We start from the raw sequence: 70,796 nt of genomic DNA on the forward strand, positions 1-70,796 counted from the left end.
ACTTAAGGTTCGATGACGCTAGGGTTATAAAGGAAGTCTGTATGTGGTTACCGAATGTTGTTCGGAGTCCCGGATGAGATCCCGGACGTCATGAGAAGTTCCGGAATGGTCCGGAGGTAAAGATATATATATGGGAAGTCCTGTTTTGGTTACCGGAAGAGTTTCGGGGTTTATCGGTAATGTACCGGGACCACCGGGAGGGTCCCGGGGGTCCACCAAGTGGGGCCACCAGCCCCGGGAGGCCACATGGGCTGTAGGGAGTGTTCCTTGGCCTACATGGGCCAAGGGCACCAGCCCCACTAAGGCCCATGCGCCTAAGAGAGAGAGAGAGGGGGCAAACCCTAATGGGATATGGGCCTTAGGGCCCATATTGGTGCGCCTCCCTCTCCCATCCCCTCTTGGCCGCCCCCTTGCCTCCCCATCTAGGGCTGCCGCCCCCCTAGGGGTGGGAACCCTAGAGGGGGCGCAGCCCCTCCCCTTCCCTATATATATTGAGGCATTGGGCTGCCCAGAAAACACGCGATTCAATCTCTCGTTGGTGCAGCCCTGCATCTCTCTCTCCCTCCTCTGTTGTGGTGCTTGGCAAAGCCCTGCAGGATTGCCACGCTCCTCCATCACCACCACGCCGTTGTGCTGCTGCTGGATGGAGTCTTCCTCAACCTCTCCCTCTCTCCTTGCTGGATCAAGGCGTGGGAGACGTCACCGGGCTGCACGTGTGTTGAACGCGGAGGTGCCGTGCGTTCGGCACTTGGTCATCGGTGATTTGAATCACGACGAGTACGACTCCATCAACCCCGTTCTCTTGAACGCTTCCGCTTAGCGATCTACAAGGGTATGTAGATGCACTCTCCTTCCCCTCGTTGCTAGTCTCTCCATAGATAGATCTTGGTGACACGTAGGAAAATTTTGAATTTCTGCTACGTTCGCCAACAGGAACTGGGTATCAAAGCAACTAGGTGCTCTGGAGTCTGGGTCCCTGATTTTTTTCCGCTGCATCGGCTCGCCAGTGCAGGGCACCAGTGCGAGATGTAGCAACAATTGTCTTTACACCAGTTTTGGCATACATAGTGGATGGACTTAGTGCTATTAGTTCTATATTACTAAATTAGTGCATGTACACACCTGTTAGTATCAATTGGTTGTCATCCAAATATTGTCGCTATGTTGTTGCAGTTATATTTACCTTCCTCATAAAATGTTCAATTTGTTATTTATAGTTACATGAGTAAGAACTTGTAGCGTTGTTGCAGTTAATTATAGCTTCTGATGTTTCAGAGTTTGGTTGTTGTCTCAGTAGCAATTAATTCATTTGCACATTGATCTTTTTGAGAAGATATGTCATAATTAACCTATTTCTTCAGTTTTTCAAAATAAGTATTGGTGATTTTCTATGTTGCTATAAACCCATTTCCCTACAATTGTTACTGGTCCATTTTTAAATATTATAAGATGAACGAAAGTGTTCTTACTTGGAGTGGGTTGATCAAGAGTGGCCACAGTCTTCGAAGATGTGTCTAGCAAAGCTCTGGAGCATGTACGAGGAAGAGAACAGAGGTAGGCATAGAGAAAGTGTTGTCAACGTTGAAGAATATTTGAAGATGCGGGATAAAAAAGAGGAAGGTGGAGAATGAGCTCAGATTTTTTAAATCAGACTTTGCTAAGATGGTGTTGGCGAAGGAGGAGGCACTTTCCAGTTGGACTGTGCAAAACAGGTTTTTACTAAACTAAAAGCAGAGGTGGATAAGACATTCCTGGATGATCTCGATTAGGGAAATGTATATATTGTTCTAATATTGTTCTTATGAAGTTGAACTAGTTATATAATGTACTGTGTTGTTTTTCAGGTAGCTATCGTACTGTGATGTTAAAATATATTTATGTGCCTGATATGAAATTGGCAAACAATTGTTTGATATGAAATGTGAATTTGCGTAATACTGGAATTATTAACTGTAAACTAATAAACCTGCTAAATGGGTCATGAAACTTTGCAAATGGTTCTAGCAGTAAAAGCGCTTGTGATGGATAGCCCAATGCCACACAGTTTTCTTCATCAAATCGTGTGTGATGTAGTTGACAAAAACAAAAGATTAACCAAGCAGAGCATGTGTGATAGTTACACCCCAACCCTATAGCCAACATGTATAACAATTAGCTATAAATATGTGTTGCTTTATTAGTACATGACACACCTTCCACTCTCACACAGTGCCTAGCAACATGTGTTGTAGCTGGCTCTTGCATCAGAGCCTGCTTAGAGCAAGTATAATAGCAGACTTATAGCCTGCTTACATGGCAATTTTGCCTATATGAAGAAGAGATACGTGAAAAAGTAAGGGGAGTGAACTCTCATGCAAGAGCCAAGCTATATGCGGATTTCTAGGCCAATACAATAAATATGAAGAAAGAGATAGAAAGAAGACGAGAAAAAATAATACTCTTATAGCCAACCTTATAGATAACCTTATTGTATGAGTGGCTATAAGTGATGGTTATATATGACATGACAACACCATATAGCCAGCAGTTGGCTATATTATTAACCATGCTCTTAGTTTATTCCTTACAACCTACTCACTATACCTTGTTGTACTTGCTCTTGCTCTTGCTCTTAGGCTAGTAGCAATTTGGACCCGTAAGAGCAAGTACAAGACGATGACATAGGCAGGTCGTACGACTTTAAATATTATATTTTTTATGAGTTAGCAGAGAGAGAAGAGGAGAGAGAAGAGAAGTGGGCTACTCACTAACAGCCGACTGTAGCACGTGCTCCTAGACACTCTGTGAGAGCGAGAGGTGGACCATGTATCAATAAAATAGTACAAATTTATACGCATCTATTATACTTGTCGGCTACAAGGCTGACTATAGATGACGTGGCAAGATCATATGGCTAACAGCTGGCTATACTATTAACCATGCTCTAAGAGTATCTCCAACAGCCGCGCCAAAAGACGTGCACGCGCGGTAAACTGGCTTTTTAGCGCGCGTGGAACGTTTTCGTGCGCTCCAGCGGTGGCGGGAAACTAACCCGCGGGGGAAAAAGGCGGCAACTCTCGCGCTAGATTTGGCGCACCGCGTCCGACGCGCCTATAAATTACAACGCCCTCTGCTGCTCTCTCTCGCTCCCTCTACCGTTTTCTCTCCTCGCCGCCGACACGACACCACCGCGCCACCATGCCACCTCGCTGTCGGGGAGCTTCGGGCTACCACGGCGTCCGCGTGCGTCCGTCCGGCACCTACTCCGCCGAGATTCGGTCGGGCGGCGGCGTGCGTCTCGGCCTCGGAACCTTCGACACCGCTCAGGATGGCGCCTGCGCGTACGACGCTGCGGCGTGGCGCCTCCGGCGATCCCGTTGGGACATGAACTTCACCGACGTGGTGACGCGGGAGCGGGCACTGGAGTTGGCGCCTTTCCCGCGGCTTATCACCGACGAGGATCGTTGCAAGAACCGGAGGCGGGAGCGCCGTCTCAGCCTAGCCGAGATGGACGAGAAAAGCCATGACGCTGTGGAGCCAACGCTTCCCGCAAGACATCATCAACGAGGAACAGTTCTTCGCCGAAAGGAGGGCGGAGAGGGCGGAGAGGGAGGAGAGGAGGAAGGAGCGAGCCGCCTATCGCGACGATTCCACGTTCGCTAAATTCAACATCAAGCTAAAAGATGCGTCGTCCTAGGACTCCAACGACAAGCGGTTCTTTGACGCCTACGCTCAGACGTCGGAGGAGGACATCACCGAGACAGAATCTGAGTCGGAAAATGACAAGTAGTAGTACTTTTTCGTTTTATTTTGTATCGTAAAAGCAGGCTAGGAGAAGACTATGAACTATCTATGTACTATTTTGTATCATAGAAGCAGGCTATATGCCGATCTATCTCCATATTTGTACTATTGGAACTAAATATGTATCGAATCGCAGTTCATATAAAAAAGATGAAATATAGCGCGCCTGCTAAAGCGGTTTGGACGTGCTTTATTTTGTGACGGTTGCTGAAGCCAGCGAATCGCCGCGCACAAAACCTGACTCTCCCGATGCTGTATTCTGATTTTTTTTTTAACGCGCGGCTGTTGAGATCCTCTGAATGCATATGCGGCAGTCTTGAAGTCTACTGGTACTAACGAACGACGACGACGAAAGAGAGCCGCGACACCCGGTCCAGTCCAAATGTCCAATCCAAGTATCCAAGTCCAAGGTGTGCGAAATTTCGGCAAGCTGCCAAAAACTCCTCTTGCCAGCACCCGTCCGGCCGCCCCCACAAGCCACGAAATCCTCGCCCGTTTAGCCACACAGCCAGCGGCCGGCGACGCACCCGAAGCAGCGCGCGCAGGCTACCCCAAAACCACCGGATAGTCAATCCCTCGGCGGGCCACGAGCGCGAGAGAAGCAGCGGCAGCGATGGAGCCGGAGGGGGTGCGGCACCGGATGGTGGAGGTGGCCAAGGGGGTGCGGCTGCACGTGGCGGAGGTGGGGCCCGAGAACGGTCCCGTGGTGCTGCTCGTGCACGGCTTCCCGGACCTCTGGTACGGCTGGCGCCACCAGATGGTCGCCCTGGCGGCCCGGGGCTTCCGCGCCGTCGCGCCCGACATGCGCGGCTACGGCGACTCCGACGTCCCGCCCTCCGCGGGCTCCTACTCCATCTTCCACCTGGTCGGCGACCTCGTCGCCCTCATCGCCGACCTCGCTCAGCCCCAGGTCTTAGCATCGAACCCCTTCGCCCTTCGAGATCCCCCACGCCGGCCATGCTCCTTGCTAAGATTGCTGTTCGATTCTCGGGTTCGCGTGGCAGGTGTTCGTGGTTGGGCACGACTGGGGCGCACTCGTGGCATGGCAGCTCTGCCTGCTCCGGCCGGACCTTGTGCGGGCGCTCGTTAACCTCAGCGTGGCCTACCACCCGCGCAGCTCCGAGGGGAGCCCGCTCCAGGTCGTCAGGGCCTTGTGCGGGGAAGACCACTACATGTGCCGTTTCCAGGTGGAGCCCTTCATCTCCTTTCTGTCCTGCTTATAGCAGACAGAATCAATGTCATTATGAGTTGTGTTCATCTGTCCTGACGACTTTATTGGATAGGGGTCTGTTTACTGGTCGTGGCAAAACAATTGAACCGGTTCATAGTTGTTGGCATAATTTCGTATGTTAGACGATTGTCTTCATGGTGGGCTGTTCGTGATGCTTACCAAGGGATCGAACCAAACTAGATTATTCGAACTTCGGAATTCCAGATAGATAACAATGGAGAAATGGTAATAAACAAGAAATATCGGTATATTGGATTGGAGGTTGAGTAGTGTTTTTCACTAAGGAAATTGAGTTATTGGTTCAATTGAAATTGGATACTTCGTATTGTCTTTTTTGAAGCTGGTAACTTAACATTATCGCATTCCTGAGATACATAGTAGGTAAAACCATTGTTTCTTGAAATATGCCAAATTTATTTGTTGAAGCTTTATTTGCTATGCAATCACACCTATGTCCTTATCAGGTTAGGAACCCGAGTACCTTAAGTACTATAAATCTTCAGTAACAAACTTTAGTTCTTATTGACATTGTGCTTTTGTTGAAACCCAAAAATTAGAATATCGCATTTTCAAGATATGGAGTGTGCAAGGCTCCAAGTAAAAGCATTTTCTTGAAAGACACCATGCTTTGCAAACAACAACATGGATCTTTATCTTTACTGTTATAAAGATTTCACTCGGTGATGGCGGTCTGCTCACTTTCAGGCCACATCACATGTTTGACATGACAAATGCCTGATATGTTAGCAGATGTAGATGATTTGGTCTTGTTTTAATCCATTTTGATCTGTAGCAACACAAGGAATTGAACGTGTATCCGTAAGTATAGGGGAAAACATCTCTGTAACAAGCACAAAAAAAATTCAGGGAGCACACAACTGTTAGAGTTATATCTATATATCCATGTAGCCTTTTCCTTTTGTCTTTACCCCATTGTATAAGGGGTTTTCTGTATATTACCTGCACCTGTACATGTATATATACTGGCCTATGGCCCCATGGGAATACAAGTTGCATATTCCTAACATGGTATTAGAGCTTAGGTTTTTTTTTTCCGCACGCGCAACTCGTGCTCAGATCCAATCACGCCGCTGCGTTTCTCCTCTCCGGCTGCGCTGCTCCACCCGTTCCGCTACTCCCGCCGAGGCGGCCGCTGCTGCTCTACTCCCATCCACCGCGGTCTCTCCCCTGATCCAGCCGCAAGTCTCTATCCGCCCGTGTGCCCAGCTGGTCTCTTCTGCTGCTCTGTCTTGCGTTACGTGGTGCAGCTGCTGCTTCCTGCCGCTACGTGGTGCTGCTGCTGCTCCTGATCTGGTCCACTACGTGGTGCAGCTGCTACTCCTAATCTGATCAGCTGCTTTGACCGGTTGGCAGCCTGACAGGCTTAAAAAAAGTCACTTTGTTCGAGCAGATGTGCGGGCATTGCTGCCGGTTGCCTTTCGACGGCGTCCCTTATACTGACCCCGTCTCGCACATGCACCATCTCTCGGTGCTTGGTGCTCGTCCAACCGTGATGTCATGTTCTTTGTCGTCTTCCGCGCACGGTGATTGTCGCTCTACACCGACTCCTCTCGCGACTTTCACCCGCTCTGTTGGTGCAGATGACTCCATCGACCACGCCTCGCACACGCGCCTTCCCTTGGCTCTCGGGGCTTGTCTGCATGCGCCCTCGTCTCCACCTTCGGGCTCTGCAGATGATACTAGTCATGCTACACCGCCTCCTCTAGCGGTTTCCACAGATGGTGGTGGGCGCTACTTTTTCGGTGATCCTGCGCCAACTACTTCGGCTATGTACTTCACCGAGCAGGAGATTGTCCGACTTCGTGATCTGCTGATTGCCTCCGGCTCTTTGTTGCCGGGTGCATCTTCATCGACCTCTTCAGCTGAGCCTTTGACTGAGCAGGAGATTACACGACTTCGATGCTTGCTAGCTGTGTCCTCTGGTTCTTCATCGACGGGTTCTGCTGGTTCTGCTACCGACTCTTCTGGCATTGTGGAACCACCTTCTACACAAGCAGGTACATCTCCGTGGATTCTTGATACTGGAGCATCTTTTCATATGACTCATGATTCGTCCACCCTGTCCTCTACTCGACCTCTCGATTCTCCTGTTCATGTTCTTACTGCTGATGGTACCTCTCTCCCGGTTACTGGCCGGGGCATTCTTAGCACTTCATCTTTTCATGTTCCTGATGTTGCTCATGTTCCCCGACTAACCATGTAGCTCATGTCTGGTGGCCAGATTGTTGACTCTGGTTGTCGTGTCATTCTCGACTTTGACTCTTGTTCCGTTCTGGACCGTCATACCGGTGCTCTCCTTGGTGCTGGCCCCCGGCGCCGTGACTCTCAGGGTCTCTGGGAGCTTGACTGGCTTCACCTACCCTCCGCTGCTACCACCGCCAGTCTCTCCGCCTCTATTGCCTTGTCTACCAGCTCTTTTCAGCAGTGGCATCATCGCCTTGGTCATTTGTGTGGCTCTCGTCTCTCCTCTTTAGTTCGACGCGGTCTTCTTGGATCCGTCTCCGGCGGTGTGTCTTTAGACTGTCAAGGTTGTCGTCTCGGTAAACAGATCCAGTTACCTTATCCTCATAGCGAGACCGTGTCTCAGCGTCCTTTCGACCTTGTTCACTCTGATGTTTGGGGTCCAGCTCCCTTTGCCTCGAAGGGAGGTCATCGCTACTATATTATCTTTATAGATGATTTCTCTCGACACACATGGATATATTTTATGTCTTCTCGTAGTGAGGTCTTATCTATCTATAAGCGTTTTGCTGCCATGATTCACACTCAGTTTTCTACGCCTATTCGTGTGTTCCGTGCTGACTCTGCTTGAGAGTATATCTCCAAGATGTTGCGTGGATTTCTTGCCGAGCAGGGTACTCTGTAACGCCCTCGATGCGACTATATCTCCCACGTGTCGAAGCACGACTTAGAGGCATAACCGCATTGAAAGCAATGTCGCAAGTGAGGTAATCTTCACACAACCCATGTAATAAAATAGGGGAAGAAGTTACATAGTTGGCTTACAATCGCCACTTCACACAATTACATGAATAAAGCATTACATCATCCAGATACAAACAAGGTCCGACTACGGAGCCAAAATAAAAGAAGAACCCCAAATGCGACAAAGGTCCCCGATCGACCCCAACTGGGCTCCACTACTGATCAACTAGAACGAAGCAACACAAAGGACAAGATCTTCATCGAGCTCCTCCTGAGCTTGGTTGCGTCATCTGCACGGTCTCATCGGCACCTGCAAGCTGGTTTTGGAAGTATCTGTGAGCCACGGGGATTCAGCAATCTCGCACCCTCGCGATCAAGACTATTTAAGCTTATGGGTAAGGTAAAGGTATGGGGTGGAGCTGCAGCAAGCGACTAGCATATATGGTGGCTAACATACGCAAATGAGAGCGAGAAGAGAAAGCAAAGCACGGTCGATAAAAGTATGATCAAGAAGTGATCCTATAACAACCTACGTCAAGCATAACTCCAACACCGTGTTCACTTCCCGGACACCGCCGGCAAGAGACCATCACGGTAACACACGCTGTTGAATCATTTTAATTAAGTTAAGGTTCAAGTTATCTACAACCGGACATTAACAAATTCCCATCTGCCCATAACCGCGGGCACGGCTTTCGAAAGTTCAAATCCCTGCAGGGGTGTCCCAACTTAGCCCATCACAAGCTCTCACGGTCAACGAAGGAATAGACCTCCTCCCGAGACATTCCGATCAGACTCGGTATCCCGGTACAACAAGACATTTCGACAGGGTAAAACTAAACCAGCAACACCGTCCGAATGTGCCGACAAAACCCGATAGGAGCTGCACATATCTCTTTCTCAGGGCACACCGGATTGTCTAAACTTCCGGTAGGCCAGCCCAGAGTTGCCCCTGGTGGCCACCGGCGGCTGACAAGTTGGACCAACACTCATAGAAGCACTGGCCCGGGGGGTAAAATAATGATGACCCTTGAGTCCGCGAAACCCAAGGGAAAAAAGAGACTAGGTGGCGAATGGTAAAACCAATGTTGGGCATTGCTGGAAAAGCTTTACTTAAGGCGAACTGTCAAGGGGTTCCCATAATAGCCCAACCGCGTAAGGAACGCAAAATCCTGGAACATAACACCGATATGACGGAAACTAGGGCGGCAAGAGTGGAACAAAACACCAGGCATAGGGCCGAGCCTTCCACCCTTTACCAAGTATATAGATGCATTAATTAAATAAGATATATTGTGATATCCCAACAAGTAAACATGTTCCAACAAGGAACAACATCTCCATGTTCCAACGAGGAACAAACTTCAATCTTCACCTGCAACTAACAACGCTATAAGAGGGGCCGAGCAAAGCGGTAACATAGCCAATCAACGGTTTGCTAGGACAAGGTGGGTTAGAGGCTTGGTTCAACAATATAGGAGGCATGATAAGCAAGTGGTAGGTATCGTAGCATTGGCATAGCAAAAGAGCGAGCAACTAGCAAGCAAAGATAGAAATGATTTCGAGGGTATGGTCATCTTGCCTGAGATCCCGCAAGGAAGAAAAACGAGTTCATGACGAAGACAAACGGACGTAGACGAACGAAACCTCACAACACGACGTTACCGGATCCAACCTGAAGAAGCAAACACCGGAAAAGAAGCATACAACATGGTAAAACAACCATCACATAACATGGCATGATGCACAATCAAGTATGATGCATGTCCGGTTTAAAGAGGCATGGCATGGCAAAATGCACAAACAAAACTACAAATTAAGTGGAGCTCAATATGCAACGGAGTTGCATATTGAAGAAAACACCACATGACTTATTTAGTTCGATCTTGTTTATGAACCCAACAATATTAAATGTTGTTAAACATGGCAAGAGGGTGAAGCAAAGGTAAACTACCTATCTAGTCAAGGTTAAATGAGGCCGGAAACAACGAACAACAAATTCCGGTAAATCCCCATGTGCATATATTAGGTTTGGTACTGTTCTGCCCTAAACCATATTTTATAGTTGTTAAACATGCAAAGTGATGCCACCATGTTAAACTAGACATTTTTCTACCCCATTTCCATATAAAGTTTATTCAATTCGGAGCTACGGTTGAATAGTTATGAATTAAATCATTTTAGCATGGCATAGGAGCAAATTTAAATAAACATCATTTTAAACATTTTAAACATCGATGAAAGTTGCATATTATTAAACTAGACAAAATTCTGAGCAAGTTTCATATATTAAGTTTTTCCATATGATGCTTAGTTATTAAGTTATTATATGCATGTACTAAGAGGGTTTTTCTGCAAAACAGACGTCTCTGGATAAATAGGAAAAACGCAGAACCTGAAAAAAACTTTATGGGCCGAAACAGAGGCAGACTGGGTGCTCACCCTAGTGGACCGAGGCCCAGTAGGCGAGACAGGCCGGCGGCCGGTCAGGTGGGTCGACGGGCAAGCTAGGCCTTGGAGGCCATGGGCCCATGGGGCGCTGGACGGGGCCCACGCGCAGAGGGATCGTCCCCGACCTCTTGCCGAGGCGAGACGAGACATGGCAGCGGTGGCGAAACGGCGATGCTCCGAGGCGCAGACGAGGCAAGGCGAGACGGGAAGGCCTGGGCGGATTTGGCCCCAAGGACCTCATTCTCGGCGACGGCGAGGTCGGTGGGTCGGGAAGCTCTCTCCGGCAGCAGTCCCTGGTGAGAGAGGGAACAGTTGAGAGAGAGAGGGGAAGAAAATAGGAGAAGAAAGGGAGAGGCGCGGGTCTGGCCTGAGAGATGGCGGCGCGCCGGCGAGGTCCGGTCATCGGAGGACGCGTCGAGGCGGCGGGGTCCTCCGACCGGCGACGTGGAGGCTGGATCGGGAGGAGCGGCGCTCAGGGTCCGGGCGACGGAGTGCAGGGAGGACGCGAGCGCGAGGACGGGCCCCGATGAGCTCCGCGGGCTCATCCCGGGCCTAGGCGGGCCACGGCGGCGCGGGAGGCAGGGGGACGCGTGGCGACGCATGATTGGAGGGGAGCGGCGCTTAGGTGGGTTCTGGTGGCGGCGCGGCGATTGGGGCGGCGACAAGTGGCGGCGGGGGAGCGGGCACGCACGGATTTCAAGGAAAGGAGGTGGGAGGCGGCTGGAGGATGATTGGGGCACGGAAATTTAGGAGGAGGGGTAGGTAGCTGCCCAAAATGGAAGGGGAGGAGGTTTATATAGGGCAGGTTCTAGGGTTAGGGGGTTTAGGGGGGTTTTCGGACCCTCCGATCGCGATCCGATGGCTCCGGTCGCGAGGATGGAGTAGGTGGGCTGCAGGTGAGTGGAAGTGGGCTTTGCAGGAGGGTTAGGCTGAGAGGAGAGGGGAGAGATGCAGTCCGGCATGGTTTTTGGGGACCGAAAACGTCCGACGAAAAGACCGGCTACTATTGCCGCTATATTTATCCGTTGGGGCATCAAACGGACTCCGATTGCGATGAAACTTGACAGGCGGTCTATCTATACTATAATAAGACCACACGCCAACTTTCAACCCAATCCGAGAACATTTTCCGGCCACTTATAAAATAATATTTTGGACATGCCGCGGGCGCGTGCAAGTGTGTTTGGACTCAGAGCAGACAACGGAAGGAACGAGGAGAACCCGGACGAATGCAAGTTTTGAAAACATGATGATGCAATGCACATGATGACATGATGAAATGCAACACGCAAGCAAATGACATGGCAACGACAGCGAATAACTGGAGGACACCTGGCACATCGGTCTCGGGGCGTCACATACTCTTGCTCAGTTCTCTTGTCCTGGTGCTCATGCTCAGAATGGCGTGGCTGAGCGCAAGTATCGTCACCTTCTTGAGACGGCTCGTGCGTTGATGATCGCCGCCTCACTTTTGGGCTGAGGCTGTCTCCACTTCCACCCATCTCATCAACCTTCAGCCGTCCACTGCTTTGCAGGGCGGTGTTCCTTTCGAGCGTCTCTTTGATCGTTCTCCTGATTACTCAACGCTTCGTTTGTTTGGTTGTGTTTGCTATGTTCTTCTTGCCCCTCGTGAACGCACCAAACTGACCGCTCAGTCTGTTGAGTGTGTCTTCTTAGGCTATAGTGACGAGCATAAGGGCTATCGTTGTTGGGATCCTATCGGTCGTCGGATGCGTATTTCTCGGGATGTAACTTTTGACGAGTCTCGTCCTTTCTACCCGCGTCCATCTTCCTCGACCTTTTCAGTGGAGGATATCTCTTTCCTCACTTTTCCTGACACGCCTCCCTCTGTGCCCAGTATTCCTATTCCTCGTCCTGCTGTTGCAGATCCGACGCCATCCTCTCCTACAGATTCTTCCCCTCCCTCATCGCATGACTCTCCACCTTCATCACCGACACATTTCCCAACTCCACCTTCATCACCGATACCTTCCCCTTCTCCACCTTCATCATCGCTACATTCCCCGTCTTCACCTCCAGTGATTCCACCTCTTCCCTCCTTTCCTTTTCATTATACTCGTCGTCCACGTGTTGTGGATAAATCCACTGACGTGCCATCTACTTCTGGTGCGGCGTCCTCCTCATCTCAGCCGACTTATGGTCTTCGGGTTCGGCCTCGCCCTCCCCCTGACCGCTATTCTCCTAGTCGATATGCTCTTTCGGTTGTACTTGAGCCTACGTCTTATCGCGATGCTGTTGTTCATCCTGAATGGCAGTTTGCGATGGCAGAGGAGCTTGCTGCTCTTGAGCGCACTGGCACGTGGGATCTTGTTTCTCTTCCTCCCGGTGTTCGTCCCATCACTTGTAAGTGGGTCTACAAGGTTAAGACTCGCTCGGATGGTTCTCTTGAGCGTTACAAAGCTCGTCTTGTGGCTCGTGGTTTTCAGCAGGAGCATGGTCGTGATTACGATGCGACATTTGCTCCTGTGGCCCATATGACCACTATCCGCACACTTCTCGCCGTGGCCTCTATTCGCCATTGGTCTGTTTCTCAGCTTGATGTTAAGAATGCCTTTCTTAATGGTGAGCTGCGTGAGGAGGTATACATGCAGCCCCCACCTGGGTATTCTGTTCCTGATGGCATGGTCCGTCGTCTTCGTCGCTCTCTCTATGGCCTTAAGCAAGCCCCTCGCGCCTGGTTTGAGCGTTTTGCCTCTGTGGTGACTGCCGCTGGTTTTTCGGCGAGTGATCATGATCCAGCGTTATTTGTCCACATTTCTGCTCGTGGTCGGACTCTTCTTCTCTATGTTGATGACATGATCATCACTGGCGATGACCCTGAGTACATTGCCTTTGTGAAGGCCCGTCTTAGTGAGCAGTTTCTGATGTCTGATCTTGGCCCTCTTCGCTACTTTCTTGGGATCGAAGTCTCTTCTACCTCTGATGGCTTTTTTATTTCCCAGGAAAAGTATATCCAGGATCTTCTTGCTCGTGCTGCTCTCACTGATGAGCGCACTGTTGAGACTCCCATGGAGCTCAATGTTCACCTTCGTGATACTGATGGTGACCCCTTGTCTGATCCGACGCGTTATCGTCATCTTGTTGGGATTCTTGTCTATCTAGCTGTCACTCGACCGGATATATCTTATCCAGTCCATATTCTGAGTCAGTTTGTCTCTGCTCCCACTTCGGTTCACTACAGTCACCTCCTTCGTGTTCTTCGATATCTTCGAGGCACGATCTCTCACCGTCTGTTGTTTCCTCGCTCCGGTTCATTACAGCTTCAGGCCTATTCGGATGCTACGTGGGCTAGTGATCCCTCGGATCGCCGTTCACTTTCTGCTTACTGTGTTTTTCTTGGTGGTTCTCTCATTGCCTGGAAGACGAAGAAACAGACTGCAGTTTCCCGTTCGAGTGCAGAGGCTGAGTTGCGAGCTATGGCTCTTTTGACGGCAGAGGTGACTTGGTTACGGTGGTTGCTTCAGGATTTTGGTGTTTTTGTCACTACACCCACTCTTCTACTGTCCGACAGTACAAGTGCTATTAGCATTGCGCGCGACCCTGTGAAGCATGAGCTCACCAAGCATATTGGTGTTGATGCTTTTTATGTGCGCGCTGGTGTGCAGGATCGGGTTATTGCTCTTCAGTATGTGCCTTCCGAGTTACAGTTGGCGGATTTCTTTACGAAGGCCCAAACTAGAGCACAGCATGGCTTCTATCTCTCCAAACTCAGGGTTGTTTATCCACCATGAGTTTGAGGGGGGGTGTTAGAGTTATATCTATATATCCATGTAGCCTTTTCCTTTTGTCTTTACCCCATTGTATAAGGGGTTTTCTGTATATTACCTGCACCTGTACATGTATATATACTGGCCTATGGCCCCATGGGAATACAAGTTGCATATTCCTAACAACAACATCCCTTTTGCAGAGCTGTAAATAACAATACGGAGTATTACAGTGATTACAGTTAGCCTTAAAAACATTCAACTGACTGACAGATTATAATTGTCTATCTTGTCATCGCCTGGATTTCTTTTTCGAGTATAGGACTTCAACAATTCCTACCTGCAGACTCAGGTTTAAAAGTATCTCCTGACACAGTACTAGATATTGCTGTTTAATTGCTTATTCTTAGATATAGTTTTCCTCTGCACCAACATCGCTTCAGATTTGGTTTGTAGGAAACAGTCGTTCATATGCATTACTGAATTATGCATGCAGGAGCCTGGAGTCGCTGAAGCTGAATTTGCTCTATACGACAATAGTCATAAGTTTAAGACGGTCTTTGGAATGCGCAAACCAGCTCCTCCTATTCTACCCAAGGACAAGACCTTCTTTGACTCACTAGATTCGGATGGTACTTGCCCTCCATGGTTGTCTGAAGAAGATATTTCCTACTATGCAGACAAATTTGAGAAGACAGGGTTTACAGGAGGGCTTAACTACTACAGATGCATGGACTTGTATGTCACCTACGGCCCATTCTCACTGTCTTGGTTTTACAATTTAGTGCTTTATTTACTAATGTTAGCCAGGAAAGTTACTTCATTTCAATTGGTTACTGATGATATACTCTGTACTGCGTAACTTTATGCTTTCGAGTTATCAGATGAGGGGAATTGCATCCTAAATGCTAGTTGTCGTAACCTACAAAGACTAGGAACCTGGTGGCAAAATGTACAGAAACATGCTCTTTCTTAGCAATTTTATCTATCTATCTATCTATCTATCTATCTGTCTGTCTGTGTGTGTGTGTGTGTGCGCGCGCGCGCGGGTGCGTGCGTGCGTGCGTGCGTGTGCGTGTGTGCGTGTGTATGGATGTATGTATGTATGTGCATGCATGTCACGTATATGTACGTACGTATGTATATGTGTGTATGTCACGTAGGTACGTATGTACGTATGTATGTAACTACATATCTGATTGTGCCAACTTCAGTTCATAAGTTTTATGGGTGAAGGCATTTTGCCAGAGTTAACGCAGGCGTTAGATCTGGCTCAACTTACTTTCGTGTTCATGCAGGAATTGGGAGCTTTCTGCACCATGGACTGGAGCTCCAATAAAAATAGCAACAAAATTCATCGTTGGGGACCTTGACGTTACATACAGTGTACCGGGGGTGAAAGACTACATTCACAAGGGTGGCTTGAAAGCGAGCGTGCCGAATCTGGAGGATGTGGTTGTTATGGAGGGAGTGAGTCACTTCTGCAACCAGGAGAAGCCTAATGAAGTTTCAGATTACATCTGCGAGTTCTTCAGCAAGTTCTGATTATCAAGAGAGTCTCGGCGAACCGACTTGTTTCGGTGCTGTTTATGTACTTATAAGTTGTCGATTACACACGCCATGATACTGAATTTTCTCTAAATAAAACCATGGTCTGATTGTCACAGAAGAATTTCTGTGAACTCTCATGTCCTCCTGTTTCTATGCAGAGGGAAGTGTAACCTGTGGGCAGCAGTGAAATCTTAGCAGCTGAAACCGATAGAAAAAACCACCAGATTACCGTTTCTTCTTTATTCGGGTCTGTCTTTTGGACCTCTTTTTTCTTTTGGTTAGGTTCATACTGAGGTAGTGGACAAACATATGGGAAGAATATGGGTAGGGGCAAGTTTCCTATTATTGTGGGCAAATAGAATTGCTTGACTTGTTAAATTAAGTTCAACTTCAAACTTACAACAAAATATTGCAAAAATAACGTAAACTCTTCCATTGAAGGCTTGTGTTTTACTTTAGGCTTGTTGAAGCAGTTGTGTGAGATGTTCTGAAACACCTCTGCCTCTAGGGCAGCTGAGTTTTGCCGTGAAAATCTTGAAAGGGATGTACGGCTCCGCTGCCTCTGGAACTCAACCGTTCCAATGCTGACCTGCAGAGGGAAATTTGTTAGTTTCTGGTGTAGCTAGGTGTATCATGAGTAGTTGATGAACATGCTGAACTGCCAGTAACTTCACATTGTACAATAGCGCCTTTTTTTTAACACTACCATCAACAAACTGGGAAGCAGATTGTCGATGATCTTGGCGTTGTTCACTGGTTTTCTTTGTTTTTTTCAAGTTTTTTTTTATTTTTTTCCTTTGTTTAGAAATTTCAAAAAATGCTCATGTTTTCAATTTTTTTGCCTATTTTCTAAAAGAAAATTGTGTTTTTAGAAAATATTCACAATTTCATGCAATGTTTGGATTTTCAAAATTGTTTGTGTTTTAAAATTTTATTCCCAATTTAAAAAAATCTTCGGGTTTTCCAATAAATGTCCGTGTATTTTATAAAAAAGTTTGCACTTCCAAATATTCTTCACAATTTTTGTTTTGCGAATCTTCACAACTTAAAAAAGTGTGGCACTTGACATGAGTGGTGAGCTATCTCAAAAACAATGAACTAAAAGAAAGTGTTAGAACAACCCAGAAAAAAATCACATGCTAGTAGTAGCTACGGTAACTCGGGTATGGGCTGACCCCTGCGTGCTTCAGGTATGCAGCCCATTACCTCCCCTACTTTTTTGTTCCGCGCGTTCCGCTTCCCTCTACTAGCTTCCGCTAGAAGGCCCAGCCTCCCGTACAATGATGAAGCAGCACGGCAGCAGCCACCGTCGGCTTTGAAAAGGGCGGAGTGGAGAAAGGAATCGCTGAGCTCCTCCATCCAACTGCTTCCACCACAGATTCCACAAGCCACACTGCCTTCCACGCCAGAGATTCGCAGCCATGTCCGACGAGCTCAAGCGCGGGATCGCGGGCGCCGCCGCCGTCGCCGCCTCCCACCCGGCGCCCTACGCGACGCGGGCCCCGGCCGACGCCGACCGCAGGCTCACCGCCTCCGCCACCGCCGCGCTCGGCTCCCCGCCGCCGGCCGCCGCGTCGCCCACGGCGCACAAGATCACGCTCAAGAGCGCCGACATGAAGGAGGAGATGCAGAAGGAGGCGTTCGACATCTCCCGCGTCGTAATCCCCTTCTCCCTGCACATTGGATTCTCGATTTGGTCCCGCCGCGCTGTCCCAGCGTGGCTGACAGGGCTGTTGGGTGTGGGGAATTTATTTATTTATTTGTTCTGCATACTAGGCGTTTGAGAAGCACACCATGGAGAAGGACATCGCGGAGTACATCAAGAAGGAGTTCGACAAGAACCACGGCCCCACCTGGCACTGCATCGTCGGCCGCAACTTCGGTAATCTCTTCTCTTCCCCCATTTCTTTTCGAAACAGCTTTGTACGGAGGATGCGTCTGTGGTGGATGTACTTTCGGGTGATTTGGCTTACTTGAGCGTGACCATTTTCTTCTCTTCTGAGGCGACCATAAACTTCTGTTGATGAATATATCTCCTAGGGGGAGACAGTGACTGAGGTATAATTTCTGTGGATGTCAGATGGAGCAATAGAATGCTAAGTTAACCGCATAAGTGAGTGACCCTTTAGATTATGTACTTCAGAAGTACTTAGAAGGGCCAATAATAATAGAAGGGCCGTAGGATAAATCATCTGATGTCTTTTAGGTTAACGCAAAAGCAAGTTGGCACTTAGGAAATAGGATGTGCTAATGTAGTGTGATTCCTCGATCATAGGGCTCATCGTTTGGATGTATGTAAGTATTTGCTCAGGTTCTCGCTGGTATCAACCAGATCCAACTTTCCGTAGCTATAACTCAGTTTGTTGTGTTTTCAGCTGAGGGGTAACCGTTTCATTTCACCAGATTTCTTAGAGTTTGTTGACAGTATTTATTTGCAAGCCAGATCATTTTACAGTAGAAGGTCGCATCAGGAATACAGATAATCATTAAGTTATTGCACGTATGGTCGATATGCATGTTTTTTTTCTCTTTAGCTGGCACTGACCAAACAACAATGATAGCCATTAGGCCCATGACAAGAGAGTCGTCTCATTTGTGTTTGCTGTGATTATTGAAATCCCGCATCTTGGTTGCAAATCAATGTTTTCCTTTGTATTATAATATTATTTTCTTCACATTTGTTAGTCTAAACTTTAGCAACACATTAAACGGAGAGGGGGGCCAAGGGAACATATGGCTCTACTTTTGTTATATTGATTGTTATTACTTGCTACGCTCCTCACCCTGAAAGGAGCCAGGCCTATTTGATTGGCCACTATGGTTGCCTCAGTTTGCCACCATTGGAGTAAGGCTGGTTTGATCAAGGTAGACGGATGTTAGTCTAAACTTTAGCAACACATCAAGTTTTCTTTTCCAATAAACAGAGAGGGGGACCAAGGGAACAAATATGGCTCTACTTTTGTTATATTGGTTTTTATTACTTGCTGCGCTCCTCACCCTGAAAGGAGCTAGGCCTATTTGATTGGCCACTATGGTTGCCTCAGTTTGCCACCATTTGAGTAAGGCTGGTTTGATCAAGGTAGATGGGTGTTTGGTTTGTGACCACAACAACAACAATAAATGGTGCTCCATTTGACACAATACCAGCTGTTAAATCCCATGTCATGACCTTTAGATGATCTCGTGGTTCCATGTCGTATTGGTGATTATGTCCCAAAAACTAAATCCTAAAGTGAAAGAACAAATTTTGTTAATATCAGGGCTCTCTAGTTGGCTGTACAGACGCTAGAGAAAGCTTACCTTTGCTTCTCAGTCTTGTAGAAAATGTAGAAAGATTTTGATTCACTAATTTCATCAGTCAATCTAATAAGTATGATTGGGTGAATTGCTCATAGTATATTCTCTTTGGCCCATTTTTGGTGTTTATTTGTTTAATTCCCAAGGTTTAGCTTGTGTGTATTTCTTGTCTTGCATTGCTTTTGTGGATTTTCTTAGAGGGGTGTCATCTTTTCAAACCAGTCAAGAGGATACTAAACACTTTGTCAGTCCTACTGGAGTTATTATTTGTTTTGGTATGTTCCATCCAGGGACTTTAGTTTATGTGGGCCCATGAGCTGAAGGTTAAAAACCTCCAAAGAAAGAACCATTCAGTATGATTGTGGTAAACTGTAGGGAGTTCTGTATTTGCTTGGGAATGTAACAAGCGAGCTGAAAAACGATGGGAACATAATTACATTTCTTTTTTTAAGCTGTTCCCTTGGTTGGTGTAGGGAGATTGGGTATATGTTGAAACAGCTAGCTGCTAAAACATTGAAAGATAATAACTTAAACTGACTACTCCCCATTTGCCTCCCATTTTCATTCCCACACTACATAGTGAGTTGCAGTTAGGACTTAAGAGGCTAGTGGTGTATTTTACTTATATATACTTGTTGTCTTGAGTTTCATTTGTTGATCCTGGGCGATAAACTATTGCCCCCATACCTGGTTGCTGGTTTGCCTAAGAGATCCTTTTGAGAAGTTAAAATGCTGGAAGCTACGAATGATATGAATCAATATTTTCACTAGTTATAATCTACAGCACTTCTCTGATGATCTCGGACCCTTTGCTATCGACACAAGATACATACGAGTGCAAGCAATGTTGCTAATTATTTTTTCATCGCATTTGCAGGTTCCTACGTGACGCACGAGACGAACTACTTTGTGTATTTCTACATTGATTCTAAAGCTGTCTTGCTATTTAAGTCTGGGTGATGGGCGCAGCTGATCCCTTCTCCCCCTGGCGTCAATCTCCTGTGTGCCCCTCTTTCATCCGCGTCTGCAACTGAACTGGAAAATCAGAAATTTGGAAACGACTCCATGTTGGTGTGAAATCTTAGATCGTGTCTTTGTTTTGCTTTGTTTCAGCTAGGTGTTGTTGACGTTGTCTCATTGTAATATTGCCACAAAATCGGGCGAGAAGTCATCGTCCACAATGTACGAAAAACTGTCTGATCTACTGACTTGCCAAGTGTCCTGGCCTCGTGGGATGGTCAAATTCAGAATTTGCATTTTGCTCGTATAGTCGTATTGAGTCATACGCCCCACCCTGGATAACCTGCACTAGTTGTGTGTTCATGCGGTTGGTCACCCGGGGAGCAGCTGTGGCTGTGTGCATGGCGATGCAGAGGCCGGGGCACTCTCTTTTTGAAAAAACTGGCACGCTGCTGGGAGCCTGGGACTCGAGGTTTTTGGCTCTTTCTGGTGCAAGATCTCGTCGATCTAGGTTCCTGGTGGCCATCATGCGAGCACGGGGTGTCTTCTTAATTGGGTTCTCCACGCGCGGGATAATCCTTGTCATTGTTTTCTGGTCAGCTATACTAAACCGTCGTATCTCACGAAGGATCAGTTGTTTTCTTAACGGAAGAAAGATCAATCGATTTGACGCAGAGTTAGCAGCAACGGAGAGACGTTTTGGCATGACAAGGTTCACATATGAGTAGACGCACTCGAGCCCGTGACGTCGACGTGCGGCCGGTGCCGTGAGACGCGATGCTTTCCTTTCCGGTCGCCGTCGTGAGTACAAGGCGACGTCCGTTCGATCGAAGCGACCTGATTCCATGCCGCCTGCGCGCAGCAATGTCCATGTTGCTCGGGCAGTGAGAAAGTGTTCACAAACAGTGACGACGCCGCGCGACCTAATAATTAGCCTACGCACGCGCACCTAGTGCTTTAGAGACAGTCGACCAGGTGTTTTTGAGAAAGCCGTTGTGTATATGCGTATGTATGAACGTGTCTGCATTCGTATTGTATTAAAAAATGACATACAACATGTCACGACCAGTGTTGACGTGAAATTTGAAGAGAAAAAAGAAAGAAGAACAACTACACGCTGACGTTGCGCGTTTGAGGCAGCAGCGCACGTCGTCAGACGTCCGTGACACCGGAACATTTCACCGTGTCCCGACGCGGTTGCTGTACAGCGGCTCGAGCTGTGACTGCCCTGCCCCCGTACTACTGAATCTTCATTTGCAGGACCGACGTCTAAATGATTTTATATAGGTTATAGCAGTAAGCCAGTAATGAATATGTGTTTAGGAGCATGAATTCAATATTTATTGGAGCTTCATTTGCAGATTCAATATTTATTGGAGCTCCATTTGCAGGATCAACGCAAGAATGAATCAGATAGCAAGAAAACGCAAGAAACATTTGTTTAGGAACAAGAAAAACGCTGGATTCTTTTGTTATTATAATACCTAACTGTAAAAGTAAAAGGTACAAGCCCTGCTCGACCAAAAATACATCTGATCTGAGCATCCAAGCCCAGACGCACGCACGCACGCACGCACACAAACACAATGGGAAACAGCCAAACGTCCAGGCCGCATCTCCCCCGTAGTATAGGATCGATGATGATGAGATGCGTCGTGAAGCCGCACAGCCGCGCGCGGCGAACGAGCCCCGCCTGCCTCTTCTCTATCTTCCCTCGTTACGTAGCGGTAGCAGTTCTGTTTTCCATGGCGGGACCAGGAGGGTCGAGTGGAGCCGGGCTTCAGGCCCGTGCGTAGGTCTGTCCGAGGTGCGCGGCGCGGAGGTCGGCGGGGTCGGCGCCGGCGGCGCGGTTGGCGGGGCGGTAGTGGCCGGTGACGGGGTCGGGCACCCACGAGGCGTCGGCCGCGGCCTTCTCGGCCTCCCTGGCCGCCTTCCCGTCCGCGGCCGCCGCGGCGCCGCGCCTCATCGCCCCGGAGGAGGCCGCCGCCGCGTAGCCCCTGGCGGTGGCCGGGGCCAGCCGCTGGGCGAGCGCGCGGGCAGCAGCGGAGCCGGAGAGAGCGAGGGCCATCGGATCCGTCTGCGTTGGACGATCGAACGGCTGGTTGGCTCTGGCTCTGTGCTGCTGCCACTGCTCCAACGTGGGCGTTTGAGGCTTGGTGGGCTTTGGTGGTGTGGGGGAACGAGAGAGGCCAGGGCCCGTATATAAAGGGAGACGGGGAGGGGCAGGCGCAGTAAAAAGGGCCCAACGGCACGGGGTTTTGTCAAAGATTCGGTGGCTTTTGGGCGCCGTCACTCAGCGCGGCGAACCGGCACGTGCCGACGCGACGGACGCAAGAAATGGCGCCGCGGGTTCGTCGCTTCCTTCCTACGTGGTCGACTTGATTTTTTTTTGAGAGAGTCGACTTGATATTTTTGTTTACTCTTCTCGAGCTGATGTTGCCGTGCCTCGCCCGGTCGACATGAGCCAGCGAGAGCGACGCACGTTTAATAAAAAGTTGGTGGCAATTAGGACTTTTGAGAGGAGTATAAGCCAGGTCGTGTTGGGTTCGTTGTCAACGGCGAAGTTGCCCTAGCTCTTCTCGGTTTGGTGCGCACTAAAATTAATTAGAAATATTAACGCTCACATGTGTGACATGTTTACACTTTACCCACACTCGTTGATACACGTTGATTTTATTTTACATGAATCTTAAAAAAATCTGTTAGATTTTCAGTGCCATGTGGGCAGCATCATGTGTGTAGGCGTTGGAGAGTTCATCCACACGACCCGCAACACACGGTTGCCAACTGCGCCGTGTGGACGAACTAATTTCTGGCCACACAGTCACCACCTGGTCCACGCATGTGTGGATGAACTGCTCTTCGCCCTCACGACACTCGTACATTGTTCGATGGCAATTGCAGTTGCACGTACGTGGCAACTAGGATAACACACATGACAACTATGATTCGTTGCTAGACGGCAGCTGCAGTTGTGCGTATGTGGCAACTAGAGAGGCAAATAAAGTAGCACATGAACTTGCTAGATTAGCTAGATTTTTTTCGACTTCGGTTTGGTTTGAGGAGCCTTTTAGTGAAATTGTAACACTTCTCACAAACGATGTATTGGTTATTGCTAATGAATAAAATTTCGTTTATTTCAAAAAAAGGTAATCACGCATTGCAACTATGATAAATCATACATGGCAACAATGATTGGACCACACGAGTCAACTAGTTAATTACACATGGCAACTAGTTAATCACACATGACAACTATTGTTTGACCACGTAGGGCAAGTAGTTTATCACACATGGCAACTATAGTTTGAACATGCGGCAACTATCGTTACTTACACATGGCAACTACATTTGTCATCCCATGGATGCGCCAGGACGTGTGGGCAGATTTGCTTTATGCCACACACGCGGGGTGAAGATGAGTAGTAGTTCATTAGGCGTGCGACACGAAGTAGCGGCGCCCACACGTATGGGCAGTCCGAATGTTCGCCCACACATGATCTGTGTGGGCTGCCTCCTGCTTACACCACACACGGCGTATGGGCGGATGTCTAATAAATCACACGTGTGGGCGTTATCAGCGTCCAAATTAATTTTTCAACTCGCATGCAGCGGGTCACCGTCGCATAGATGCAACGCTGCGGCCCCTTGGTCTCCCTCGCGTGTGGGTGCAGCGCCGGCTCATGGAGGTCGTCGCCGCGCGGGGGCATCACCAATTCACCATGGCTGTCGGGTCGTCATTGCGTGAGGGAGCGCTGCGGCGCCAGAGCAGTGATCAGTGTCGGGTCATGGTCTTGTTAGAGCGCTACCACGGCCTACGAATCGCCGTCACTAAGGGCATGTATAATACATAGCCTCAAGGTGATGCCTCGCATGCCATGTAGGATCGAATATGACGTAAAGTAGGTTCGGATAGGGAAGCGGGATCCTCCCTAGGAGGCGGATGCTTGAAGTAAAAAAGTGTGGTCCGATGACAAAGCTGAAAAGGTTGAAATGAAAAGTAAAGATGCATGTGTACTAGAGTCTTTATTTTCTATTTAATAATGAGGTCCACTAATGATAGCTTACATTGAAGAGAAAAATTAATGTAGGTGCCTTAGATTATTTTTTATCATAAAGCATATATATTCGTATGCCACAATTGTATATGCCCTAAGAAAAAGGCGCCGCAATCAATTGTCATTGAATCATCGTCGCCTCCAGGTTACCCTCACGGCTAGACAAAAGATAGGAAGGGAATAATTTCCAAAATTTCTGTTGAGCTAATTATTGTTAATAGGGGGATTTTCCTGAAAATTATGATTATTTTTTAAAAAGATTCAATTGATGGCTGACATATATTGATTATAACACGGAGGAGGCAGGAAATAACCAATTTGGTGGGTAATCTGAGAATCAAGGATAAAAAAAGAAGAAACGACAAAAAGCAGTGGCTACTACGCTCAATCCCTCGGACGCGGCTTCAGTGACTTTATGAAGCTAAGTCTCATTGTACCTTAGCTTCTTCTATCAGCCGTTCATTGAAAATCCGACGTACCAGATTGACTCATATTTTAAACGAATTTTTTAAAACTGTTCAAAAAAAAATTGAAAAAAATTCTAATAAATCATAAATGTTTCGTCTTATAATCTGGGAAAGTTTCAACCCAGTTGGATGTATGATTTGTGATTAAATTGCCTTTTGAGCGCAAATAAATAAAAAAATGTTTACTCACAAACAATACAATGTTTCGTTTTATAATCTGGGAAAGTTTCAACCCAGTTGGATGTATGATTTGTGATTAAATAGCCTTTTGAGCGCAAATAAATAAAAAATGTTTGTTCACAAACGATACATCCAAATGAATTGAAATTTTCATAGAATACAAAACGAAACATTTATGATTTATTGGAATTTTTTCAATTTTTTCTAAACAGTTTTGAAAAATTCGTATGAAAATTGGGTTAATCTGGTATGTCGGATTATCAATAGACGGCTGATAGAGGGGGCTAAGTTACCGTGAGACTTAGCTTCACAAAGTCACTGAAGCTGCGTCCCAATCCCTCAGGGCGGTTTCCCAAATGGGTCCACCATGTCCTTGGCCCCTACTTGGCGTCAGAGCTCAAAATCTCTCTTGACAACTGCGATGATATCATCGGTTGACGCCACCTTGTCTCTAAATGAGCACTCGTTTCTTTCCATCCACAATCTCTATAGGATGATCATGGCTAGGGATCGAACCGTTTTCCTCAAAAGTGGATGAGCTTTGCTGATGATGGTGGCTACAATCTCAATTAACTTCAATTTGTAGTCCCATGTGCCCTCACTGTCGGCGTTCTGGGAACGGGAATATCCAGACTTGTCTGTCTGCTGACCACGGCGTGGCTCCATCGATGACCTGATACGGCCCAACTTCAGCAGCAAACAAATCGAGAACCTCGCGGGGGGTCAAGCCTTGCGAGGCGGACGACACCAAGACCTCCACGAGGAGCAGCCTCTCCAGACTGACTCCTGAGGAGCGGAGATTCCTATGCAAGCCTCACCTCGCGAGGTTCAGATGACGTGAGCCATGACGACCAAGGCTAGGCGGGCGTCAGCGGGCGCAGTGTACTAGTTTCCTCTTTGGTGCTAAGGAGGCACGCGCAGGCGCGGAGTCCCGAAGAATCAGCCAAAGGTTTCCATTCCGGTGCAACAAGACCAAGACCGCCAGGACGGCAGGATGGAGGTCATCGTCGAGCCCACCACGGCGCCACGATCAGAGTCTTTTGCAGACGAAGACCACTTTTGTCAGGATGGCATGTAATAGTTGTCTCACTTCGAATCTGGCCGTTGTGGGATCCCTTCCCGCCTTCATTCGAGAAGAGGACCAAGTCCACTATAAATAGGACCTAGCCACCACCATAGAGGAGGGATCGGTTCGACCCTGATTAGCTCACCAGCTCACTCGAGCCCAAGAACACCCCTCCTCCTGAGATTGTTCTCCACTGTACTAGTTCATCCTCAACCCATTGAGGCCAATCCACCACAAAGCAGGAGTAGGGTTTTACACTCCAAGGTGGCCTAAACCTGGGTTTTACACTGGGGAGGACGAGTTCTTTGCACACACCCCAGAGTTCGAACCTCTCAAGGGTCTGCGGAACCCGAAATCCGACATTTGTCGCGCCAGGTAGGGGTGCATTGAAGATCCACCGCTCTGTCCGCTGCGCTCCGCTGTTGGCTCTCATGGCGGACTCTCCCACATCGACCGGATCGACACGCGCCATCGGAGAAGCCGAGGGCCTCCGAGCTTTCACCCCCGCCCTGCGGCGGGTGCAGTGGCCATCCAAGTTCAGGCCGGAGCTGCCGCCCCGATACGACGGCGCGGTGGACCCGACAGGTTTTCTCCAGGCGTACGAGGAAGCTGTGTTGACGGCCGGCGGCGACGACAAAGCCATGGCCAACTGGCTTCCTATGGCCCTCGCAGGTGCGCCACACGCCTGGCTGCTCAACCTGCCGGGATCTTCCGCGGCCTCCTGGGAAGAACTGCGCAGCCTCTTCGCCGCGCGCTTCGCGGCTCCGGCGCCCCACACTGTCGTGGCCCTCCTCGGTGGTTCACGGGCACCGCCCTCAGACCGCCACATCAAGCAGGTCTTTTGCCAAGTGGGTGCCGCCCACGAGCAACGGGGGGCTCCGCCGGGCTGGGCGGCACCCAAGGTAGACCTCACCTTCGACTCAAGGGACCACCACGGGCGCTGACGCGCTCCTGATGCTCTGCACACCCCCACCATCTGCAATTTGGCGGTCACCATGACCCACATTGACGGTGGAGTTGGCATCAATGTGCTCTTTGTGCAGGCCTTCGGTTTGCTTCATGTACCTCATGGCATGCTCCGCCCCACCAAACCCTTCTCCGGGGTCGTTGACGGCTCCACCAGCCCCTGGGGCAGATCCGCCTCCCGGTCACCTTCGGCACCCGCAACAACTACCGCACCGAGCTTATCGACTTCGACATCGCCTGTATCGGCCTCCCGTACAACGCCTCCTCGGGTACCCAGCCTTGGCCTAGTTCATGGCGACTCACCCTACCTACAACCTCATGAAGATGCCGGGGAGCAGCGGTGTCCTCACTGTGGCAGGAGATACCAAGGAAGCGTTGATAGCCCCCAGACTCGCCTTCAGGGCCGCGGCGGCTGTGCGACCAAGCGAGGAAGGAGCCCCGGAGGCCCCAAGGGCCACGCCGGTGAAGAAGAAACAGTTGTTCTCCCAAGATCGGACCGAGACAAAGCAGGTGCTGGTTGCTGAAGATGGGGCATCGGGTGCCACCTTCACCATAGGTGCCGGTCTCCTCCGGGTCAAGAGGAGGCGTTGGTCGGCTTTTTGCGCAGGAACAAGGATGTGTTCGTGTGGGAGCCTAAGGATCTAGTCGGGATCCCGAGTGGGATAATCGAGCATCACCTAAGGGTATGCCCTAACGTGCACCTGATAATCCCCAAGTGCAGGAAATCATCGTAGCAATTTCCAAAGGTGGAGGTGATAAGTATGGAGTGTCGAACCCATAAGGAGCTAAAGGTAAGATCAATATTCTATCAAGCCCTATCTACCACTGATACGACTCTACGTACACCGAACGTTTGCTTCCAACTAACAACGAAAAATAAAACTATGTTGTGGGTATGAAGTGGATAACTTTGCATGATATCAGAGAGCTAAAATACGAAAGTAGGTGCTGTTATCATAAAGTTAGAATATATTACTAAATATTATAAATAGCGAGTGTGGAATAATGGTGGATCGGTGTGCGGAATTGTCCTAGGCAATTGTTAACAAGACCGATAGTCATCATTGCAATTTCATATGAGGGAGAGGCATAGCTAACATACTTTCTCTACTTGGATCATATGCACTTATGATTGGAACTCTAGCAAGCATCCGCAACTACTAAAGATCATTAAGGTAAAACCCAACCATAGCATTAAAGCATCAAGTCTTCTTTATTCCCATACGCAACAACCCCCTTACTCGGGATTGTGTTTTAGTCACTCACCAACTCACTATAAGCGAATCATGAACGTATTGCAACACCCTAGAGCGGGAATCCCTCACGCTTGCGCGACACGAAGGGCACCATAGGACAACACCAAAGCAAAACATACAACTCATACCAATCTAGATCATCAATCAACCCAAGGACAAAGGATATCTACTCAAAACATCATAGTGATGGCAACACATCATTGGATCATAATATGTGGCATAAAGCACCATGTTCAAGTAGGGATTACAGCAGGGTGCGGGAGAGTGGATTGCGTAAAAGAGATGAGGATGGTGATGATGATGGTGATGTTGATGAAGAAGATCGCCGCTGTCGGTGTACTAGAGTAGGGGTACCCTAGTATCCCGAACTTGTGCATGGGCAGTCGCAGCATCCCGCGGCAAGGCTTGCCGGGTGACCGCCAAGGTCCTCTGTGGTTCCTTTGGAGCCATTCAAGAACAAAGTATCCAAACCAAGGCATTTCAAGACCCCGGCAAGAGGAGCTTGCCGGGAAGGCCAACCAAGGCATCCCAAGACCCCGACAAGAGGAGCTTGCCGGGAAGGCCAACCAAGGCATCTCGAGGAACTTGCCGCGACGCGCCGCGACGCGCCGCGCGTCCCGGCAAGGCCCGGTGAGCGACAAACTCCCGGACGCGACAAGACAACGACCGCGGCAAGATGCTTGCCGTGGCAAGCCACCACCCCGTGCCCGCGCTCCAGCACATCCACCGACGTGTCGCTCTGGGACCCTTCCAGGCGTGCGTGGCGGGAGGCTGTGTAGCCAGCGGTGCGCGATGGCAAGCGGCGCTGATAAGATTGCCATCGTGGCGAGCGGTGGCGTCCCTGACGGTCCCTTTTTGCATTGTTTAGGCGACACAGACGGGCATTTAATGCCCTTGTCCCCTGCCGTCAGGGTTAGGTATGATACACTGTAGTAGGTAGCTGTACCTACCGCAACACCTTTACATTTTTACCCTTGTCTACGTTGCCACCTGTCGGTGACCCCTTGAGCATATAAAAGGAGGCCCGTGCGCAATGTAGAGGGGGGAGCCCAGAGAACACTCACGCTCGGTCTCGTTAGCTGCTGGTGTGTACTGTAGCACTCCGCGCTCCCGAGCAAGAAATCAATACAAACCACAAAGCAGGAGTAGGGTTTTACGCATCCGTGCGGCCCGAACCTGGGTAAACCGCTCGTGTGCTTCGCCTCGATCCGCTCTTTGCACGATCTCCGCCCCCGCCGAACCTAAAGGGACTCGGTCCGCCGGTCCCATAGGTGCCCGTGGATCAGTACCCCGGCATCTTTGGCACGCCAGGTAGGGGGCATCGAAGTTGTGTGAACCAGATCCGGCGTTCACGCGAGCTAGATCTTCATCATCTTCATCGACATGCCGCCAAAGAAGAAGACTTCGGAGGCGGCCGCTCCGTCCGCGCCGAGCCCACCACCGCCGGTCTTGATCCGATCTTGCAAGTCTATAGTCACCTATTATGTGTTATGATCCGTTAACCCCGAAGTGACAATAATCGGGATACTTACCGGTGATGACCGTAGTTTGAGGACTTCATGTATTCACTATGTGTTAATGCTTTGGTCTAGTACTCTATTAAAAGGAGGCCTTAATATCCCATAGTTTCCAATAGGACCCTGCTGCCACGGGAGGGTAGGACAAAAGATGTCATGCAAGTTCTTTTCCATAAGCACGTGTGACTATATTCAGAATACATGCCTACATTTCATTGATGAACTGGAGCTAGTTCCGTGTCACCCTAGGTTATGACTGTTACATGATCGATCGCATCCGGCATAAGTCTCCATCACCAATCCAATGCCTACGAGCTTTTCCATATATTGTTCTTCGCTTATTAACTTTTCCGCTGCTACTCTTACAATCACTACAAAACCCAAAAATATTACTTTTGCTACCGTTACCTTTTGCCACCGTTACCACTACTATCATATTACTTTGCTACTAAACACTTTGCTGCAGATATTAAGTTTCCAGGTGTGGTGGAATTGACAACTCAACTGCTAATACTTGAGAATATTCGTTGGCTCCCCTTGTGTCGAATCAATAAATTTGGGTTGAATACTCTACCCTCGAAAACTATTGCGATCCCCTATACTTGTGGGTTATCACATCTCCAGGGAGCAGGGATGTGAGCTGTTGGCTGACATACACGGTGGGGACTGCGGGCATCACTCGTCATCATGCACCCTCGTGGGCAAGGCGTTCCGCAGCGGGTTCTACTGGCCCACGGCGCTCAATGATGCCACTGAGCTGGTGAGATCTTGTGAAGCATGCCAATTCCATGCGAAGCAGATCCACCAGCCCGCTCAGGGTCTCCAGACCATCTCGCTCTCATGGCCGTTCGCGGTCTGGGGGCTGGACATCTTGGAGCCATTCCCTCAAGTGCCCCGGGGCTACCGCTACCTCTACGTCGCCATCGACAAGTTCACCAAGTGGGCGGAGGTGGAGGCTGTCTGCACTATCCCAGCCGGCTCGGCAGTCAAGTTTATCAAGGGCCTCGTGATCCGGTTCGAGGTCCCTAATCGCATCGTCATCGACAACGGCTCACAGTTCACTAGCAACCTTTTCAAAACATATTGTTCTAACCTTGGAACATAGATATGCTACGCCTCAGTGGCACACCCCAGGAGCAACGGCCAGGCCGAGCATGCCAACGCGGAGGTCCTGAGAGGCCTCAAGGCAATAACCTTCAAGAAGAAGCTTGAGGCCTGCGGCAGGGGCTGGCTGGCCAAGCTCCAGTCTGTGCTATGGTCCATCCGCACCACCACGACCAAGCCAACGTGCGAGACTCCATTCTTCCTCGTCTACGGAGCTGAAGCGGTTCTCCCTCATGAGGTCAGGCATCGCTCCGCGCAGGTCTTGGCGTTTGACGAGGCATGCCAGGACGCCTTGCGGGGGATGGACCTCGTGCTGGGGGAGGAATGCCACCGTCAAGCTACGCTCCGAGCAGCAAGGTATGAGCAGGCGCTGTGGTGGTACCACTGCCGCAACGTCTGTCGTGGGTCTAAGACTGACAGTAGAATGGGAGGTAAGTATGAGGAGGCAAGATCCTAGCTAGTTGTACACGCGAGTTTTAAGAGTTCAGGCCCTTCTCGGAGGAAGTAACAGCCGTACGTCTCGGTGCCCTGAGGCGGTCGACTGGATTATATGTGTGTGTGAGTTTACAAAAGATGCGAACCCTTGTTCCAGAGGAGGAGGTGGCTTATATAGAGTGCGCCAGGACCCCAGCTCCCCTCCGTTACACAGGGTTCAATGCTCATAAAGGAAAGGCGTTACTGGTAACGTCTACAGTAAAGTGTCATAAATGCTCATAATGCTATGGTTTAAGTCCTGACCGTTGCAGAGTGGAGGGTTCCTCATCTTCTAGTGGTCGAGTGTCTTCAAGGTGGTCGAGTGAGCGCGTCTCCATGGTCGAGTGGATGATGGTTTCTCTTCAACTGCTTCTGATTCTTTGTAGAGATGTCCTTGGGGAGGGTATGTTGGACTGGTCCATGACCCTACCCTAGGTACATAGATTCATCATTAGCCCCCAAATGGATCAGGGTTTGAGTGAGGAAGGGGTTGAGAACACTTCCGACCCACTCTTTGTGCTATGAATATGCCTTGTCCTGGAACAATGAGTTTAGGTGACGACGTCGACTCCTTTCTCAATCGCCTTGGTCCATTCTTGGTTGTTGTCGAGTGAACTTTCATGGTAAAATTCCGAATGATGATGTAGAGGGTGTTTGTCTTCAGTCTGACAAGTTGTTCTGCTCTCCACGGATCTCGCGGGATTCGAATTTTGGGAAGTGCGCCTGACGGGCGGAACCAAAGTTATCAGGACGGATTGGGCAAGTCTCCTCGATCCCTGCACCACCTTTTTCGCCACGTACTGCGCGCGCGACTATTGCGGGATTTGTTTAGATCACTTGGGTCCACCAGTCAGCCACTCGGTGAAAGGCCTTATAAAAGGTCTCGGGCCAGGCCTCTGCTCCGCGTGCTCCCATTCCCTCTTCTCTTTCCCCCGATCTCTCCGCCACTCTCACTTCCGCTTCGTCGCCTCACCTCTGTTCGAGCTTGACCCGTCACCATGGGGAAGGAGAAGATGGCGGTGCTGGAACACGCAAAGAAGGCGACCGCGAAGGCGAAGGGCAAGCGGACCAGCCGGGGCGGATCCTCGTCGAGGTCCGGCCTGCCGGCGGGCTGGATCCAGGGCGACTGGATCCGCTCGGCAATCACGCAGGACGACCTCGACGACCTGGTGGAGGGGGGATTGATCCCTCACAAGTTGGCTCGGCTCCCGGGGGACGAAACTGAGCCGCAGCCTAGAGAGGGTGAGTGTGTCCTCCTCGCAACCCACATAGATTGCGGATTCTCACTGCCTCCCCACCCTTTCTTCCGGGGTTTTTTGAACTTCTTTGGGGCTCAGCTCCACCATTTCACTCCGAACACCATAGTCTATCTGGCCGCTTTCGTGTCCATGTGCAAAAACTTCTTGGGCTGTCGACCGCACTGGGGGCTTTTCAAACACATCTTCACTTGCCGTTCCCAGTCAGTCAAAAAGGCCAAGTCGAGTGATGAGAGGACGCGCGTGATCCAGATGTGCGGTGGTCTGGGGATCCAGATGAGGAGCAAGAGTACTTTCCCAGCCATGATCCTTCCTGACTCGGTCTGGGGCTGTCAGTCGACTTGGTTTTACTGCAAGGATCAACCAACCCCTGGCCAGTCGACTGGACTTCCTCCTTTTTCCTTGGCTCGAGTGGAGAAGCCTGCTCCCCTAAAGGTAGTTCCAGAAGAGAAGGCGCAGGTCAAGGAGCTGGTTGAACGGGTCGTCCAGCTTGTCCACGACGGAGTGACCGAGATGGATCTGCTGGAGGTCTTTCTCGGTCAACGCATCCAACCTCTTCAGACGCGCGATCATCCGATGTGGATGTACTCTGGGCTCGAGGATACCACTCGGATCCACCCGAAGGAGGTTAGCGAGGATATCTTGGAGAACTGGTTGAGGGGAATCACTTTCAACAAAGACAACCCTCGAGGATCCAGGAGGGTGATTCCATTCGACAACTCGCACCAGCCAAAGCAGGTATATTTCTGTTTTATCAAGTATCTTTCTGATTCACCATGTGATGTCCCGTTTGTGGTCGACTGAATGTCCTTTGATTGTTATCCTTTCAGGCCCTCATTGAAATGTACTCGATGCCCAACGGAGTGCAGGACCCAGGCACTGAAGAAGAAGGGAGCGGGGGCGAGAGCGGCGAGGAGCATTCAGAAGCCGAGGAGGACGAGGAGAGCGATGAATCGACTGATGAGGAAGAAGTCGACTCGCCTCCTCGCAGGGAGAGGAGGTCCAAGCACACTCATGACCCGGCAAGCGCTCCGGACTTGGTGGCTGCGCCAATCGGGCAGTCCTCGAAGCGCCCCAGGACGTCTTCCCCGACGCCGACTGAGAAGGCTCCAAAGTAATCTAAGGTCGCGCCGCCCCCAGCGCCGAAAGTGCCGAAAGCCATCTCCTCCAAACTGCCAAAAGCTTTGCCCAGGATCAAAGTGACCATTCCTACTATCTTCGGGTAACCATCTGACTTGTCCTTTATGTGGATTCGATTAACTGGGTGTAACCGATTGAATGCTGGCCTTTGCAGTGCTGCTACGTCAGGGGCCTCTTCATACCAGTACCGGGACGAGGAAATGGAGGATGCTGTAACCTCCAACCCAGGTATAAACTCTTGCGATTTCGATTCCTGATCCTTTTAGGGTCGAGTGGTTCACGTGGGGTCGAATGTTCTGTCTTGCAGCTCCACCCAACATCATTGATCTTCCGGATGACGACGAAGATGTGGCTCCTAAGCCTAGGAAGAGCAAGAAGGTAACAGCTGGCAGGGTGACTCGGCAAGAACCAACTGCAACGCCTCTCATCCGTCAAGCTGAAGACGCGGGCAGGGCCACTGTGACGTTCGTTGCACCCTTGCCAAGTGGGCATCCCACGCGGTCGACCGTGCCTGTGGTTCCTTCAACTATCCAACTCCACACCACGGAGCTTCAAGCAGCCGCACCTGGGTTGTCTGCACACCTTTTCACCAGCTACCCCATCCCAGACAACCAGTCGGAAGCGGCTGCAGAAGCCATCCGACAGGCTGATATGATGATGGAGCAGGTGAAGATAGTGCACGAGAGCAGTCAGGCTGCCTATGACACTAGTGCTGCCCATCGGGCCAATGTCCAGGTGAGTAGACTTTCCGACTGTTTTTGTTCTCGAAAAATCTTCTTCTGCACAATCTCTTGTTGTTCGCGTCGAATTAGAGCACCCACTGGGTGTCGCTGTCGTTTTTGGTAGTTTCGCTCTTCCACTCGGTCTAGGTGAGTGGGACCAGAACTGGTGGGGGCACACTAAGTGCACCCACTGGGTGTAGTCCCTGAGACCGCGGTCGACTACTGGCAATCGACCGTGGTCTGAGTTCTTCTTTCTTGACGGCGCAATTGTTCTTTCTCTCTCTCTTTTTTTACTCCTTGCACTCGATTCCGGCAGGCCAGTCGAGTCGGATTAGAACCGGTGGGGGCACGCCAAGTGCACCCACTGGGTGTAGTCCCCGAGACCGCGGTCAACTACTGGCAGTCGACTGGGGTCTGAACAGCTTGTTGCCCACTTCTTTAGGTTTTATTCACTCGGAAATGAACTGCCTTCAAACCTATCGATTGATCTGTCTCTTGCCTCCTACAGAAGTCTTGTACTCTTATCTCCAAGTTTGCTGAACTCGAAGAGAAGCAGAGGCAACTCAACTTGGACTTGGAATTGGCTCAGCAAAATCTGAAAAAAGCTCAAGACGAGGCCGCCGGTATGGAAGGTAACTGATTGCCGACTAAATTTCAATATATCTCTTTGACCTCTTCTTTGATTCGATTATTTCTTTTGCAGAGAAAATGATGTTGACTCTGGACAAGAAGGACTCGGACCTCGCCGCCGCGCAAAAAGCAGCCCAAGACAAAACCGCTCTCGCAGACAAGAAGCTTGCTTCAGTCGGAACGCTTGAAGGAGAGGTGAATAGACTGAAATCTTGTCTTAATGAAGCTAACCGCGAAGTGACCAGCCTGAAGAAGGACAAGTTCATCCTGAACGAAAAGTTGGAGTCTGCGATCTGCAAGAGGAATGACACAGAAGCTTATCTGAGGACCCTCGCCAAGAAGCTTTATCTCATGCTGGAAGGTATTTCTTTTAATCCCACTGTGTTGATGCTTGCAATTGGGTCTTGCTCGGTTGATGGACTGGCTTTTGGCTGCAGAACTCTGCCAAGACTTCGACGAAGAAACTGGAAGGGTCGAGACGGGTCTGGACCCTATCGCTTCTCCAGTTTGCGATGAAACTGCGATGAATGTGCTCCGACTGGAGTCCCGTATCGCCAACGCCACAAGCTACCTCGCACGCCTGAAGGAGGTTGTCTCTCGAGTCGACTCGACGCTTTGGCCGGGGGCGACGCTTCAGAATGATCTGGAATCTCTGATGACTCGTCTGAACGAGATCCCTGACCGAGTGCAAGAATGGAAGAAATCCTCCGCCCGGTGTGGTGGTGATGTGGCGCTGTCCTTTGTGCGAGTCCATTTCAAGGAGGCTCGTGAAGACAAGCTGGTTGCAATCAAAGTTGCTAACACCAAAAAGCACGATTTCCAGTCCTTCATGGAGACTTTCATTGCTGCCACCACTCGGATCGCTGATGGGATCGATCTGGACTCATTCGTGGAGCCTGCCAGCCCTCCTCCGGCCGAGTGAACAATCTTATGAAACTCGGATACGCTTTAAATTTGCCTCGAAATGCCAAGTGGTTTCTGTAACCGTTAAACTCCTTCGGGCTTGGTGCCCGAGTACTTTTCATTCGCTGCTTGGAACATTTTAGGATTTATTTGAATTTGGTTTATCTCCGAATGTGCTTGTGTTTGCCTCCGGATGGACTTTGCTCACTGCACCTCGTCGCCCTTGTGGATAGGGATGGAGCGGACGTTGTATTTGCGCCGCAGCTCTGAAGGAGAAGGTTGCAGTCGACCTGCACCTCGTCGTCCTTGCGGATGTGGATGGAGCGGACGTTGTATTTGTGCCGCAGCTTCGAAGGAGAAGGTTGCAGTCGACCTGCACCTCGTCGTCCTTGCGGATGGCGATGGAGCGGACGTTGTATTTGTGCCGTAGCTCTGAAGGATAAGGTTGCAGTCGACCTGCACCTCGTCCTCCTTGCGGATAGGGATGGAGCGGACGTTGTATTTGTGCCGCAGCTCCAAAGGAGAAGGTTGCAGTCGACCTGCACCTCGTCGTCCTTGCGGATAGGGATGGAGTGGACGTTGTATTTGTGCCGCAGCTCCAAAGGAGAAGGTTGCAGTCGACCTGCGCCTCGTCGTCCTTGCGGATAGGGATGGAGCGGACGTTGTATTTGTGCCGCAGCTCCGAAGGAGAAGGTTGCAGTCGACCTGCGCCTCGTCGTCCTTGCGGATAGGAATGGGTCTCAAAGTTAGGCGAGTACTGGACTGCAGCCAAGCCCCCGAGTGGGAGGATTGCTATCCACTCGATAGGATTTTTCCAAACTTAGGCGAGTGCTAGACTGCCGTTAAGCCTCTTAGTGAGAGAACTTAGGCGAGTGCTCGACTGCAGCTAAGCCTCCTGAGTGGGAGGATTGCTCTCCACTCGGTAGGTTTTTTTTTTCAAACTTAGGCGAGTGCTGGATTGCCGTTAAGCCTCTTAGTGAGAGAACTTAGGCGAGTACTCGACTGCAGCTAAGCCCCCGAGTGGGAGGATTGCTCTCCACTCGGTAGGATTTTTACAAACTTAGGCGAGTGCTGGACTACCATTAAGCCTCTTAGTGAGAGAACTTAGGCGAGTACTCGACCGCAGCTAAGCCCCCGAGTGGGGGGATTGCTCTCCACTCGGTAGGATTTTTTCAAACTTAGGCGAGTGCTGGACTGCCGTTAAGCCTCTTACTGAGAGAACTTAGGCGAGTACTCGATTGCAGCTAAGCCCCCGAGTGGGAGGATTGCTCTCCACTCGGTAGGATTTTTCAAACTTAGGCGAGTGCTGGACTACCGTTAAGCCTCTTAGTGAGAGAACTTAGGCGAGTGCTCGACTGCAGCTAAGCCCCCCGAGTGGGAGGATTGCTCTCCACTCGGTAGGATTTTTTCAAACTTAGGCGAGTGCTGGACTGCCGTTAAGCCTCTTAGTGAGAGAACTTAGGCGAGTGCTCGACTGCAGCTAAGCCCCCGAGTGGGAGGATTGCTCTCCACTCGGTAGGATTTTTCAAACTTAGGCGAGTGCTGGACTGCCGTTAAGCCTCTTAGTGAGAGAACTTAGGCGAGTACTCGACTGCAGCTAAGCCCCCGAGTGGGAGGATTGCTCTCCACTCGGTAGGATTTTTTCAAACTTAGGCGAGTGCTGGACTGCCGTTAAGCCTCTTAGTGAGAGAACTTAGGTGAGTACTCGAGTGCAGCTAAGCCCCCGACTGGGAGGATTGCTCTCCACTCGGTAGGATTTTTTCAAACTTAGGCGAGTGCTGGACTACTGTTAAGCCTCTTAGTGAGAGAACTTAGGCGGGCACTCGTCTGCAGTTAAGCCCTCGAGTGGGAGGATTGCTCTCACTCGGTAGGATTTTTCAAACTTAGGCGAGTGCTGGACTGCCGTTAAGCCTCTTAGTGAGAGAACTTAGGCGAGTACTCGACTGCAGCTAAGCCCCCGAGTGGGAGGATTGCTCTCCACTCGGTAGGATTTTTTCAAACTTAGGCGAGTGCTGGACTGCCGTTAAGCCTCTTAGTGAGAGAACTTAGGTGAGTACTCGAGTGCAGCTAAGCCCCCGACTGGGAGGATTGCTATCCACTCGGTAGGATTTTTTCAAACTTAGGCGAGTGCTGGACTACCGTTAAGCCTCTTAGTGAGAGAACTTAGGCGGGTACTCGACTGCAGTTAAGCCCTCGAGTGGGAGGATTGCTCTCACTCGGTAGGATTTTTCAAACTTAGGCGAGTGCTGGACTGCCGTTAAGCCTCTTAGTGAGAGAACTTAGGCGAGTACTCGACTGCAGCTAAGCCCCCGAGTGGGAGGATTGCTCTCCACTCGGTAGGATTTTTCCGAACTTAGGTGGAACGGATTCGCGACTAAGCCCACCCACTGGGGGATTTCAGGAGTAAATAAGAACAACACAGTCGAATGAGAGAACCGTAAGCTCTTGTCTTTGATAAACGAATTACAAAAGGTGTTGCTTATTACATTTTATTCGAACGAGTGTTTAAGTATAAAAGGGGCGGAGTAGCTCCGCGTTCCAAGCCCGTGGCTCGTCTTTCTGATCCTCGATAATGTAAAGTTGGTATGCTCCATTGTGGAGAACTTTGGTGACGATGAAGGGGCCTTCCCAAGTTGGAGCGAGCTTGTGTGGTTTCTGCTGATCCACTCGAAGAACCAAGTCTCCTTGAAAGGCCCGACCCCTCACATTCCTGGCGTGGAATCGACGCAAATCTTGTTGATAAATGGTCGAGCGGATCAAGGCCATCTCTCTTTCCTCCTCTAAGAGATCGACTGAATCTTGTCGGGCCTGCTCTGCTTCCGCTTCGGAGAAGAGTTCAACTCGGGGTGCATTGTGGAGCAAGTCACTTGGCAGAACAGCTTCGGCTCCATAGACTAAGAAGAAAGGAGTTTTTCCAGTCGACCGATTAGGAGTTGTCCTTAAACCCCACAGAACTGACGGAAGTTCATCAACCCAAGCACCTGCTGCGTTTTTGAGATCACACATCAGTCGGGGTTTCAGTCCTTTGAGAATTAGGCCATTGGCTCTTTCTGCTTGTCCGTTCGACTGCGGGTGAGCAACAGAAGCATAGTCGACTCGAGTGCCCTGAGAGGCGTAGAAAGCTCTGAACTCATCGGAATCGAAGTTCGATCCGTTGTCCGTGATGATGCTGTGTGGGACTCCATATCTGAATGTCAATTCTCTGATAAAACTGACAGCGGTGCTAGCGTCAAGGTTCTTGATAGGTTTAGCTTCGATCCATTTGGTAAACTTGTCGATTGCAACGAGCACGTGAGTGAAGACGCTTTTGCCGGTTCTCAGCGGTCCAACCATATCCAGTCCCCAAACAGCGAAGGGCCAGACGAGGGGGATGGTCTTTAGGGCTGACGCTGGCTTGTGAGACATATCGGAGTAAAATTGACAGCCTTCACATCTGTTGACTATATCTTTCGCCATCTCATTTGCTCGTGGCCAATAGAACCCAGCTCGGTATGCTTTAGCCACGATGGCCCGAGAGGACGCATGGTGACCACAGGTCCCCGAGTGGATGTCATTGAGGATCATTCGACCTTCTTCTGGTGTTATGCACTTCTGACCGACTCCAGTCACACTTTCTCTGAACAGCTGCCCTCTTATCACAGTAAAAGCTTTGGATCGACGGACGATCTGTCGAGCTTCTTCTTCATCCTCTGGGAGCTCTTTCCTGAGGATGTACGTAATGTAGGGCACCGTCCAGTCGGGGGTAATGGCCAGAACCTCCATGATCAGGTCGACCACAGCTGGGACCTCGACTTCAGTCGGATCCGTGGCGCTCTTAGGTTGCGGAGGCTCTTCAGTGAAAGGGTCTTCCTGAACTATCGGCGTGTGAATATGCTCCAAGAACACATTGTTGGGAATGGATTCTCTCTTGGAACCTATGTTTGCCAATTCATCGGCTGCTTGATTTTTCAATCGGGGGATGTGGTGGAGTTCTAACCCCTCGAACTTCTTCTCAAGCTTTCTCATCGCGTTGCAGTAACCAGTCATGGCTGGACTTCTGACGTCCCACTCCTTCATCACTTGATTAACTACCAAATCTGAGTCGCCATAGACCATGAGGCGACGGACGCCGAGTGAGATGGCCATGCACAACCCATACAGGAGTGCTTCATATTCGGCTTCATTGTTGGAGGAATCAAAGTGAATCTGGAGGACATATCTGAGCTTGTCTCCTCGGGGGGATACCAAAACTACTCTAGCACCAGAACCATTCAACATCTTGGATCCGTCAAAGAACATGGTCCAGTGCTCAGAGTGAACTTGAGTCGGCAGTTGCTGTTCGATCCACTCGGCGAGGAAATCTGCTATTGCTTGGGACTTGATAGCTTTCTTTGCCTCAAACTTGATATTCAAGGGAAGCAGTTCAATCACCCATTTTGCCACTCGACCAGTTGCATCCCTGTTGTGCAGAATCTCTGACAATGGAGTGTCGCTGACGACTATAATAGAGTGATCTGAGAAGTAGTGTGCAACCTTCTTCGTGGTCATGTAAATTCCATAGACAAGCTTCTGATAGTGAGGATATCTCTGCTTTGACGGGGTCAGGACTTCAGAAATATAATAAACTGAGCGTTGAACTTTGTACGCTTTTCCTTCTTCTTCCCGCTCGACCGTAAGTACTGTACTGACGACTTGTCCAATGGCTGCTATATAAAGCAATAGAGGCTCTTCGCTGATTGGAGCAGCAAGCACCGGCTGGGTGGAAAGCAGGGCTTTTAGCTCTGCAAATGCTGTATCAGACTCTGGAGTCCACTCGAACTTATCTGATTTCTTCATCAGTCGGTAAAGAGGCAGCGCCTTTTCACCGAGGCGAGAAATGAATCGACTTAGGGCGGCCAAGCAACCAGTAAGCTTCTGGACATCATGCACACGCACAGGGCGTTTCATTCGGAGTATAGCGCCTACTTTCTCTGGGTTAGCATCGATTCCTTGTTCGGAAACAAGAAAACCGAGTAACTTTCCGCCTGGAACTCCAAACGTGCACTTTGATGGATTGAGCTTGATATCATACCTTCTGAGGTTGGCAAAGGTTTCAGCGAGGTCGGTCAGCAGGTCAGAACCTTTACGTGACTTGACCACAATGTCATCCGTGTATGCTTCCACATTCCGACTGATCTGAGTGAGCAGGCACTTCTGAATCATCCGCATAAATGTGGCTCCGGCGTTCTTCAAGCTGAATGGCATTGTGACATAACAGAAGCACCCGAACGGGGTGATAAAAGCTGTCTTTATTTCGTCGGGTCCGTACAGACGGATCTGGTGGTACCCGGAGTAGGTGTCCAAAAAGGACAAACGCTCACACCCAGCAGTCGAATCGACTATCTGATCGATGCGAGGGAGAGGGAAGTGATCTTTCGGGCAGGCTCGATTGATATGCTTGAAATCGATGCACATGCGGAGTGAGTCATCTTTCTTTGGGACCATGACAACATTGGCTAACCACACGGAGTGGTAAATCTCTCGGATAAACTCAGCTGCCAAAAGCCGAGCCACCTCTTCGCCGATTGCTTTTCTTTTCTGGACGGCGGACCGTCGAAGATGCTCTTTGACTGGTTTCACTTTCGGGTCGACTCACAAACGATGCTCAGCCAGTCCCCTGGGAACACCTGGCATGTCAGAAGGCTTCCATGCAAAGATGTCCCAGTTCTCACGGAGGAACTAGATGAGCGATTCTTCCTATTTGGAGTCGAGTGTGGTCGAAATGTGGGTCGGAGCTGCATTGGGGTCCGTCAGGTGAATGTGAACAGTCTTCGTCTCGCCAGACGACTGGAATGCTGAATCCGTGGCTGGCTTCTTGGCTCGCAACAAGTCACTCGGGTCTGCATTTTTCTGGTATTCTTGCAATTCTACCACGGCCATCTGGGCATCGGCGATCTTCGAGCCCTTCTGGAAACACTCTTCCGCCTTTTTCTGATTACTAGAGATAGTGATCACTCCTCTGGGACCAGACATCTTTAGTTTGAGGTACACGTAACAAGGTCGAGCCATGAATCGTGCATAAGCTGGCCTGCCCAGAATTGCATGATACGCACTCTGAAAATCCACGACTTCAAACGTCAACTTTTCTTTGCGGTAATTTTTGGCATCACCGAAAACCACGTCGAGTGCAATCTGATCGAGGGACGCAGCCTTCTTGCCTGGGATGACCCCATGGAAACTCATATGGCTTTCACTGAGTCTGGACATCGGAATGCCCATTCCTTTCAACGTTTCCGCATATAGAATGTTCAGGCCACTGCCACCGTCCATCAGGACCTTTGTCAGTCGAGTGCCTTCGACCACCGGGTCGACCACCAGCGCTTGCCTCCCAGGGGTGGCGATGTGCGCTGGATGATCAGACTGGTCGAAAGTAATGGCAGTCTGCGACCATTTCAAGTAACTGGGTGTTGCCGGAGCGACCATGTTCACTTCTCTGTTGATGACTTTCAATCGACTCTTGTTTTCAACATCAGCAAAAATCATCAGAGTGGAATTCACGTGAGGATAACCACCATCATCTTCCCCTTCACTCTTAGCCTTGTCTGCCTCCTTCTCCTTTTCCTTGGGCCGTTTCTCTCGGAACTGCTGGATCAGGAGCCGACACTGTCGAGTGGTATGCTTTGGGTAAATGAAATTACCTTCTTCGTCTTTTTTGGTGTGGATATGGCACGGCAGATCCAACACGTCATTTCCATCTTGATCTTTTACTTTCTTGGGGTTCCACGGCCCTTTGGGCTTCCCCTTGAACTTTCCTTGAACCACAGCCAAGGGCTCACCCGGAGCAGCTGTTTCGGCCTTGCGTTTTTGTTTCCGACTGGAGTTTCCTCCTCTGGCTTCGTGGGCGACTGCTTTGTGCTTGCCGCTCCGCAGTCGCTCTTCCTCTTCACCATTGGCATACTTGGTGGCAATTTCCATCATCCGAGTCAGAGTCATGCTTCCTGTCCGATCGAATTTCAGATTCAACTCCCGGTATCTGACGCCTTCCTTGAAAGCACAAATTGCCTGATGATCAGACACATCTTCCATCGTGTGGTGCAGGGTGATCCACCTCTGGGTATAATCTCTCAAAGTTTCATTCGGTTTCTGGACGCAACACTGTAATTCTATCAAACCTGCTGGCCGTTTGCAAGTACCCTCAAACATTCTGACAAACACTCAGGCGAGATCTTCCCAAGTATAGATGCTGCCAGGTGCCAACTGATTCAACCACGCTCTAGCCGAGCCCTCCAACATCAGAGGAAGGTGTTTCATGGCCACCTCATCATTGCCGCCACCAATCTGGACAGCCACTCGGTAGTCTTCGAGCCAGGTGTCAGGCTTGGACTCTCCGGTGAACTTACTGACTCCAGTCGCCAACCTGAAGTTGGGGGGAATCACTGCAGCTCTGATAGCTCTGCTGAAGCACTCTGGGCCAGAGACATGCACCCTATTGCTGGTTTGCGGGCCTCTGTCATGGCCATCTCGGTGAGCTCTGTTTCTGTCGACCAAGCCCTGCATGAGAATAGATCTCGCATCAAAGCCTGGCTCCTTGGGGTCGACTGGAATACCTCTTTCGACGCTGTCAGGGCGCCTGTCTTCATGTGGCCGCGGCATGTATGACCCACTCCTTGGAGGAGGCGTGGGCACTCGACGGTGACCATCGCGATCGGCTCGACGATCATACTGCTCCTGGTTTCTGTACTGATCACGCCGCTCCCCACGTCCCTCATGCCTCGGGGGCGATCTCGGGCTATGGGCTGACTGAACTGTATCTGCGACCACAGATCTGCTATGGATCCTATTCCACGACTGAGACACGACCGTATTCTGCTCTCCCGCTGCCCGGAGCAAGGCCCTGATCTGCGCCAGACCTCGGCCAACTTCTGACTGGGAAGGTTGAATCGACTCTGCTATCCGGGCAGCAGCTGCTAGGTTTTGGATCGGTGTTCGGTATACCTGATTCGGAGGTGGAAAAAGTTGGCGTCGGCTGGACTCAGGAGCACGTTGACGAGCGCGATCGTCGAGTGCGCGCTGGAGGTTCTCCAGTCGAGTGCGCTCAACCAGATTGGCCAAGCGAGCCTGCTCCAAGGCCTGGGCCTCGGGTGTTTCTCCAACTATAGGAGTATGCAGGGCATCCATGTTTCGGCGACGAAGTTCTTCTCTCTGCTGCGAGGAGAGAGGCTCGGGGCGGTACTCCTCGTGAACGCGCGACGGATCGCCGTTGCCGTTACCTCCGTCTGCACGATTGAAGCCAGGAGGACCGCGTGGTCCATTGACCATCAGGACTTCCGCTGCCGAGTCATTGCTGCCGCACTCGAATGCAGTCTCTACGGAGCCAGTCGACAGATCGAACAGGCCGTAGAGAGACTCGTCGGGCTCGATCGCCGCGACTTGAGGGGTGGCCGACTGGCGGGCCACCGCATGCTTCACCCACCGTTGAATCCTCAACCGGCCGGTGCGCTTGCTCCGGCGGGTCACAGGGAGGGGGAAAGCCGTTGGAGTCGACTGGTACTGGGTCGACGGTTGCCGCAGGAGGACGCCGTGGACGCACACGTGAAAGTGCGTCGCCCCGCGGGTGGGGAGCGCGTCGACGTCGAGTGGTGCCTCCTGAAGCCAAGCGGAGTCATCGGCGACAAACACGAGCGCGCCGAGACGGATCTCGCGGCCCTCAGCCAAACCTCCGCCTGGAACCATGATGATGGGGATCGAAAAAATTGCAACTTCTCCAATAAGTCGCTAAGACACCTGCCCCACGGTGGGCGCCAACTGTCGTGGGTCTAAGACTGACAGTAGAATGGGGGGTAAGTATGAGGAGGCAAGATCCTAGCTATGAAGGAGTTGTACACGCGAGTTTTACGAGTTCAGGCCCTTCTCGGAGGAAGTAACAACCCTACGTCTCGGTGCCCTGAGGCGGTCGACTGGATTATATGTGTGTGTGAGTTTACAAAAGATGTGAACCCTTGTCCCAGAGGAGGGGGTGTCTTATATAGAGTGCGCCAGGACCCCAGCTCCCCTCCGTTACACAGGGTTCAATGCTCATAAAGGAAAGGCGTTACTGGCAATGTCTATAGTAAAGTGTCATAAATGCTCATAATGCTATGGTTTAAGTCCTGACTGTTGCAGAGTGGAGGGTTCCTCATCTTCTGGTGGTCGAGTGTCTTCAAGGTGGTCGAGTGAGCGCGTCTCCATGGTCGAGTGGATGATGGTTTCTCTTCGAATGCTTCTGATTCTTTGTAGAGATGTCCTTGGGGAGGGTATGTTGGACTGGTCCATGACCCTACCCTAGGTACATAGCTTCATCAACGTCCACTCCAGGATGCTTGAGGTGGGTGATCTCGTCTTAAGGCGGATGGTCTCCGAGGAGGCGTTGCATAAGCTTTCACCCATGTGGGAGGGCCCATTCAGGATCGCCCGTATCTCCAGGCCTGGCGCCGCGCGCTTGGAGACGCAGGACGAGATCCCCATCCAGAATGCCAAGAACATCCAACACCTCCAGAAGTTCTACCCATGAAGCAAGGCCCCGTGCCTGTGAAGGTCTCCGCTCGTGACACTCTCACGTAATAATGAGTGGGGATGTACACGCCCCGGAGTCTCCGGAGTGCCGCCCTCAGGCCTCGGGGGCTCCCTCCCACGTCCTAGTGGCAGCACTTAGCTCCGCGCTGGTGAGAAGACTAGACTAGGTGCCTGACGCGGCTATTCATTTGCTTGCTTTCTATAGCTGGTTTGCAACTTTTTAATGGTATTTGCAGATCTCACGTTTTTTGATTGCCAAGTTGGATTCTCCCCTTTTATTTCTCTCGCCTTTTAGTCTTGGCTCAATTGAGCGGCAGTTGCCCGTCGCTCCTCCTCACGCGTCTCGTGCGCGGGGGCTGGGCAGGTGTGTGCGTGCGTTGGGTTCGCCCGCACCGCGAACACACTTCGCCAAAGCCCTGTCGCCCCAGAGCCTCGACTTCTAGAGCTTCGACTTCCTTGATCCTTGCGAGGCGCTCTCGAATGAGCTCGTGGGCATGCACACACTCTAAGCCCGTGCCCCTCGGGCAGCACGACGCGGTGCACTAAGCCACAACTAACTCACGCCTGGGGGCTCGCGCAAAGAAGAACAAGGCACCCCGTTAGATTTTCTAACAACTCTGCAGCTCTACGTGTGTCCTGAGGCCGATGGCTCCTGAGACGTCGGGAAGGGAGCTTCACCAGATGTCAAAGGGCGCGCCCTCGTGAGATGGGAAACTAAACTACTGCGAGCATGCCAATCTAAGTTACCCAAACCGCGTCTACTCGGAATACAGATAGCACGACATAACATCACAATAACAAGCATAGCATAATGGCGTAAGTGCCACAGTTCATTACACACCCTAGCGGGGCCATCTACTTTTTGCAAAATGCAGGAAGAAGGAAACGTTAAACAAAAGTGGCCTGGGTGGCCGGAGCAGCTCCTGAGCCAGAATCCGGCAGCCGCGTACTCAGCCGGAGTCTTCTTCCCGCTTGACCGGAGCACAGCGGTGAGATGACCCGTCGCCTTCCCCGATCCGAGCCTGGTGGCGGGGTGGCTGATCATAGTCGCCGCTGTCGGTGCTCTCGCCGGAGGAGGAGCCGCCGCCACTGGGAGAAGCGTGGCCGTCACCAAGGGCAAACTCGCCCTCGTCGTCGTCGCGGATGTTGTCAAGGCCAAGCTCATCGTTGCTGCTGCCATCCTCGGGGCAGCACCCTACGTGGCGGCCATCCACCCTGAGCACCCTCACGTAAAGGGTTGTGATGCCGTCGTACTTGAAGTGGAGGGTGCACCTCCCGCTCAGGCCTCGTGCGCAGGCGAACGCCTGCCAACCGTGGGTCAGGGCCATGCTGCCTCCGGCGGTGACCTCGACCCCGGCCCACGAGGCCTTGCTGCAGCAGCCGTCGGCCTGCAGCCAGAGACCGTCAAGCCCCATGGCCGGCAACTCGTCGGCGAAGGAGCGCGGAAGCTAGATCCAGGTGCCGGCAGGCTTCTCCGACCACCCGATGAACTCGGGGAGCACATCCGCCGAATGGAAGTGCGGCTGAGGAGGCCGCGCAACCATGGCACGCCTCCCCTCATCGCAGGGGCCGCCTCGCCCTTGGCGGCCCCCACCTTGAGAAGAAGTGCCGCCGCGGCCACCCAAAGCGACACCGGCCCCCGAAGAAGTGCGCCCGCACCCTTGGGGAGCTACCGCTGGGGTCACAACATGCTTGTGAGGATGACCTCGCCCCCTCTTGGGCGGCGGCGAGTCTGGCCCCACTGAGGGAGTCCTGGATTAGGGGGTGTCCGGATGGCCGGACTATACCTTCAGCCGGACTCCTGGACTATGAAGATACAAGATTGAAGACTTCGTCCCGTGTCCGGGAGGGACTTTCCTTGGCGTGGAAGGCAAGCTTGGGGATACGGATATGCAGATCTCCTACCATTGTAACCGACTTTATGTAACCCTAACCCTCTTCGGTGTCTATATAAACCGGAGGGTTTTAGTCCGTAGGACAACATACACATCAACAATCATACCATAGGCTAGCTTCTAGGGTTTAGCCTCTCCGATCTCGTGGTAGATCTACTCTTGTACTACCCATATCATCAATATTAATCAAGCAGGACATAGGGTTTTGCCTCCATCGAGAGGGCCCGAACCTGGGTAAAACTTCATGTCCCTTGCTTCCTATTACCATCCGGCCTAGACGCACAGTTCGGGACCCCCTACCCGAGATCCGCCGGTTTTGATACCGACATTGGTGCTTTCATTGAGAGTTCCTCTGTGTCGTCGCCATCAGGCTTGATGGCTCCTACGATCATCAATGGCGATTCAGTCCAGGGTGAGACCTTCCTCCCCGGACAGATCTTCGTCTTCGGCGGCTTCGCACTGCGGGCCAATTCACTTGGCCGTCTGGAGCAGATCGAAAGCTACGCCCCTGGCCGTCAGGTCATATTTGGAAGTTTAAACTACACGGCTGACATCCGCGGGGACTTGATCTTCGACGGATTCGAGCCACTGCCGAGCGCGCCGCACTGTCCCGACGAGCATGATCTAGCTCTGCCGCTGAACAGTGCCCTAGAGGCCGCACCCGCATCAGCTTCGACCCCTAATTCGGAGCCAACTGCGCCGATCGAGGATGGGCGGTTGGACACCACCTCGGGGGCTGCGATCCCAACGGCGATTGAGCCGAACACCAGCCCGTACTCTGCGAGACTCGTGACTCCAAGGAGCCGGACTCCTCTCCGGACTCCGAACCCTCCGCGCCCCTGCCGATCGAATCCGATTGGGCGCCGATCATGGAGTTTACTGCCAGGGACATCTTTCAGCACTCGCCTTTCAGCGATATCCTGAAGACACTGAAGTCTCTCTCTTTATCAGGAGAGCCCTGGCCGGACTACGGTCAGCAAGGTTGGGGTACGGACGATGAAGAAATTCAAAGCCCACCCACCACCCACTTTGCAGCCACTATCGACGACTTAACCGACATGCTCGACTTTGACTCCGAAGACATCGACGGTATGGACGCCGATGAAGGAGACGATGAAGAACCAGTGCCGATCAGGCCCTGGAAAGCCACCTCGTCATATGACATATACATGGTGGACACCCCAAAAGAAGGAGATGGCGATGGAACGGCGGAGGATGACCCCTCCAAGAAACAGCCTAAGTGCCGGCGTCAGCGGCGCCGCTCAAAATCCCGCCAAAACAAATACGGTGATTCCAGCACGGGAGATAATAATACTCCGGAAAGTGCCGAAGAAAACCCCCTCTAGCAAGATTTAGAATAGGAGGATGGAGAAACCAGCCCTCATGAGAGAGCGGCAGACAGAGAGGTCGAGGACGATAATTATATGCCTCCCTCCGAAGACGAGGCAAGCCTCGACGACGGCGAATTCGTCGTGCCAGAGGATCCCGTCGAGAAAGAGCGTTTTCAACGCAGGCTTATGGCCACGGCAAGAAGCCTCAAGAAAAAACAGCAACAGCTTAGAGCTGATCAAGATTTGCTAGTCGACAAATGGACTGAAGTCCTTGCGGCCGAAGAGCATAAACTCGAACGCCCCTCCAAGAGCTACCCAAAGCGCAGGTTGCTACCCCGATTAGAGGAGGAAGCACTTGATGCGGCCAACCGGCCACCTCGTGGCCGCGACAGAGAGGCCTCTCGGCGCTCCACTCAAGCCGCACCCCGTACCAAGGCACGGGAATATGCGCCGGACTTACGAGATATGTTGGAGAACAAGGCAAGGCAAACAAGATCGATCTACGGATCGCGTGGGCGCCCCACGGCTCGAGACGGTAACCGTGACGCCAGCCACAAATTCGGTAGGGCCGAACACAGTAGACAAAGCTCATTGGAGCTACGTCGTGATATAGCCCAGTACAGAGGCGCCGCACACCCACTATGCTTCACAGACGAAATAATGGATCATCAAATCCCCGAGGGTTTCAAACCCGTAAATATCGAATCATACGATGGCACAACAGATCCCGCGGTATGGATCGAGGATTATCTCCTTCATATCCACATGGCCCGTGGTGATGATTTCCACGCCATCAAATACCTCCCACTCAAGCTTAAAGGACCAGCTCAGCATTGTATTAACAACTTGCCAACAGGATCAATCAGTTGTTGGGAAGACCTGGAAGCCGCATTCCTCGACAATTTCCAGGGCACTTATGTGCGACCCCCAGACGCCGATGACCTAAGTCACGTAATTCAGCAGCCAGAGGAATCGGCCAGGAAATTCTGGACACGGTTCCTAACAAAGAAAAATCAAATAGTCGACTGTCCGGATGCTGAGGCCCTAGCAGCCTTCAAGCACAATATCCGTCATGAGTGGCTTGCCCGGCACCTTGGACAGGAAAAGCCAAAGTCTATGGCAGCACTCACAACACTCATGACCCGCTTTTGTGCGGGAGAAGATAGCTGGCTTGCTCGTAGCAACAATATGACCAAGAACCCTGGTAATTCGGATACCAGGGACAGTAGTGGCAGGTCGCGTCGCAACAAGCAGAAGCGCCGCATTAACGGCGACAATACTGAGGATACGACAGTTAATGCCGGATTCATAGGCTCTAAATCCAGTCAGCGGAAAAAGCCATTCAAAAGGAATCCTAGGGGACCGTCCAGTTTGGACCGTATACTCGACCGCTTGTGCCAGATACATGGCACCCCTGAAAAGCCGGCCAATCACACCAACAGGGATTGTTGGGTGTTCAAGCAGGCAGGCAAGTTAAATGCCTAAAATGAAGACAAGGGGCTGCATAGCGATGACGACGAGGAGCCCCGGCCGCCGAACAATAGTGGACAGAAGGGTTTCCTCCCACAAGTGCGGACGATGAACATGATATACGCAACCCACGTCCCCAAAAGGGAGCGGAAGCGCGCGTTAAGGGACGTATACGCGGTAGAGCCAGTCTCCCCAAAGTTCAACCCATGGTCCTCCTGCCCGATCACCTTTGATTGAAGGGACCATCCCACTAGCATCCGTCATGGCGGATTCGCCGCATTGGTTCTAGACCCAATTATTGACGGATTTCACCTCACTAGAGTCCTCATGGACGGCGACAGTAGCCTGAACCTGCTTTACCAGGATACGGTGCAGAAAATGGGCATAGATCCCTCGAGGATCAAGCCCACCAAAACGACCTTTAAAGGCGTAATACCAGGTGTAGAGGCCAACTGTACAGGCTCAGTCACACTTGAAGTGGTCTTCGGATCTCCGGATAATTTCCGAAGCGAGGAGTTAATCTTCGACATAGTCCCATTCCGCAGTGGCTATCACGCACTGCTCGGGCGAACCGCATTCGCCAAGTTCAATGCGGTACTGCACTATGCATACCTTAAGCTCAAGATGCCAGGCCCTCGAGGAGTAATTACGGTCAATGGAAACACCGAACGCTCCCTCCGAACGGAGGAGCACACGGCGGCCCTTGCAGCGGAAGTACAAAGCAGCCTCTCCAGGCAGTTCTCCAGTCCGGCCACTAAACGACCGGACACCGTCAAGCGCGCCCGGAGTAACCTACAACAAGACCGCCTGGCATGACCGAGCAGGCGTAGCAATGCGGCCCCAACACCAGCCCTCGCAAAAATGCGACACCACTACTTCGCGTACATAACTACGCTCTAGAAATACCATGGGTACAGGGGGAGGGGAACCATCACGGCATGCCCGAAACACGGCTTAAACCGCACCAGGGGATACCGATTTTTTAATTTTCTCTTACTTTCAGGACTCCATCCTTCGGAAGGCCTGTTCGGCAGTTCAATTGCCGCACAAACGATGCAAGAACCAGGGAAGCAGACAAGCCACGCCGCATTACGGAACTCCCAGGTGGTCTCTATCACGAGCAGTGTACCTGTTCCGCATACTATTTCGCAGCTTGCCCCTGGAACGGACATGCTAACTAGTCCAAAATTTCACTTATCGCATTATTTGTATCGTTCTGCTTTGATCGCAGCCCTTTTTAATAAACAATGCATAGCTTTCGTCTATTTTTGCGTTACCTTTTTTCTTTATATATGTTCCTTAACGACATGTTGCACCCGTACACGTTGGGACAGCCAAAACACGCAGGGGCTTTAGTACCCCTCAATATGGTGTGAGAAGTCCGAACACTTTAACAAGTGCGGCACCCCGAACTTATAGCATTATATGCATCGGCTCCGAATCATGTCTTGGGTCAATAGTTGGGTTTGCCCGGCTCCTATGTTTTGGTTCCTTACGTTCCGCTATATCGGCTAAGGTAGCACTAGGAGAACCACTGCAATTGTGCCCCAGTTGAGCTGGGTCGAGCACCTCAGTGGAGAAAGCTAAAACTGACTGTCATGATGAAGCGAGAGCTGGTCGCTGTTCGAGAGGTTTTTTCGAGTCCCTAAAGACTTATGCCGCTTAGGGCGAGGAGCCGGCTCTGTCCGGCCAAGGCGTGGATAGCGCCCCAAACTCGGTCTTCCGAATACCAGGGGCTTCGCCGAAATTTAAAATTATAGAATTCTATGGCTAAGTGAGGGTGTTCACGCATTATAGTCCAATTGCCTTGTTCGTTGGGCTGAGCGCCTCCCTCGAAGGACCCAAACATGGAAAAAAGAGCGCTCAGGTTTATCCCTGAACACCCCAGCACTAGCGGCACGGGGGCAGAAGCCGAAGACTCACCATCTCTCAGAATTGATAAACAGCCGCACAGAAGGTAATATTTTAAATTCCAACAGCATTGCTTAGCGTATATGAACAAGTTTTCAGCACACAGGACAAAACGAGCAAGTTTCACTCAAAAATTACATCCCTAGAACATTCATCCGCCACAAGGCAGGCACCGTTCAGAACATCCTTATAGTAATTCTCGGGCTTGCGATGCTCTTTCCCTGGCGGTGTCCCGTCCTTCACAAGCTTCTCAGCATCCAGCTTGCCCCAGTGCACCTTAGCACGGGCAAGGGCCCTACGGGCACCTTCAATGCAGACGGAGCACTTGATGACTTCGAGCCTTGGACAGGCCTCCACCAGCCGCCGCACCAGCCCGAAATAGCTCCCAGGCAGAGCCCCTCCAGGCCACAGCCGAACAATGAGGCCCTTCATGGCCTGTTCGGCCGCCTTGTGGAGCTCGACCAGTTGCTTCAGCTGGTCGCTCAGGGGCACGGGGTGTCCGGCCTCAGCATACTGAGACCAGAATACCTTCTCTGTCGAGCTGCCCTCCTCGGCTCGATAGAATGCGGCGGCATCAGACACACTCCAAGGAAGATCTGCGAACGCTCCTGGAGAGCTCCGGATTCGGGTAAGTAACAAGTAACTCACGTTTATGTGTTTGCTTTGCATAAAGAATGCCTTACCCGCCGCTATATTCTTCACCTCATCCAACTCCTGGAGGGTCTTCTGGGATTCGGCCTTGGCAGACTTGGCATTTTCAATAGCCACCGCGAGCTCGGACGCTCGCGTCTTTGAGTCAAGCTCCAAACTCTCATGTCTTTCCATGAGAGCCTGGAGCTCTTGCCGTACCTTGCCTACCTCGGCCACATACTTCTCCCGCTCGGTGCGCTCCGTGGCCGCCCTCTTCTCGGCCTCGACCAGCGCTTGCTTAAGGGTCGCCACCTCAGACGTGACCCCTACAATAGCCACGATAATCCTGTCATTTTTTGCAATTGCACCTTTTTATATATATTTAAAAACAAGGTATTTCTTACCTTCATTGTCCTCGAGCTGCTTCTTGGCACGCCCGAGCTCTTGCTCGGACCGCTTGAGGATCTGCTTTAGCGTGTCCACCTCCGCAATCAGTGCGGCGGACGCAAGCAGAGAAGCCTGCATACGCATATTGACTCATTTTTGTTAGACTCCTGCGAATTTTATTTGATCCTCTATTCGGCTTTTCTTCCCGAACGCCAAACAGAGCATCAGGGGCTACTGTCTATGCGATAATATTATTTACACATTCTTTACTTACCTCAAAGCCTGTTAAAAGGTTAGTACAAGCTTCAGTCAGTCCGCTCTTGGCGGACTGAACCTTCTGGACCACCGCACTCATAATAGTGCGGTGCTCCTCGTCGATGGAGGCGCCTTGGAGCGCCTCCAACATATTGTCCGGCGCCTCCGGTTGGACGGGGGCCACCGGCACGGTGGGCTTGCTCCTCCTGGAAGGAGGTCCCCCGCCAGACTCTGGAACCTTTGAAGGTTCCGGAGCGGTGTCCGGCCTAGAGCCAGACTTGGAGCCCTGGGGGGTTTCATCCCCTTTACTCCTGGAGTCCGGGAGGTCGCCTTGCGGCGCCTCCAGGACCACCTCCTCCCGGCTTGGAACCTGTTGGGACAACACTTCCGTGTCGTCCGTAGGGCGGGGGGAGGAAGCCGTCGGAAGCGAGTTCACATCTGACGAGTCCAGTGAACCGCTCGACGACGCGTCGAGCCGGTCTTTGGGTGGGCTGCATAAACATATTCAACGTAAGGGAAAGCTGTGCAATAAACGAATACTATGAATTACTCTGGTATCCGGATACTTACGATTTTGCTAGGGGCTTGGCCCTGGGCTGCCACTCCTCTCCGCCGTCGTCGGCGTCGGTGGAGTAGTCCGGAGGAAGGGTTTTCCCCTTCTTGGACCCTCCGGCCTCCCCAGAGAGGGCGACCTTCCTTTTCTTCTCTCCTCCCGCTGGAGGGGGAGAGGTCCCTTATTCTTCCTCCTCGTCTTCATGGGAGGAATGCGCCTCGGAACCGTCGGATGATGGATCCGACACCTCCTGGCGCCGGGCACTCTTTCGAGTCCCCGTGGCCTTTTTCGCGGCCTTCTTCTCCGGCACCACATAGGGTGCCGGAACCAGCAGCTTTGCCAAGCGAGCGTCCGCTGGGCCTTCGGGCAAAGGAGCCAGGCAGTTGATCTGTCCGGATGTCACCTGCCAATCCTGTCAAAGGTAAGGGAGTTTATATCTCACATGGAGTCAAACTATGAAAAACTGATACCCTGTAAAAGGAAAGAACAGCTTACCGCATGAGCGTGACGCTGCGTACTGAATCCGCGATCCTCGGTAGCGGATGCGGGGGCCTCGGCGCCCTTGAAAAGCACTTTAACGCCCTCGATGCGGCTATATCTCCTACGTGTCGAAGCACGACTTAGAGGCATAACCGCATTGAAAGCAATGTCGCAAGTAAGGCAATCTTCACAACATCCCATGTAAATAGATAATAAAAGGGAAGGTACATAGTTGGCTTACACTCGCCATGTCAAACAAAGTACATAAATAGCATTACATCATCCAATCACTCATGGTCCGACTACGGTACCAAAATAAAAGATCAACCCCAACAAGCGACACGGTCCTGATCGCCCCAACTGGGCACCACTACTGATCATCAGGGAAAGACACATAGTAAGGGCGAGAGTCTTCGTCGAACTCCCACTTGAGCTCAAGCGCATCATCTAGAATGGAGTCATCGGACCCTGCATCTGGTTTGGAAGTAATCTGTGAGCCACGGGGACTCAGCAATCTCGCACCCTCGCGATCAAGACTATTTAAGCTTACAGGTAAAGGCAAGGTAATATGTGGAGCTGCAGCAAGCGACTAGCATATATGGTGGCTAACCTGTTCGCAAATGAGAGCGAGAAGAGAAGGCAAAGCACGAACGAAGAACTAGAGAACAACCTGCGGCAAACATTACTCCAACACTGTGTTCACTTCCTGGACTCCGCCGAGAAGAGACCATCACGGTAACACACACCGTTGATTCATTTTAATTAAGTTAAGGTTCAAGTTATCTACAACCGGACATTAACAAATTCGCATCTGCCCATAACCGCGGGCACGGCTTTCAAAAGTTCAAATCCCTGCAGGGGAGTCCCAACTTAGCCCATGAGAAGCTCTCATGGTCAACAAATGATATTCCTTCTAGCGGGAAGACCCGATCAGACTCGGAATCCCGGTTACAAGACATTTCGATAGGGTAAAACAAATCTAGCAACACCGCCCAAATGTGCTGACAAATCCCGATAGGAGCTACACATATCTCATTCTCAGAGCACACTCAGATAAGAAATCCGTACAACTAAAACCAGCCCTCGAGTTTCCGCGAGGTGGCGCTGCAAGGGGATCTGAAAATAAAATTGCAAGCATGTGAACATGGCAAAAACATAATCAGATCACAGACTTAGTTAAAAGCTGAAGCATGCAAATATCTTAACGAGTAGGCATGTTTACGAGCTCGATGCACTCACTACAGAGCAAGGAATGACAATCTAAGCATACACCCATCAAGAATACACATTATATAAGCTAGACATGGCAAGAACAACAACATAGCATGCACGGATCAACAACAACATCCTCGGCAAAATTGCTAACAAGTAGACAATCTTCCCAGATTCACGAAATAGCAAAAGTAGAGCTCGATTGACTCAAGCTAGGCTGCTCCATAATTGCAAACAAAGACATGGATGGATAGAGCACTACAAGATTAACAAATCATCCTTACTAATAATCCTCAAAAGAGGCACGGATCACTAGGAAACAACATGAACATATGGCATATTGATAAAAACAGATCAAGGACTTAGTGGAATTGCTAAGTCCCTGAAATCAGCATTACCGAATGCACCACTTTGCAAGCTTGTGATAGTCACCACACATATCACAAAAATAGATGGATAGCACCTCTATAAAGATGGCAAAGCATATAACAAAACTCATGTAGAGCTCAGGGGCATATCATGCACACATTAATCATGGCAAAAATGACAAATAGCGATTTGGAGCAGCAGATCTGACAATTAACTCAAATAGCTCTCTTCCAACAGCATTTCGGGCATCAAAATGAACTTAAATGAAAATGATGCAATGAAATGAAATGATGTACTCTCTGAGACGAACATTTTGATATGCTACACGCCCAAAACAGATCTATGGATACAAAGTTATGGCACGATGAAAAATGCAATTTAGTTAGGGTTTCGGGAGAAAGTCAACCGAGGAGATATTTTCAGATCCAGATCTGGCCGGGGTACTATTCATGCGTGGATGACGAGGTCACCGGAGTTCGTCGGAGGAGTTGGCCGGCCGGATCTCTCGCCGAAGAAGGGCGCGGGGATCGCCGGACTTGGGGCCGGCGAGGTGAGGGCGAGGCGTGCCGGGGTTGGTGCGGTCGCCGGCGGGGGAGGACGTCGCGGTGGCGCGGGCTTGAGGCTAGCTGGCCGGACTTGAGGGATGGGGCGGCGCGGGGCTCCGGCCACCGGAGTTGGCGAAGGAGGCGGCGGGGCGCTCGGGCGTGGCGGCCCGGATCGGCGCGGGGAGAGGGCCCGCCTTGGGCCCAGGCGGGCCGGTGGCGCTGGGCAGTGAAGTGGGGCGTGCGGGCCACGTGGCAAGCCCCAGTTGGTGGGGGCGATTTCGTCCGGCCGGACCGGATGTGTCCGGCCACGTGGAGGTGCTGGGACTTGGGTTTCGGTGGAGAGGAACCGTGGATTTCGGAGGAGGACCTATTTATAGGCATAGAGGGAGCTAGGAGAGTCCAAATGAGGTGCGGTTTTCGGCCACGCGATTGTGATCGAATGCTCTAGATGATGGAGAGGGTTTTGGTGGGTTTTGGGCCAAATTGGAGGGGTGTTGGGCTGCAACACACACAAGACCTTCTCGGTCCCTCGGTTAACCGTTGGAGTATCAAACGAAGTCCAAATGGTACGAAACTTGACAGGCGGTCTACTGGTAGTAAACCAAGGCTGCTTGGAAAGTCTCGGTCCAATCCAGAAATGGTTAACCCCCACACACGAAAGAAAGGTAGAAAGGGCCACCGGAGGAGATAGGAGCGCCGGAATGCAAAACGGACAACGGGGAAAATGCTCGGATGCATGAGACGAACACGTATGCAAATGCAATGCACATGATGACATGATATGAGATGCATGACAGCGACAACAACACACGGAGACAAAAACCCGAACCCGAGGAAATAAAATAACTTAGCGCCGGAAACGACAAGAGTTGGATTACATATTAGGTAAGTTACATCCGGGGTGTTACAACACTCCACCACTACGAAAGGATCTCGTCCCGAGATCTAGGACTGGAAGAACACCAGGTACTCAGAACGGAGGTGATCCTCGCGTTCCCAGGTGGCTTCACGGTCGGAATGGTGTGACCACTTGACTTTGAGGAATTTGATTGACTTATTGCGAGTCTTGCGTTCAGTCTCTTCAAGAATAGCAACGGGGTGCTCACGATAAGAGAGATCTTCTTGGAGATCAATGTCTTCGAAGTTGACGGTGCGGTCAGGAGTCTTGAAGCACTTGCGGAGCTGAGAGACATGGAACACGTCGTGCACATTTGCAAAGTTTGAAGGAAGCTCGAGTTGATAGGCGAGATCGCCTCTCTTGCTGACGATTTTGAAAGGACCCACGTATCCAGGGGCAAGCTTCCCTTTGATACCGAAGCGACGAGTACCTTTCATTGGAGAGACGCGGAGGTAAACATGATCTCCGATCTCGAAAGTCAAATCACGGTGCTTACTATCATAGTAGCTCTTCTGGCGCGATTGCGCTCCTTTGAGGTTATCTCGAATGAATTTGCACATCTCCTCTGCCTCTGTGATCAAGTCATTTCCAAGAAGTTGACGTTCACCGGTTTCAGACCAGTTGAGAGGGGTACGGCACTTCCTACCATACATGATTTCGAATGGGGCCTTGCCCGAACTTGCTTGAAAACTGTTGTTGTAGGAGAATTCGGCGTATGGAAGACAATCCTCCCACTTCATGCCGAAGGAGATCACACAAGTCCTGAGCATATCTTCAAGAATCTGATTGACACGCTCGACTTGACCGCTAGTTTGAGGATGGAAAGCTGTGCTGAAGCGGATGTTGGTTCCCATGGCCTTCTGAAAAGACTCCCAAAACTTGGAGGTAAAGATGCTGCCACGGTCTGAAGAGATCACCTGTGGAATACCGTGCAGAGAGACGATTCGAGAGGTATAGAGCTCCGCCAATTGAGCTGCAGTGAAAGACTCTTTGATAGGCAGAAAGTGAGCCACTTTAGTGAGTTTGTCGATGACAACGAATATAGCATCATTGCCACGCTTGGACTTTGGAAACCAGTCACGAAGTCCATCACAATGTGGTCAAACTTCCATTCTCGAATGGCAAGAGGTTGGAGGAGACCAGCTGGCCTTTGGTGTTCTGCCTTCACTCTTCTGCAGACATCACACTCATTCATGAACTGAGCAATCTCACGCTTCATTCGAGTCCACCAATAAGCCTGCTTGAGGTCCTGATACATCTTCGTACTCCTAGGGTGGATGTAGAGGAGTGAATTGTGAGCCTCATTCATGATCACTTTACGAAGGTCACCTTTGGGCACAACAATACGATCCTCGAAGAAGAGAGTATCCTTGTCATCAAGGCGGTAGCACTTGTACTTGGGTTGACTCTTGGCAATCCCAATCTTCACCTTCTTCACCATAGCATCAAGAAGTTGAGCCTCGCGAATCTGATCTTCCAAAGTAGGAGAGACTTGAAGGTTGGCGAGGAAACCTTGAGGAACAACTTGCAGATTGAGTTTGCGGAAAGCTTCACAAAGCTCGGGTTGATAAGGCTTGAGAATCAGACTGTTGTAGTAAGCCTTCCTCGTCAAAGCGTCAGCAATCACATTGGCCTTGCCTGGAGTATACTCGATACTCGGATTATACTCTTGAATCATTTTGACCCAACGAGTCTGCCTGAGGTTGAGATTAGGCTGAGTGAAGATGTACTTGAGACTCTTGTGGTCAGTGAAGATGTCCACTTTTCTTCCCAATAAGAGATGTCTCCAAGTCAAAAGAGCATGCACAACTGCCGCCAACTCGAGGTCATGAGTGGGGTAGTTCTTCTCGTTGGGCTTCAACTGGCGAGAGGTATAAGCCACAACTTTCTTCTCTTGCATCAACACTGCACCAAGACCTTGGAGAGAGGCATCGCAGAAGACCTCGAACGGTTTGGATTCATCAGGAGGAGTCAGAACTAGAGCAGTGACTAATTTCTCTTTCAAAGTGTTGAAAGCGATGTCACATTCCGGAGACCAAACGTACTTGACGTGCTTCTGGAGAAGGTTTTAAAGAGGCTTCGCGATCTTAGAAAAGTTCTGAACGAACCTTCGACAATAGCTTGCGAGACCGAGGAAGCTACGGAGTTGCTTCATATTCTGAGGTGGTTCCCAATTCACAATTGCAGACACCTTCTCAGGATTCACCGCAATGCCCTTGGCAGAGATGATATACCCAAGATAAAGAACCTCATCGAGCCAAAACTCGCACTTTGAGAACTTGGCGTAGAATTGATGTTCCCTGAGCTTATCGAGCGCCAGACGCAAGTGCTTGGCATGATCTTCCTTGTTCTTCGAAAAGACCAGAATGTCGTCGAGATAGACCAAAACGAAGTCATTTGTGTAGGCGTTGAAGATGAAATTCATCATGCGAGAGAAAGTCGGAGGAGCGTCGACGAGGCCAAAATACATGACAGTGTATACATATGAACCATAGCTTGTTCTGAAAGCCGTCTTGGGAATATCTTGCTCATGGATTCGAATCTGGTGATAACCCATACGGAGATCAAGCTTGGAGAATACTTGGGCACCTTTGAGTTGTTCGAACAGCTCATTGATGTTGGGAAGTGGGTACTTGTTCTTGATAGTCTTCTTGTTCAATGGACGGTAGTCAACACAAAGTTGATCCGTTCCATCCTTCTTCTTCACAAAAAGTACTCCACAACCCCACGGAGAGGAACTAGGTCGGATGAGACCCATTCGCTCTTGAATATCGAGTTGCTTCTTCAGCTCCTTCAACTCTTTAGGTCCGAGCTTGTAAGGAAGCTTGCAAACCGGTTCCGTGCCAGGCTCAAGATCGATGACGAATTCAACTGGCCGGTGCGGAGGCATTCCTGGAAGCTCTTCTGGAAAGACGTCTTGATATTTGCAAACGACTGGAATTTGAGAGATGGCATCCAGTTCACCCTTCTCATTGAGAGAAAACAGACAGATGGTATCATAAGGAGCACAATTACATCCTTAGACGAATGAGTCAATTGAATCTGCCTGGCAGCACAATCAAGCTTAGCCTTGTGCTTAGATAGCCAATCCATCCCGAGAATAAGATCAATATCCGAGTCACCAAGAACATTTGGAGAAGACAAGAACTTATAGTCACCCAAAGTGATTGTAACATCCGGAACGCATACTCGAGATGTCATTTGACGGGCTGGAGAGACAATAGCCAACGGTTTCGGCAACACTTGAGTAACAAAATCATGCTTAGATGCAAAAGGTCTCGAGATGAAACAATGCGATGCACCAGTATCAAAAAGAACTCTTGCAGGAATATCGTTAACAGGAAGGTTACCCATGATGACATCTGACGAGTCCTCTGCCTGAGCTGCATTCACCATGTTGACCTTGGCGTACTTGAGGTTATGCTTGACCACAGCTGTACTTGCCGATCTCACAGGAGGAGGAGGAGGGAGACGCCTCTGATTGAAGCATTTGTTGGCATAGTGACCCTTCTGTTGGCGCTTGTTGCACGTGACCTCTGAAAGCGGACGATGATACGGAGCACTCGATCTTGAAGCTTGAGACGAAGTCTTGTTCTGAAAGCCAGGGTTGGGTGGGTGGGAAGATCCACTGCCACCTTTGCTCTTCTGCTGAAAAGGCTGACGGAACGAAGGAGGAGGAAGCAAATACTTCTGCTGCTTGGCCACTTGAGTAGAGGAAGAAGGAGTAGCATCTCTGACTCGCTTCTTGGAAGCATCACACTTCAGTTGAGCGGCCTCTTGCTTCAATGCCATGTTGTAGAACTCATCGTACCTCAAGGGCTCAAAGAGAACAAGAGCTAGCTGGATTTCTTCTCTGAGACCACCCCTGAACTGGTATATCATGCTCTTCTCGTCAGGGACGTCCTGCTTAGCAAAGTGGGCGAGCTTCTGAAACAACTTGTTGTAGTCATAGACAAACATAGAGCCTTGCTTCAGGTTGCGGAATTCCTCATGCTTGCTTTCAACCACGCTCTGAGGAATATGATGAGCTTTGAAGTCTTGATGGAATTCATCCCAGGTAATCACACGGCCTCCTCTGGAATCTTTGTACTGCTGAAACCATTCTGCAACTTGGTCTTTGAGTTGGAAGGAAGAGAACTTGACAAAGTCCTCAGGCCTGACATTACTGCACTCGAAATGCTTGCATAAGTCCACGAGCCAATCGTCAGCATCAGTTGCCTCAACACAATTGCTGAAGGTCTTTGGCTGGTTAGCAAGGAACTGGTTGAGTGTAGCAAAGTGATTCTGATTGTTGCCTTGGTTGCCTTGGTTCGCTTGGTTCGCTTGGTTGCGCTCTTGAAGAATTTGCATGATCAACTGTGTGTTTGCATTGGTAGCGGCCATCATAGCTTGCCATGCCTCTGGAGGAGGAGGTGGTGGTGGCGGATCAGGATTCGGAGTCGTGCGCGTTGGAGGAGCCATCCTAAAAGAGGTTGACATCCATTAGCACATTGATAGATAAAATTGAAGCTGAATCCAACGGGTTGAAATTGCAACATATAGTCTTCACATCCGAACAAAATGAACGAATGCATTCCAATAGAAATGGTCACATATCCATAAATTGAGAAGCCACTTAGAATTTAGGTAGAGGAATAAATCAACAAGGTACGGAGCAAGAACGAATACTCGGTAAAGATCACCCAATCTCAAACCAAATATCCATGGAAGAAGAACTAGAGCTACAAGAATTCCCACCTATGAAACTCCCGAACCTTTCCGGTTATGCAATCAGGTGTTGGGGATACAGGGGAAGCATAATATCTCACCCAAATCTAGCAAATCCTACATCCAGCTGTATCCGTCCTTCAACACATAACCGAGAAAAACTTCAGAAATCGTCTACCTCAACCTTCGAAAAGCATCCGTTATACAAGTTATGGCAATACTCCCGAACTCCCGCCCCAGTACTGGGTGGCGTCGAGGTTATCTCACCAAAAACTGCATAAAAGAGATTTTCAATGTCGGCGAACTAAACTCAGGTATTCCAGAACTGGAACGATAAAATTGTGACGACAACACCTCGGAGCTCAACTCCCCGGGACACTGCCACAACCCCTAAATGACAGGAGGCACCAAGAACAATGTTCTCGTCACAAATCGATCGGAACGATTCCAAGATACCTGCGTGATCCTAAATTTTTTTTTAGTGAAATTTGAGAAGAGAAGAGTCAAAACTCTATGTCAGGATGCCTTACCAGAGCGATGAAGGGACTGGGGAGTAAAAAGAATTCCTAAACTCTCCGATATATAATTCCTAGATGACTCAAAACATTTTTCTAGACTCAACAACGGCTGCTAATAACGATCAAACAGTGGGGCCTCCTAAGGTCGGGGAAGGCTCTGATACCAACTTGTAACTCCCTCGATGCGGCTATATCTCCTACGTGTCGAAGCACAACTTAGAGGCATAACCGCATTGAAAGCAATGTCGCAAGTAAGGCAATCTTCACAACATCCCATGTAAATAGATAATAAAAGGGAAGGTACATAGTTGGCTTACACTCGCCACGTCAAACAAAGTACATAAATAGCAGTATATCATCCAATCACTCATGGTCCGACTATGGTACCAAAATAAAAGATCAACCCCAACAAGCGACACGGTCCCGATCGCCCCAACTGGGCACCACTACTGATCATCAGGGAAAGACACATAGTAACAGCGTGAGTCTTCATCGAACTCCCACTTGAGCTCAAGCGCATCATCTGGAACGGAGTCATCGGGCCCTACATCTGGTTTGGAAGTAATCTGTGAGCCACGGGGACTCAGCAATCTCGCACCCTCGCGATCAAGACTATTTAAGCTTATACGTAAAGGCAAGGTAATATGTGGAGCTGCAGCAAGCGACTAGCATATATGGTGGCTAACCTGTTCGCAAATGAGAGCGAGAAGAGAAGGCAAAGCACGAACGAAGAACTAGAGAACAACCTACGGCAAACATTACTCCAACACCGTGTTCACTTCCCGGACTCCGCCGAGAAGAGACCATCACGGTAACACACACCGTTGATTCATTTTAATTAAGTTAAGGTTCAAGTTATCTACAACCGGACATTAACAAATTCCCATCTGCCCATAACCGCGGGCACGGCTTTCGAAAGTTCAAATCCCTGCAGGGGAGTCCCAACTTAGCCCATGACAAGTTCTCATGGTCAACGAAGGATATTCCTTCTAGCGGGAAGACCCGATCAGACTCGGAATCCCAGTTACAAGACATTTCGACAGGGTAAAACAAATCCAGCAACACCGCCCAAATGTGCCGACAAATCCCGATAGGAGCTGCACATATCTCGTTCTCAGGGCACACTCGGATAAGCAATCCGTACAACTAAAACCAGCCCTCGAGTTTCCCCGAGGTGGCGCTGCAAGGGGCTCTAGTTTGGACCAACACTCAGAGGAGCACTGGCCCGGGGGGGGGGGGGGGGTTAAATAAGATGACCCTCGGGCTCCGGAAACCCAAGGGAAAAAAAGGCTAGGTGGTAAATGGTAAAACCAAGGTTGGGCATTGCTGGAGGAGTTTTATTCAAGGCGAACTGTCAAGGGGTTCCCATTATTACCCAACCGCGTAAGGAACGCAAAATCCGGGAACATAACACCGATATGACGGAAACTAGGGCGGCAAGAGTGGAACAAAACACTAGGCAAAAGGCCGAGCCTTCCACCCTTTACCAAGTATATAGATGCATTAAGATAAAAAGATAATATAGTGATATCCCAACAATAAAATAATGTTCCAACAAGGAACGAACTCAAATCTTCACCTGCAACTAGCAACGCTATAAGAGGGGTTGAGCAAAGCGGTAACATAGCCAATCAACAGTTTGCTAGGACATGGTGGGTTAGAGGTTTGACATGGCAATTTGGGAGGCACGATAAGCAAGTGGTAGGCATCGTAGCATAGGCATAGCAAAAGAGCGAGCATCTAGCAAAGCAAAGATAGAAGTGATTTCGAGGGTATGATCATCTTGCCTGCAAAGTTGTCAGAGTTGATTGGATCCTCGAAAGCAAACTCAACGGGCTCCTCGTTAGCGAGCTCGTCTCCCGACTCTACCCAAACAAGACAAACAAGCAAAAGGAACACAATCAACCACGTGCAAATGCTCGAACAACATGATGCAAACATGGTATGCTATGCGGGATGCGATATGTGATGCATATGCAAGATTTGACAAGGAATGATTGAACCTGACCTCAACTTGGAAAATCAAGTGTGCCACTGGAAAGGTGCAGTGATTTCGGTTGAAATCGATATAAAGAACACTAGAATCGGATGCACGGTTTGGAAATGGCAAGCAATTCAAATATGGCACCAGTCTGCGATAAACAACAAGTAGCCATCTAAATGCACCAAGATAATTATGCTACAGCACTCAAACATGGCAAAAAAATACATGGCAGGGATCCACTCATCAAGATTAACAAAAGATGAACATTGAGCTACGGCCAATTCATATATTAACAGGTTCAAACAAGCATGGCAAAAGTGCAATTGATAAACAGGTTTCAGACTTAGTGAAATTAACACAATCCTGGAATTTCAGATCAGGTAGCACACTTTGGACCATGAAAACTACATGCTACAGGAACAGAACATGGCAAATCAAGGCATGTCATGGAGCTACTCAAAGAGCTTAACAAAAGTCCCTTAGTGACCTTGTGCCAAAAGGGATCTGAAAATACAATTGCAAGCATGTGAACATGGCAAAAACATAATCAGATCACAGACTTAGTTAAAAGCTGAAGCATGCAAATATCTTAACGAGTAGGCATGTTTACGAGCTCGATGCACTCACTACAGAGCAAGGAATGACAATCTAAGAATACACCCATCAAGAATACACATTATATAAGCTAGACATGGCAAGAACAACAACATAGCATGCACGGATCAACAACAACATCCTCGGCAAAATCGCTAACAAGTAGACAATCTTCCCAGATTCACGAAATAGCAAAAGTAGAGCTCGATTGACTCAAGCTAGGCTGCTCCATAATTGCAAACAAAGACATGGATGGATAGAGCACTACAAGATTAACAAATCATCCTTACTAATAATCCTCAAAAGAGGCACGGATCACTAGGAAACAACATGAACATATGGCATATTGATAAAAACAGATCAAGGACTTAGTGGAATTGCTAAGTCCCTGAAATCAGCATTACCGAATGCACCACTTTGCAAGCTTGTGATAGTCACCACACATATCACAAAAATAGATGGATAGCACCTCTATAAAGATGGCAAAGCATATAACAAAACTCATGTAGAGCTCAGGGGCATATCATGCACACATTAATCATGGCAAAAATGACAAATAGCGATTTGGAGCAGCAGATCTGACAATTAACTCAAATAGCTCTCTTCCAACAGCATTTCGGGCATCAAAATGAACTTAAATGAAAATGATGCAATGAAATGAAATGATGTACTCTCTGAGACGAACATTTTGATATGCTACACGCCCAAAACAGATCTATGGATACAAAGTTATGGCACGATGAAAAATGCAATTTAGTTAGGGTTTCGGGAGAAAGTCAACCGAGGAGATATTTTCAGATCCAGATCTGGCCGGGGTACTATTCACGCGTGGATGACGAGGTCACCGGAGTTCGTCAGAGGAGTTGGCCGGCCGGATCTCTCGCCGAAGAAGGGCGCGGGGATCGCCGGACTTGGGGCCGGCGAGGTGAGGGCGAGGCGTGCCGGGGTTGGTGCGGTCGCCGGCGGGGGAGGACGTCGCGGTGGCGCGGGCTTGAGGCTCGCCGGCCAGACTTGAGGGACGGGGCGGCGCGGGGCTCCGGCCACCGAAGTTGGCGAAGGAGGCGGCGGGGCTCTCGGGCGCGGCGGCCCGGATCGGCGCGGGGAGAGGGCCCGCCTTGGGCCCGGGCGAGCCGGCGGCGCTGGGCGGCGAAGTGGGGCGCGCGGGCCACGTGGCAAGCCGCGGTTGGTGGGGGCTATTTCGTCCGGCCGGACAGGACGTGTCCGGCCGCGCGGAGGTGCTGGGACTAGGGTTTCGGGGGAGAGGAACCGTGGATTTCGGAGGAGGACCTATTTATAGGCATAGAGGGAGCTAGGAGAGTCCAAATGAGGTGCGGTTTTCGGCCACGCGATCGTGATCGAACGCTCTAGATGATGGAGAGGGTTTTGGTGGGTTTTGGGCCAAATTGGAGGGGTGTTGGGCTGCAACACACACGAGGCTTCTCGGTCCCTCAGTTAACCGTTGGAGTATGAAACGAAGTCCAAATGGTACGAAACTTGACAGGCGGTCTACCGGTAGTAAACCAAGGCCGCTTGGCAAGTCTCGGTCCAATCCGGAAATGTTTATCCCCCACACACGAAAGAAAGGTAGAAAGGGCCACCGGAGGAGATAGGAGCGCCGGAATGCAAAACGGACAACAGGGAAAATGCTCGGATGCATGAGACGAACACGTATGCAAATGCAATGCACATGATGACATGATATGAGATGCATGACAACGACAACAACACACGGAGACAAAAACCCGAACCCGAGGAAATAAAATAACTTAGCGCTGAAAACGGTAAGAGTTGGATTACATATTAGGTAAGTTACATCCGGGGTGTTACAAGCACCTTCCAGGCATCTTCGTATGTCATGTCGAAGAGCCTGCTCAGAGTTTGGTGCCGCGTCGGGTCGAACTCCCATAGGTTGAAAGCCCGTTGTTGACACGGGAGGATCAGGCGGATGAGCATAACCTGGACAACGTTGACAAGTTTGAGCTTCTTGTCCACCAGGGTTTGGATGCATGTTTGGAGTCCGGTCAGCTCTCCTTTTTTACCCCACGACAGGCCCGTCTCCTTCCAGGAGGTGAGCCGCGTAGGGGGTCCGGATCAAAACACGGGGGCTGCGACCCATTCGGGGTCGCGCGGCTCGGTGATGTAAAACCACCCCGATTGCCACCCCTTTAGGGTCTCCACAAAGGAGCCCTCGAGCCATAAGATGTTGGCCATCTTTCCCACCATGGCGCCTCCGCACTCCGCCTGGTTGCCGCGCACCACCTTCGGCTTGACGTTGAAAGTCTTGAGCCATAGGCCGAAATGGGGGCGGATGCGGAGGAAGGCCTCGCACACGACGATAAACGCCGAGATGTTGAGGACAAAGTTCGGGGCCAGATCGTGGAAATCCAGGCCATAGTAGAACATGAGCCCCCGAACAAATGGGTGAAGAGGGAAGCCCAGTCCACGGAGGAAATGGGGGAGGAACACCACCCTCTCATGGGGCCTAGGGGTTGGGATGAGCTGCCCCTTTTCGGGAAGCCGGTACACAATATCGTTAGACAAGTATCCGGCCTTCCTCAGTTTTTTGATGTGTCCCTCCATGATGGAGGAGACCATCCACTTGCCTCCCGCTCCGGACATGGCTGGAGAAGGTTGAGGTGGGGAATGCGGACTTGGGCGCTGTAGCTCGAGTGTGCGAGAATGGATAAGCAGGGGAGGAAGAAGGCGTAGGTGAAAAGGTGGATCCCTATCCCCTTATATGGGTGGACGCAACTACGTGTCCCCACCAACCTGGTAAAAATCGCTTATCTCCAAGCACCGTAATCAATGGCGCGGTTGGGTTACCCACGCCCATATTGATTAGAATCCTGGAATAAGGGGACACGATCTCTGCTTTAACAAGACGTGCCAAGGAAATCGCCTCGCATGACGCGCTGAGGTGGGATAATGAAATGACTCAGATAAAGGCTTGGCCGTGGTGTGTCACACTACGGAATACGTCAGCAGATTAGATTTGTGTAAATGTTATTCTCTCTATGGCAATATGTGGAAACTTATTTTGCAGAGCCGGACACTATCTTTGTGTTCAGAATCTTCTATGAAGTACTTGGAGGAGGAACCCGCCTTGCAATGCCGAAGACAATCTGCACGCCGGACTCATCGTCATTGAAGCCTGGTTCAGGGGCTACTAAGGAAGTCCTGGATTAGGGGGTGTCCGGATGGCCGGACAATACCTTCAGCCGGACTCCTAGACTATGAAGATACAAGATTGAAGACTTCGTCCCGTGTCCGGGAGGGACTTTCCTTGGCGTGGAAGGCAAGCTTGGCGATACGGATATGCAGATCTCCTACCATTGTAACCGACTTTATGTAACCCTAACCCTCTCCGGTATCTATATAAACCGGAGGGTTTTAGTCCATAGGACAACATACACATCAACAATCATACCATAGGCTAGCTTCTAGGGTTTAGCCTCTCCGATCTCGTGGTAGATCTACTCTTGTACTACCCATATCATCAATATTAATCAAGCAGGACGTAGGGTTTTACCTCCATCGAGAGGGCCTAAACCTGGGTAAAACTTCGTGTCCCTTGCCTCCTGTTACCATCCGGCCTAGACGCACAGTTCGGGACCCCCTACCCGAGATCCGCCAGTTTTGACACCGACACCCACCTTGGGTGGTTTCCCCTTCTCGGCGGCGGAGAACCTCCTCATCGGTGCCATGAGAACTGCAGCAAGACGAAGAGACACGGAAGAAGGAGAATAAGCGGGCACCAAGAAGACGGAGATGAGCAAGAGGGGCTCTGCCCCACCCCTCATTTATAGCCCGAGGGAGGCCAACCACCGGCATCCATGATCCCACACAATGATGGTTTTTCTCTGCATGCAACAGAGCCTCGTCAAGTCAAATGGTTATCGAGGCTGCATGGGGAACCGGAGACGCCCACGTCCCGTGAATTGCCACGCGTCGACCAAGGCCGCAGGCGGTTAGGGCCCACGACGCTCCGCACTTGCCCTTTGGCTTCACCTCGGAGCCAAGTTCGAGCAACCCTTGGGCCCAGGGGCATCTGTCGGTGTTCTGGGAACGGGGGTACCCAGACTTGCCAGCCTGTAGCCCACGGTGTGTCTCCATCGATGGCCTGGTACGGCCCAACTTCAGCAGCAAACAAACCGAGACCCTCGCGGGGGGCCAAGCCTCGCGAGGCAGATGACACCAAGACCTCCACGAGGAGCAGCCTCCCCAAGCTGGCTCCTGAGGAGCGGAGATTCCTATGCAAGCCTCACCTCGCGATGTTCGGATGACGTGAGCCATGATGACTAAGGCTAGGCGGGTGCTAGCGGGCGCAGTGTACTAGTTTCCTCTTTGGTGCTAAGGAGGTAGGCGCAGGCGCGGAGTCCCGAGGAATCAGCAAAGGTTTCCATTCCGGAGCAACAAGACCAAGACCGCCAGGACGACAGGACGGCGGTCATCGTCGAGCCCACCACGGCGTCACGACCAGAGGCTTTTGCAGGCAAAGACCACTTTTGTCAGGATGGCATGTACTAGTTGTCTCCCTTCGAATCTGGCCGTTGTGGGATCCCTTCCCGCTTTCATTTGGTAAGAGGGCCAAGGCCACTATAAATAGGACCTAGCCACCACCATAGAGGGGGGATTGATTCAACCCTGGTTAGCTCACCAGCTCACTCAAGCCCAAGAACACCCCTCCTCCCGAGGTTGTTCTCCATTGTACTAGTTCCTCCTTAGCTCATCGAGGCCAATCCACCACAAAGCAGGAGTAGGGTTTTACACCGCAAGGTGGCCTGAACCTGGGTAAACTGTCGTGTCCCCTTTCCATTCAGTTTGTCGAGCCAGGCCGTGAGATTAGTGAGTTGGAAGACTGGGGAGGACGAGTTCTTCGCACGCACCCCAGAGTTCGAACCTCTCAAGGGTCTGCGGAACCCGAAATCCGACACACATAGAAGGACTCGTAGCCATGCGAGAGGGCCATCGTGTTGCACACAGCCCTAGCAACCACACATTTCCAGAACAAATGCACCTAGGATTCTAGGTTTTTGAAACACAGTTGGCAGAAATATCCGTTTGTCCATCCCCTGCGCCGGAGACGATCATTGCACCAAATCCTATTTTGGAATAGGAGCCAGAGGAAGATTTTGAGCTGCCCCAGTGCCCACGCTTTCCAGATGATCGCGTTGTTGTCTGATACGTCCATTTTGCATCATGTTTTTATGTTGATATTTATTGCATTATGGACTGTTAGTTCACTTTATAATACAATTTGATAATCCCCAAGTGCAGGGAATCATCATAGAAATTCCCAAAGGTGGAAGTGATAAGTATGGAGTGTCGAACCCACAAGGAGCTAAAGGTAAGATCAGTATTCTCTCAAGTACTATCTGCCACTGATACGACTCTATGTACACTGAACGTTTGCTTCCAACGAGAAACGAGAAATAAAACTACGTTGTGGGTATGAAGAGGGTAACTTTGCATGGTATCGGAGAGATAAAATATAAAAGTAGGCACTGTTATCATAAAGTTAGAATATATTATTAAATATTATAAATAGCGAGTGTGGAATATGGTGGATCAGTGTGCGGAATTGTCTTAGGCAATTGTTAACAAGGCCGGTAGTCATCATTGCAATTTCATATGAGGGAGAGGCATAGGCTAACATACTTTCTCTTCTTGGATCATATGCACTTACGATTGGAACTCTAGCAAGCATCCACAACTACTAAAGATCATTAAGGTAAAACCCAACCATAGCATTAAAGCATCAAGTCCCCTTTATCCCATACGCAACAACCCCCTTACTCGGGTTTATGCTTCTGCCACTCAAGCAAACCACTATAAGCGAATCATGAACATATTGCAACACC

The 70,796-nt window shown here is 50.5% G+C and overlaps 4 protein-coding genes and 1 pseudogene across 5 annotated transcripts; 4 read left to right on the forward strand and 1 right to left on the reverse strand.

Annotated features, from left to right (window-relative positions):
* Nucleotides 1–3,118: 3,118 nt before the first annotated feature.
* On the forward strand, nt 3,119–3,800 carry LOC147979164 (uncharacterized; annotated as a pseudogene).
* A 381-nt stretch (nt 3,801–4,181) lies between these two features.
* Nucleotides 4,182–15,847, forward strand: LOC125543545 (epoxide hydrolase 1-like). 2 transcript variants are annotated; one of them, XM_048706919.2, is made up of 5 exons: nt 4,182–4,693; nt 4,788–4,970; nt 14,462–14,491; nt 14,636–14,877; nt 15,438–15,847. In XM_048706919.2, the coding sequence occupies exons 1-5, from the start codon at nt 4,397–4,399 to the stop codon at nt 15,682–15,684; spliced, it is 999 nt and encodes a 332-aa protein (XP_048562876.1). In that variant the 5' UTR covers nt 4,182–4,396; the 3' UTR covers nt 15,685–15,847. The 2 variants fall into 2 exon arrangements, with proteins under 2 accessions (XP_048562876.1, XP_048562877.1); XM_048706920.2 differs by lacking the exon at nt 14,462–14,491 and having other exon boundaries at nt 4,192–4,693.
* LOC147979165 (uncharacterized) lies at nt 4,977–14,328 on the forward strand. Its single transcript, XM_087546767.1, has one exon. The coding sequence runs from the start codon at nt 6,426–6,428 to the stop codon at nt 7,236–7,238; it is 813 nt and encodes a 270-aa protein (XP_087402893.1). The 5' UTR covers nt 4,977–6,425; the 3' UTR covers nt 7,239–14,328.
* A 1,090-nt stretch (nt 15,848–16,937) lies between the features above and the next one.
* On the forward strand, nt 16,938–20,256 carry LOC125543546 (Dynein light chain type 1 family protein). The gene is made up of 3 exons (XM_048706921.2): nt 16,938–17,348; nt 17,467–17,572; nt 19,865–20,256. Exons 1-3 carry the CDS (start codon nt 17,112–17,114, stop codon nt 19,945–19,947), a joined length of 426 nt encoding a protein of 141 aa, XP_048562878.2. The 5' UTR covers nt 16,938–17,111; the 3' UTR covers nt 19,948–20,256.
* A 1,127-nt stretch (nt 20,257–21,383) lies between these two features.
* Nucleotides 21,384–22,134, reverse strand: LOC125543547 (late embryogenesis abundant protein Lea5-like). The gene has a single exon (XM_048706922.2). The coding sequence runs from the start codon at nt 22,013–22,015 to the stop codon at nt 21,728–21,730; it is 288 nt and encodes a 95-aa protein (XP_048562879.1). The 5' UTR covers nt 22,016–22,134; the 3' UTR covers nt 21,384–21,727.
* Between the last annotated feature and the right edge of the window lie 48,662 nt (nt 22,135–70,796).

The sequence above is a fragment of the Triticum urartu genome, chromosome 3A (genome assembly GCF_056163025.1).
Source record: "Triticum urartu cultivar PI428250 chromosome 3A, HENAU_Tu73, whole genome shotgun sequence".
In the NCBI taxonomy this organism is placed as follows: domain Eukaryota; kingdom Viridiplantae; phylum Streptophyta; class Magnoliopsida; order Poales; family Poaceae; genus Triticum; species Triticum urartu.

Coding starts and splice junctions, on each gene's coding strand:
- LOC125543545 (XM_048706919.2), top strand. CDS start 4,397: ATGGAGCCGGAGGGGGTGCGGCACCGGATGGTGGAGGTGGCCAAGGGG. Junction 4,694..4,787: donor CCGACCTCGCTCAGCCCCAG/GTCTTAGCATCG, acceptor TTCGCGTGGCAG/GTGTTCGTGGTTGGGCACGA. Junction 14,492..14,635: donor ATTCCTACCTGCAGACTCAG/GTTTAAAAGTAT, acceptor TTATGCATGCAG/GAGCCTGGAGTCGCTGAAGC.
- LOC147979165 (XM_087546767.1), top strand. CDS start 6,426: ATGTGCGGGCATTGCTGCCGGTTGCCTTTCGACGGCGTCCCTTATACT.
- LOC125543546 (XM_048706921.2), top strand. CDS start 17,112: ATGTCCGACGAGCTCAAGCGCGGGATCGCGGGCGCCGCCGCCGTCGCC. Junction 17,349..17,466: donor CGTTCGACATCTCCCGCGTC/GTAATCCCCTTC, acceptor TCTGCATACTAG/GCGTTTGAGAAGCACACCAT. Junction 17,573..19,864: donor CATCGTCGGCCGCAACTTCG/GTAATCTCTTCT, acceptor TCGCATTTGCAG/GTTCCTACGTGACGCACGAG.
- LOC125543547 (XM_048706922.2), bottom strand. CDS start 22,015: ATGGCCCTCGCTCTCTCCGGCTCCGCTGCTGCCCGCGCGCTCGCCCAG.